The following is a 72,089-nucleotide window of genomic DNA, read 5'->3' as shown; positions in this document are numbered from 1 at the left end:
TTAATATGTGCTGCACTCTATAGCACACAAAGAAAGGGGAAAATCTTCTTGTAAATGTTTTTGTGCAGGAAGGTTTCCCTTCCTGCACAAAAATAATCATCCCCGCAATGCAGGCATCCTTGCACCATGGTGCAAAGGGTGCCTGCATTGGCGCACGGCAGCCCACTGTGCTCTGGCACAGGGAAAAAGGACAGGAATGCACCACATCTGATAGACATGGAGCATTCCTGCCCTTTCCATTTGCAGTAGGGCAGCGCAGCAGGAAGGCTTGCAGTGCTGCCCTACAGCAAAACCTCAGAAATCAGGCCCATAATGAATAGTGCTGCAGTTCTCAAAACAAGCTAGTTCCATCAGACTGTAAAAGAATAACACCAACACCTATTGTACAAATGGAAAGAGAAAAAGGTAAACAAATCCCTTGATAAAAAAATCTGTTGTATGACAGAATATCTGTATCAAAAATTACTGCGAATAAAAATAACACCCAAAAAAATTGATGACACAAATATTGACTTTATTTATTTATTTACTTATATATTCAATTTATAAAGCGCGCTATCACCTAGCAGTCATCTTGGTGCTGGGAAACGTGGCTCAAAGGGGCGCAAAATTCAGAGGAACAGGGACCGCCTACTGCGATCTAGGAAACAGCCAGGTTTTTACCCTTTTTCTAAAAGGAAGAAGCTCTCTGAAAGGCCTGATATCTCCAGGGAGGCTGTTCCATAATTTAGCAGCTGCCACCCCAAAAGATCTGCTCCCCGATCTGACCTTACGAAACCTAGGAACCTTCACCAATCTTGCCGACGAGGAGCGCAGTGTTCTTTTTGGGATGTACCAAGTGAATTCTTTGCGCAAGCACACAGGTCCTGACCCGTGGAGGGCTTTAAAAACAAGGCAGAGGGATTTAAACAGAACTCTCTGTCTCACAGGGAGCCAGTGCAGTTCAGATAAAGCAACGGAAGCCGAAGAGCTTCTAGGCAGACCTAAAACAAGTTTGGCAGTTGCAGGCTGGATTCTTTGCAGTCTATCCAACAGGAAGTTAGGGGGATCCAGCAAGAGAGCATTGCAATAATCGAGCCTACTAAAGAATAGTGCATCTGGCCACTTGTGCGCGCACTTGAGAAGGCAATAGCGGAAAGATTTTTGGGAGGGGGAACTAATGACCGTAAAACAGGAGGCAGAAGTCTTTTTAACCTGACTTTCCAGGTTGAGCTTGTCTTCAAATAAAATGCCCAGGTTGCGGACACTGGCAGCCGGCTGAGCAGTAGCCCCCATACCCGAAGGCCAGAAGTTGCTAGGAAGACGAGGAGAAATCCTGTTTGCCAAGCAGATGATCACCTCAGTCTTTCCTTTGTTAAATTGTAGCGAGTTCTACTGCAGCCAGCGAGCCGTGTCCTGCAAACAATTATGAAACGGTTCTACTGACATCGACTCCTCACCCTCAAAAGAAAGGATCAACTGAGTGTCATCTGCATAGTTTATGATGTCAAAATCATAGGCCTTAATAACAGCAATAAAAGGTTTTAAATAAACATTAAAGAGAATAGGGCTGATAGCTGATCCCTGGGGCACCCCATGCAACACATTGGAGAATGCAGATTGAAAGGGGGGAGGGATACGGCCTGCTGCCTGTCCCGCAGAAAGGAGCGGAACCACTGCAAAGCGGAACCCCTCACCCCTCACTCGCTCGGCCTTTTCAGCAGGATCTCATGGTTGACCGTATCAAAGGCAGCAGACAGGTCGAGCAGAATAAACGCTGCTGCCTGACCCCTGTCTGCCCGCCTTTGAAGTTCGGCCATAACGGTCATCAAGGTGGTCTTGGTCCCATGAGCCGGCCGAAAGCCGAACGGAACCTCTTCCAACAAATTATGATGTTCAAGATAAGAGGAGAGAGTCCGACTAACAGCTCGTTCCGCGATCTTAGCTGGGAATGGCAGCAGGGAGATAGGTCTATAGTTCTTCGAGCATTCAGGATCGAGCGAGGGCTTCTTCAGCAATGGAGAAAATAACGCTAGTTTCCATTGTAGAGGAACATCACCACTGATAAGTGACTGGTTACAAATCAGCCGTAAGGCGGTGAACAGCTCATCCTTATGTTCTTTCCAGATCTTGTGTGGCACTGGGTCAAGGGGGAATCCAGAAGAAATGCCCAGTGCCAGGCTGCAGAACTCCTCCATCGTGAGAGGAGAAAACCCACAGAGTGGTTCGGGAGCTTGATCACAAAGGCCGGGGACCACAACCCCTGAGTCACCCAACCCATGCATTATAGAGCATTCTGCTGCCAGGCAAGGGGTCCCTGCTGCTTGCTGATCACCCACAAGGTCGTCAATGATCAGCTGAATCTTTTCCTGAAAGAACCCGCCAGGTTCTCGCAGAGTTCAAGCGAAGGTGTAATAACATTCTTCGAGCATTCAGGATTGATTAGCATGTCAAGAATATTAAAAATGCTTCTGGAGCTATTAGAAGCATTACAAATTACAGAAGAGAAATAGTCAGCTTTTGCCCTTTTAATCTCATTCTTATACTCCCCAATTTTCTTTTTCCATAGCAGCCTATCAAACTCCTTATAATCTCGCCACCATCTCCTCTCTGCCTCTTTACACGTGAGTTTGAGCGCGCTCAGTGTCGTGGTAAACCAAGGAGCTGAATTTCTGCTTTTAACCTTGTGAGTTTTTAGAGGGGCGCAGGCGTCCAGCGTAGATGTGATATTTTGGCACAGTACGGCATAATTATCCGTAACTGACAAGTCGGGCGAAAAACAATCCCCAACTTCAAACACCGGGCCTGAGTTCTTTAAGCGTGATAGGGTTCTCCAGTCCCTAGTAGTGTATTCAGTCCGGAGACAGGAGACCAGACTCAAAGGAGATTTAAGTTCAGCGAAATTTTTTATCATGGAATGATCCGTCCAGTCCATTGGCAGAATGTCGCCAATGTGTAGGAGGAAGGGCCTGGAGAAAATGAGGTCAAGGAGATGCCCCGCCTTGTGAGTAGGTTTCTCGACCAGCTGATGCGCGCATGCGGTTAAATATCACATGCCACGTATAAAAATGGAAGAGCAAGTGGCATATATTGTAGCCAACTCTCATTTGTAAAATGAAAATTGCATTTGTTCATAATTTATATTACTTCCATAAAACATCAGAATACAGAAACGTGCCCTTCTCTAAAATTGCACTGACTGTAGGTGCTTTAATAGTATTAAATAAACAAGCATTGGCAAAACCAGTAGGTCTTTCCTATGTTTAATGGCTTTGATCATGTTTTTTAGCTATGTTGCATATGGCTGAAAGGAATGTAAAACAAAAACTGCATCACACAGACAGCGTTGTCCATGTTATTGCGCTTTATTTCATATTTTCAGATATGCTGCACTGACGCTTGTGCTGTGGTATAATATGACTAAAAAAAACATTGCAAAGTCCAATAGATCTCGCGTAGGCTAGACCTATTGACTTTGCCAAAGCTTGGTATGGTATGCCATATGGTAAGTTATAAGAATGTATATAGTGTTCACAACAACTGAAGTGCTAATGTTATTGTCGAGAATGCCCTTGCCAAGGTGTTAGTGTGTCCAGATTCAAAATCATTTCAGGACCTTACAAAAACGGTGAAAATGTGCATGTAAATGCACTAATGGAACATAAGTTGACGTTAGACAGAAAAGTCCATTAGATTACTGCTTTTATTTCAATGCTTTAGTCTGTGTGTTACTTTGGGTGCATTGGTTATAAAAGAACCAAAATAACACTCCTGGCTGTTTGTGTAGTAAACTGTAGCAATAATCGGTGTTCATTGGGTTTCTTAGACATTTTGGCTGCTGTGCCACTGCACCTGCTGCATCGTTCAAATCATGGACCCTACTGCCTGAAAGGTAATTGCACTTGTGACTGCTTGTTTAGTAGTGAAATATCACAATAATCAGTGCTCAGTGGGTTTCCAAAGCCATTTGGCCCCTTGCCACTGCACCTACGGCACCACTGAAATCCTGACCAAAGTGCCTGCAAGGACAAATGAGGAAGTTGTTTATTTCCAGTAATATGTGTTCCGAAAAAATCACAGTTGCAAACAAAATACATAATTATTGTGTAGCTAAACATAAACACAACAATGTTCATAAAGACTGCCTTTAAACTTATCCAAAACGATTTGCTATAGATGTCATAAATAAAGCATATGTTTTACACATCAAAGTTAAAGCCAAGCATTGTTTAATGGTGTTAAAATGTGGCTGGGTCTTTCCTGTGAAAAGATCATATCTTGTGCTTGAAAGTGAATGGGCCATAAACAGTGTAAATTCCCCAAGATCACCATATGTAAGGCTGACCCTGAGACTGAAGTGTGGTTATATACTTTGTTCTTACAGAAGCAGTTTCACAAATTAAATGGACTCACCAAAGAATAGTAAATGTGCAAAAACTGTGCCCGTTTTTTGCAGCTGAAGAAAGAGATACCTTTTGAGAGGGTGATGTCTAAAACCAAATTTAAAAAAAAGGGCACAGGCAGGCTCCAAGGAGAAAGAATGCTGCATTTTTCTTTCCTGTAAACACTCTCAATTTGAAGTCAGACAAAATCAAAATAAACACCAAGCTCCCAAGAAAACACAGCTTGACATTTGACCATAGTCTTTAAATGCCCAGAAATAGTGACTAGATAGCAAGATTTAAAGGACTGTTTACTACAGAAAACGAGTTTGTAGAAGAATACAGGAAATACCGCTTTAGCAAGGAGAGGCACAACCTCAAGCTGCACAGCCTAAAGCAAATAAAGCCAACAAATGGAAAGGCAGAAAAAGTGTTATAAACCACAAAGCCAATAGCAAGCAACGGACAGAATGCATTCCCAGGTCAACTGTCTGAAAGTCCCCTAGATGTCTTTCGATAACCAAACTGCTGTACTGTCTGCCAGGTGGCAACCTAAAAAAGCATTTACAATGCAATGGTCTCAGCATTGTTAAAGTTAGAGCTATTGGCATTGCTCATGACACTATTTTTATTTATGTTTTTGTTTTTAAAACATAAATAAATGGCATTGTCATTTACAATGCCAATAGCTTAATCTCTCGCAAATGTGAGACCTATTGCATTTGCACCCACACACAGAGCCACCCACACAGAGCCACCCACACAGAGCCACCTACACAGAGACACCTACACACACACAGAGCCACCCTTACACAGGCTCACCTACACACACACAGAGCCACCCTCACACAGACCCACCTACAAAGAAAGCTACCCACACAGCACCCAACACACACACAGAGCCCAACACACACACACACACACAGAGCCCAACACACACACACACAGACAGAGCCACACACAGACAGAGCCACCCACACACACACAGACAGAGCCACACACACACACACAGACAGAGCGAGCCACACACACACACACACACACACACACACACACACAAACAGAGCCACACACACAAAGACAGAGCCACACACACACACAGACAGAGCCACACACACACAGACAGAGCCACACACACACAGACACACACAGACAGAGCCAAACACACAAAGCTAAAAAAACACAGACAGAGCCACAGACAGAGCCACACACACACACTGTTAACCATCGCAGGCGTCTTTTCTTCGTATTTCCCTTGGCTCTCGAGTACCCCCGGGCCTCTCAGGCATGTAAGAGAAATTTAAGAGCTCGTGAGGGCCGTGTAAACCACAACTCAAAGTAGGGAGGGAGTGAGGGATCACCGTGACCACAAATGGTACAAAACCAGCTACGGTGAATGAGTGTAAGGAACCGGGTTTATTCCGCTGCGTAAGCACCACGCATCATTAGGCTGCTGCATTATTTATCCAGGCTCCTTGGCCTGGCACTGAAGGTGTGCGGTCCACAGACAGAAGTGCCCCAACCCTCCTTCCAAGCAGCTGTGTGCGCACATCTAAAGCAAAGCTGGGAGGGTTCCAAAAAGAAAACACTGCGCAGTGTGCTGGGTCTCCGCTTCCTCGGTGCATGGGCTTATAGGGGGAGGGGTGAGGACTGGGCATAGCGGCCTGGTGCGACTTCGTGCATAAACAACTCAAAAACACCTGCTCTAGCTGACGTCTTTCTTTCTGAGCCTCCATATGTGATCTACTGTCTGAAGATACCTGTGCCCAGAGCTCTCAGGAGGCCAGATTATGGCCATTTGGCAAATAAATGTCTCTGTTACTGAAACATATATATACATTGAATTTTAGTGGGACGACCGAGGGGGGTCGGCGTGGCTATCAATGGTGCAGTAGATATTGTGGCAATAGGGCCCAAGGGCATTGGGGGCCCACTGTTGCCAAACTATAGCTGTTTTTTTTTGCTATCCAGTCTGTGGAGGGCTGGGGAGGACATTTTTCTAGCCTGAACCAGGGGTGGTGTCATCCTTAATACGTCCCTGCTAAAAGAAACTGGGATACACATTTGACAGGACAAGAGAAATGTGTGTGCCAACCGACAAGATGGGGGATCGAGTCCCCGGGGTCATTTTGTGGGTTAAAAATTGGAAACCATCCCATCCCATAAAAGTACTTCAAAGGCCACCTTTTTGGCCATATTACACGGATGGTACAAAAGGGGGTGGTGATGGACGGAGCATCTGAATCAATCAAACACTCACACCCAGTCAAAAGATCAGGGTTTAATCCTTCGCGTTCTTTAGCCCACTCTGCCACCCCAGTTCAGACATGGCTATATGCAAATCAGTCTGACCCTGTGCCTCATGGGAACAGTCCAGCCCGAACTGCCAAGCCATGTCTTCCCTGGACCGGAAACAAGCTTCCGAGGACCGGTTTCTGGCATTCCAGCCGTCTTCAGCCCGGCTTGCTTGAATCCAGTGGCAAAGTGAGCAAGGGACTCACGTCTGAGCATACCCTGCCACACTTATGGCGGCCAAAAGCGGTACAAAAGGGGGTGGTGATGGATGGAGCATCTGAATCAATCAAACACTCACACCCAGTCAAAAGATCAGGGTTTAATCCATCACCGTTCTTTAGCCCACTCTGCCACCCCAGTTCAGACATGGCTATATGCAAATCAGTCTGACCCTGTGCCTCATGGGAACAGTCCAGTCCGAACTGCCAAGCCATGTCTTCCCTGGACCGGAAACAAGCATTCGATGACCGGTTTCTGGCATTCCAGCCGTCTTCAACCCGGCTTGCTTGAATCCAGTGGCAAAGTGAGCAAGGGACTCACGTCTGAGCATACCCTGCCACACTTATGGCGGCCAAAAGCGGTACAAAAGGCCAGAAACCGGTCCTCGGAAGCTTGTTTCCGGTCCATGGAAGGCATGGCTTGGCAGTTCGGGCTGGACTGTTCCCATGAGGCACAGGGTCAGACTGATTTGCATATAGCCGTGTCTGAACTGGGGTGGCAGAGTGGGCTAAAGAACGGTGATGGATTAAACCCAGATCTTTTGACTGGGTGTGAGTGTTTGATTGGTTCAGATGCTCCGTCCATCACCACCCCCTTTTGTACCACTTTGGCCGCCATAAGTGTGGCAGGGTATGCTCAGATGTGAGTCCCTTGCTCACTTTGCCACTGGATTTAAGCAAGCCGGGCTGAAGACGGCTGGAATGCCAGAAACCGGTCCTCGGAAGCTTGTTTCCGGTCCAGGGAAGGCATGGCTTGGCAGTTCGGGCTGGACTGTTCCCATGAGGCACAGGGTCAGACTCATTTGCATATAGCCATGTCTGAACTGGGGTGGCAGAGTGGGCTAAAGAACGGTGATGGATTAAACCCAGATCTTTTGACTGGGTGTGAGTGTTTTATTGGTTCAGATGCTCCGTCCATCACCACCCCCTTTTGTACCGCTTTGGCCGCCATAAGTGTGGCAGGGTATGCTCAGACGTGAGTCCCTTGCTCACTTTGCCACTGGATTCAAGCAAGCCGGGCTGAAGACGGCTGGAATGCCAGAAACCGGTCCTCGGAAGCTTGTTTCCGGTCCAGGGAAGGCATGGCTTGGCAGTTCGGGCTGGACTGTTCCCATGAGGCACAGGGTCAGACTGATTTGCATATAGCCATGTCTGAACTGGGGTGGCAGAGTGGGCTAAAGAACGGTGATGGATTAAACCCAGATCTTTTGACTGAGTGTGAGTGTTTGATTGGTTCAGATGCTCCGTCCATCACCACCCCCTTTTGTACCGCTTTGGCCGCTATAAGTGTGGCAGGGTATGCTCAGACATGAGTCCCTTGCTCACTTTGCCACTGGATTCAAGCAAGCCGGGCTGAAGACGGCTGGAATGCCAGAAACCGGTCTTCGGAAGCTTGTTTCCGGTCCAGGGAAGGCATGGCTTGGCAGTTTGGGCTGGACTGTTCCCATGAGGCACAGGGTCAGACTGATTTGCATATAGCCATGTCTGAACTGGGGTGGCAGAGTGGGCTAAACAACGGTGATGGATTAAACCCAGATCTTTTGACTGGGTGTGAGTGTTTGATTGGTTCATATGCTCCGTCCATCACCACCCCCTTTTGTACCATATTACACGGACAGCTGTCAGTGGCACCTCTCTCCCAGCTGGCGTTTTGCTCTTGGGAATTCCTCGTGTTATTTGGGGGCTCACGCCAGTGCACCATTAAAGACCCCATCAGTGGTGTAGCCCGGGGGCCGGCGAGGGTCAGCGGCCCGGGCCCTAGTGTCTGTGGATCGGCGGGGACGGTAATTACTGGAGCGGCAGGAGGGCAGGCCGAGTGCTAATTAGAAAGTGGTGCTTGAGCCATTTGCGACTGACAGGGTGCGGGGGCGAGGGAGCAAATGGTGAGAAATGAGGGAAAGACACCACATTTAAGAACATTCGCTTTTGTACAGACAATTATTGAATCTATATTTGAACAATTTTTGGGGCACGGAGGGTTACCGGGCTCTTAATTGCAGAAACAGCAGCGCTCTAATTTTTGGTGCAATTCTAGCCTTCCCTCCTTTCTCCGCTTTTAAATGGTGCTCCTTTTCATGCCGGCGGCCCTTGTGTGCCGTTTCCGTACCAGATCTAACAAGCCGAGGCTAAAACAGCCACAGAGAGATGAAGTTTACAAATAAAGCACATCATTTTGTTTTTTTGGGGCAGTTTTACATAGCGCGAACTTGACCTGAACCGAATCGGGTATCAGAGCACTTTACATGAGCAGCAGTTTCGTTACATGATGGCACACATTAATTTTTTTGTTTTTGTTAGGCACAGGGAGATTAAGTGATTTGCTCAGAATCACAGGATGTTTGGCGTTGTTACCGAGACTCGAACCCAGATCCCCATGTCCGAGGTCGAGCGCCCTAGCCGTTGGGCCAACTCCTCTCCCCAACAGCTCTTAAGCATTATGCCATTCCAGGTATATCCGGATCCACCCATGCGCCCACAGAAAAGCCATAAATAAAGTGTCAACAACCTTTATTCTCATCACAGAACACTGTTTGTAAGCAGGGCCTACGGAAGACTCATAAATCAATTGTAGAGCAAATTGGCCTGACCACAGCTTCTATTTGATTTGATGCTGGTACTTATGAACGTGTGTTGGCTTAAATAATGTAAACAGTTCACGAGGTAAACTGCAGACGATCCAAATACGAAACATCCAGTGAAGCAATGACCGTAACGCGAACTTTGCGCAGAAATAATCCATGTGCGAAAGCGGTCCACTGCAGGCCTCTCACAAACAACTCTCACTGTTACACGACTTCAAACATTTAGACGGCGCTTACGCGTTAGTGCAGCAAGATGTTAACACATAAGCCATCATACAGAGCATACTAAATATTCTGTGACCTTCACATTATGCACACGCCTATACAATGCCGGCACTCAAAACTTGCCGCATGCTGTTGAAGGGCCTTGTGACCGCAGCACTTTGCTAAGCCATGTTCTAAATAGCTAATAAAATGTGTGGCTACGCTCATGGTAGCCCCCCTCCCTTGCATCCCACGATTTCCCGTGCTCACCATGGAATGCCCGCCGGGATTATGCTGCGCCAATGGCGGACTTTGAACCTTGTGCAGAGCGGGAAGGGCTGTGTGGCCCCTTCATCGATACTCAAGTCATTAAGTTGTGCCATTGCGTTTACCCGTTCCGTTAGCTCCCGTGCTCATTCGACATGACAGGTGCAGCCCCCACAAAGGGACTCGAACCCGCAATCCTCCAATATAATACGTCAGACACATTAACAATCAAGCCAGCCGGTAAGGTATCTTCATCAACCAGACACTTCCCACGCGCCCAACTCTGTACAGCTTAGCTAAATATATATATATATATATTTATAGCCGTTTTATTTTCACAGACGATTGCTATAACTGTTACCTGAGACAGTCTCAAAGCAGCTGCATAAAATTAAGCTACCTAATACCGATCAAGATAATTTGGTACAGCGGCTGCAATAGGATACAACAATTATATACCGCCCGTTCATAAATAACCCCGGATCTTTTACTACAATTGAGCCGCACCCGTATGTAGCTCGAACCTGCAACCTTGAAGTTGTTTATCCTAGAATAGTACTACACTACGCCACGGCCCCCTGAACCCACAGTACCACAATCCGCCCGTCAAAAACCAGAAACCTCGCTCCTGTCGATGATGCTCCTGCGGCCAGGCTGTGGTTTGAGTTAATAAAAAAACAAGAGGAGCGCTCCACACCACCCCGTTTCTCCGAGGCGAGGCAGAAATGCCTCGGAGAAACGCCGCGTCATTTTTGGATTCGGGCACGTGTTTTCTTTCTCTCCTCTTCCCATGGGCTGGAATGTAAAATTCCAGCCCATGGGAAGAGGAGCGAAAGAAAACAGAAAGAAAGAGAAACCCCCCCCTGAATCCCGTCTTCAACTGAGTGATGCCCCTCTCCTCCAATGGCTGGCCTCCGTTTAGGAAGCCAGCCAATGGAGAAGAGGGGCGGGTTCAAGCCCCCATATTGTAGACATAAAGTCTCGGAGCGAGACTGCGCAAGCGTAGCCTTCGCTAGTCCGAGACCTAAAAAGGGAAGCATTCAATTAAGTGCCTCAACCCACTCTCAGTTGCTCTACTGAACAGTGTAGAATCAGGGAAGACCATGCTGCCATGTGTTTGTGGTGATCATGTGTGTGGAGGCTTTGGGTTCTTTTTTTTTTATAATTTATTTGTTTATTGGTGAACACCACAGTCATATATACAGAAAAGGACGACAATTTTGACTTGCATACATATAATAAATGGACAATCAGTAGACAAAGATATATATTACATCACCTTTGCACTTTCTGTACTTCTATGCATGTCCAGTTCCACCATCGGAGACACCACTGGATTTCCTCGATAGTTATTCCAAAGCGACCATTTCTGATACCACTTTTTCGGGCACCCCCTTGGTAAAAAGCCTTCCGTTTCCGGAGGCTTTGGGGTCTTGACACAGCTTCTGCTTCAGTGTTCAGTAAGCACTGAAACAGCAGTCCTTCCAGAAGCCAGGAGCAGAGGTAACAACAGAGCCACTACTCTCCTTATCACAGAGGACACCAACATCTGTTGTCATGACAGCTCAGGTGGCGAACCATAGAACTGAAGGATGCTGAGCAGCTCTCATGCTGTATTTGGTGGCTCTCTTTTCCTCATCTCGCTGCTGTACAGGCACATTGGATTACTTTGAGACTGAGAAACAGCTTGCCTGTTGTTTCCCAGCAGTTCTGGTGTACTCCACCAGTACTTTCAGATCTTCCTGGGATGCAGCTGCAAGGCTGAGAGTAGAAATCGGAGTAGCTGACCAGGCAAAAGTCATTGAAAATCTCCAAAAGCGAACTGTGCACCTGCTAGGAGGCTGACCTCCAGCTGGAGCACGAGCAGATTTTAAATCACAGGGTGGTTATGGAGCGCCAATGTGTCCTGCTTGTTGCTTCCCCTGAAAGTGCAGTGGAAGGCAAGAGAGGAGGCAAAGATGGGAGATTGGGTTTGGACTGCTATGCTTATTCTTTTACCTTCACCAGCAGTTAATAAGATGGGAGGAAGTAAGAGGTGGTGTCACCACAAAAAAATGGCAAAGACCTGACATAGAAATCCAAAGGTCGAGTCCAGAGGTAGGTTAGAGCTCCAGCCACTTAAAGAAATGGTGAGGTTTTGTATTGCAATTGGATGTATTACTCACTACCCCTGGACAGGCGTTGAAGTGCTTTATGGTGAGTAGTACGTTGTTCTGTAACCCAAAGTTAGTCGTTAATTGAGTAAATGGTTGTATATTGTTGGTCACTGGGTTAGACTTGTGTTCTTAGGAGACTGTCAAAGGCATTCCCTCCAGTGGTAGATTAATTTAGTAGGAGTTTGATGTAATAGAGTTCATGTAAGTGTAAATGAGATGATATTATGCAGACTGGAGGAGGTTGATAAGACTAGATAACATAGAGATTGCATAGAAGGAGAGTTTATGATAAGTGATGTCAGAATGGAATGAGTAAATAGATTAGCAAAGGTTAGATATTGTTAGACTGCAAGGAATGGTAACCCAGAAGACAAATTTGTGGTTTATGAGGACAGTTATGGTTAGTTTATTGAGCTATAGCAGGGAGTCAGACAGGAATGGGGCAGACAAAACTACAGCAGTTGTATAGCGAGGGGGAGAGGCGTGCTGCCCCGGGCGGCATGGATTTTCGGTGCTGTGCCCCCCCCACTCCTAACTGGGGCCATCGAGGAAACCTGCGGGCGTCGCGGCACAGCAAATGCAGGGCCGCTACGGGTGGCCATAGGTCTAGCTACGCCACTGGGCTACAGGCAGAGGCTTTATGGCATGCAGAAGATGGACTGAAAGGTGGACATCATTCACTCAAAAGGTAGGCGAGAATAATAACTTATTATGAATCCAGGTCAATTTTCAGGCAGGGTTTTTGTGAATGTGGTGGAGGGTAGGATTTAGAAACAGAATGCAACCTGAGGATGTGTGAAAAGTAGAACAAAAGGTTGAGATTTGTTACCTGTGGGCAGGTGATATATTTCATTACTTCTTTTGTTGTTTTGTTTGACTGTTGATGTTGTTGACATAATCTATTTTAGGTTAAGTAGATGTTGAAGGTTTTTGGATTCTTTTGACTTCCTTCTTTGTTTTTTTATGTAGTCTGTCCAGATAACTGTATTAGACCTGGCATCTTATGGCATGATTTCCTCAGTCTTTTTGCTTCTGACCTCATGTTTTTGACTGCATGCTGCATTTAGCTTTGCTGGTTTTAGGACTCTATGTACTTTACCACTACAACTGCTCCCTGCGTAAATTGTATTGATGACCAGAATATTTGATTTACTAGTAAGTCCCTAGTAAAGTGCACCTGGTGTGACCAGGACCTGTAAATCAAATTCTGCTAGTGGAACCGCAGCACTGATTGTGCCACCCACATGTGTAGCCCTGCTAACATGTCTCAGACCTGCCACTGCAGTGTCTATGTGTGCAGTTCTAAAATGCAATGTCGACCTGGCAAGTGCACCCTATTGCCAGGCCCAAACCTTACCTTTTACTACATGTAAGTCACCCCTAAGATAGGCCCAATAGAGCCCATGGGCAGTATGCAGCGTATTTAAAAGGTAGGGATTGCACTGGTGTGTTTTACATGTTCTAATAGTGAAATACTGTTAATTTCGTTTTTCACTCTTTCAAGGACTATCCCTCCCATAGAGTAACATGAGATTGCCTTGAAATATCTTTTAAGCGTCATTTCTGTCCTGCGAGTGAAAGGACCGAAGTTTGGTTTCTGAATCCTTCTTCCAAGGTTCTCCAAGGGCTTGTGCTTGCTTGCCTTCGGTTAAGAAGTCTCAGGGCCACCAAAGACTTCACCTGCATATTGCTAAAAGCACCTCGATTTCTCTGCTCTGAGGCCTGATTGCCAAGTGGTGCCCAATCCTGTGCCCTTGGAAATGTGTGGCTGGTGCTGCAATTGAAGAAAAACAATATTGATATCATCAGTGAAACCTCGTCCTGCAAATTAGCCAAGGGCACATTCATGAAGAGCGCAACAAACTACCTTGACTTACACCGCAGCCATGGTGTTGCCGATGACAGCAACTTATCAACACCAACTTCGTCATTGAGGGCTCAGCCTACACTGAGGTCGAGAGCACCGCTCGTTAAGTGCACGACGCACCACCCTGACTTGCACTGCAGCCCGACCTACCCCAACAACAGCACTTTGCACCGATGACATGCCACTCCCTGAACCGGCGCTAAGGGCACCACTCATAAAGAGCACAATGCACCTCCCCAACTTACACCACAGCTCTGATGCCTAGAGGCAGCACCTCAAACGCATCATTGCGGCGGCGCTAACCAATGTGGGTGACCTCCCAAACTGATTGACACCGTACCGTTGTAAGGAACCGTTGCCTCAATGCCAATGCTGCATCACCTCCCCTGTGCAGCAGTAAGGAACCGACATCGCACCGGCATGAGTGATGCCCACCTCGCCGACACCGTGCAACAACTTTTTAAAATCATTTTCAAGGTACTGCTACTGAGGGTCCATGTGACTCCTTATCCGGCCCATGCTTGTCGCGGTTGGTGCCAAACTGTGGATTAGTACCTGTCACGATGTCAAGATAGCCCTGATTGGAGCTATGGCTTTCTAGGAGCTATATTTTCATAGTAATCATTCTAAAGGTTATATCTTGACTTGTGTTTGTTGGATCGTTGTCGTTTGGTCTTGTTTTATTCAGATAAATATTGGCTATTTCCCTAAACTGGTGTGGACTTCATTTGTAGTGTTTTTACTGTGTTACTGTGTGTGCAAGGACAAATGCTTTTCAAATTGCCTCTGAGATAAGCCTGACTGCTTGTGCCAAGCTACCAAGGGGGTGAGCAGGGGTTTTCTTAGCTGTGTGACTCACTTACTCTGGCTAGAGTGAGGGTCCCTACTTGGACAGGGTTCAAACCACTGACAACTAGAGACCCTATTTCTAACAACTGGTCCTTAAGATTTGACTAGTCAGATGAAGAGGAGTGGACTACATCTGGCATTTGCATGAAATCATTCTGTTATATATTAGCTTGAGACAGACATATGAGTGGCAGCCTTTAAAGAGATGTGTTTCCCCCTAAAATTAGTAGTGAGTTGTTCGTTTATTTGGTCCTTACTTGATCTTAGAGGGTCCTGAAGGGTTATCTGTCTTTAGGCAGAGGCTAGATATTGAGATCATGTCGATTCTCTGTTAGATCACAATGTGGGACATACACCTGTACCATAAAGCTTTGAACCTGAAAACAAATAACCTCATGATGAACCTGACTCCACTAGTCCACAAAGAAACATGGAAATCGAGAACAAAACCTATAACTACTAAGTCTTTGAAACTCCAACCATTAACCCTGCGGAGGTCATAGCAAAACCACCAATGAAGGCATATCAAACACAAAACATGTAATACACCTGCACCCTCCGCAATGGAGGTGGATGGGCTTGGATAGGACATATAAAACCATATGCTCCTAATGTGCCCCTCAAGCAAGTGTGCAAGAGGGGGTAGGGGCAGAGCCTGCAAGGCCATTGGTTTACCTTACAATACCTTATAAAACTTACCCAAACAGAAAATGGGGAGAGGGTGCACAAAGTCTGCAACAGACCTCAAGCGCAATATCTAGGTAGGTTAGAATTGCAGTACACCAAAGAGGGGTTGGTAGAGAGGCTGCGAAACAAAACCATATTCATTTGCAATTAACCACAGCTGCAGAAACATAAACGTAAACTCTCCCCCAACTCTAACATGGAGAAGTAAGGGGTGGATGGGTAACGCCTTCACTGGTGATGTTTTCGTTTTTAGTTAAAACACAACACACAAAAATTATGAGTCTTAAATGAACATAGCTTAACACAGGAGGATCCTGGCCTTTAGACAGGCAAACAAACAAGGTCTTCCAAGTAATAGCTCCAGCATAATACTACCAATTATCTTAGTGAATCTAATAATTGTCTTCTTGATCACAAAGAAGTCTGTGGCAAGGAAGAGGAATGACACACACACACAAGCGTACATATATCCATGAAGAGGAATGAGACAATAGTGCGTGTATTTGAGCACAGGTGCATGCATGGATGTGCGTTGTACATGTGTATATGTGTGTGTGTGTAGGTATGCATGTAAGGCTGACCACCTCATTTCAGTTCCTTATGAACTTTGTCTCCAGTCCTGAAAGTCTCATTAAGAAAATCACTGATTTCAGGTGTGTTAGTCCATTTAGTTCAATGGAAGTAAAATAAAACTATAACTCCCGGAATGGGCCAGGCTTAGTCAGTACAGTCTAGGGCTGGATATTGTGTCCGTAATGACCTCGAGGTAAGTGGTCACCCTAATGCATGCACAGATGCATGGATATATGTACGCTTGAGTGTGTGCGCATACGGGTGCATGTTTGTGTTTGTGTGTGCTGTGTAGTGGTCGAAGTAGGCTGGATTGCGCAGTGCACGGTATGCCCTTTTTTTATTTTAACACAATCCATTCCCCATCGGAGGATGAGGCTAACGTGATGATACAGCGGGATTCCTCCTCTAGAGTCTGCTTCTCATTCTCTAGAATCCCATCACAGGTCGACTGGACCTTTTTACCTGTCATGGAGTGAATAAGGCAACCTAGTTGACACTAAACAGATCAAATTCAAAATACCCAATTGCTTTCCCCAAAGAACCACTGACTAAAGACTGAATTTAGAATGTTTATTACATAACCAAAAATAACTGGAGATACAGGCACCTCAGCAAGAGGTTCAACAGATAAACAGGTACTAATACAAACATAATCCTACGGAAAAGTCTCAGTCGGCTAATGAACAGAACGAGAATCAATTCCAGGACCATCAGGCTAAACAAAAATGCTATCACTTGAGTTCTGGTACTCATCAGGATAATAGACATAAATTCAGGTTAGTCTGTCCCTACTCTATGCTAGATGACATCCCTACTCAACGACTGCCCGTCCTATCCAAAAGGTGTCAGCCGTGGTGACTTCCAGGTGAAGTTCGCCCACATTCTCTTAGACTATCATTCTTGACTTGCATCTATGCCCTTTGCCCATCTGACCGCTCTCTCTAGCTCCTCAGCTCAACTGCTCTGCCTCCACCCTCGGGGCACTGTCCCTAATACCAAACCCCACAATGTGGTGCAATTCTAGCCTTCCCTCCTTTCTCCGCTTTTAAATGGTGCTCCTTTTCATGCCGGCGGCCCTTGTGTGCCGTTTCCGTACCAGATCTAACAAGCCGAGGCTAAAACAGCCACAGAGAGATGAAGTTTACAAATAAAGCACATCATTTTGTTTTTTTGGGGCAGTTTTACATAGCGTGAACTTGACCTGAACCGAATCGGGTATCAGAGCACTTTACATGAGCAGCAGTTTCGTTACATGATGGCACACATTATTTTTTTTGTTTTTGTTAGGCACAGGGAGATTAAGTGATTTGCTCAGAATCACAGGATGTTTGGCGTTGTTACCGAGACTCGAACCCAGATCCCCATGTCCGAGGTCGAGCGCCCTAGCCGTTGGGCCAACTCCTCTCCCCAACAGCTCTTAAGCATTATGCCATTCCAGGTATATCCGGATCCACCCATGCGCCCACAGAAAAGCCATAAATAAAGTGTCAACAACCTTTATTCTCATCACAGAACACTGTTTGTAAGCAGGGCCTACGGAAGACTCATAAATCAATTGTAGAGCAAATTGGCCTGACCACAGCTTCTATTTGATTTGATGCTGGTACTTATGAACGTGTGTTGGCTTAAATAATGTAAACAGTTCACGAGGTAAACTGCAGACGATCCAAATACGAAACATCCAGTGAAGCAATGACCGTAACGCGAACTTTGCGCAGAAATAATCCATGTGCGAAAGCGGTCCACTGCAGGCCTCTCACAAACAACTCTCACTGTTACACGACTTCAAACATTTAGACGGCGCTTACGCGTTAGTGCAGCAAGATGTTAACACATAAGCCATCATACAGAGCATACTAAATATTCTGTGACCTTCACATTATGCACACGCCTATACAATGCCGGCACTCAAAACTTGCCGCATGCTGTTTAAGGGCCTTGTGACCGCAGCACTTTGCTAAGCCATGTTCTAAATAGCTAATAAAATGTGTGGCTACGCTCATGGTAGCCCCCCTCCCTTGCATCCCACGATTTCCCGTGCTCACCATGGAATGCCCGCCGGGATTATGCTGCGCCAATGGCGGACTTTGAACCTTGTGCAGAGCGGGAAGGGCTGTGTGGCCCCTTCATCGATACTCAAGTCATTAAGTTGTGCCATTGCGTTTACCCGTTCCGTTAGCTCCCGTGCTCATTCGACATGACAGGTGCAGCCCCCACAAAGGGACTCGAACCCGCAATCCTCCAATATAATACGTCAGACACATTAACAATCAAGCCAGCCGGTAAGGTATCTTCATCAACCAGACACTTCCCACGCGCCCAACTCTGTACAGCTTAGCTAAATATATATATATATATATTTATAGCCGTTTTATTTTCACAGACGATTGCTATAACTGTTACCTGAGACAGTCTCAAAGCAGCTGCATAAAATTAAGCTACCTAATACCGATCAAGATAATTTGGTACAGCGGCTGCAATAGGATACAACAATTATATACCGCCCGTTCATAAATAACCCCGGATCTTTTACTACAATTGAGCCGCACCCGTATGTAGCTCGAACCTGCAACCTTGAAGTTGTTTATCCTAGAATAGTACTACACTACGCCACGGCCCCCTGAACCCACAGTACCACAATCCGCCCGTCAAAAACCAGAAACCTCGCTCCTGTCGATGATGCTCCTGCGGCCAGGCTGTGGTTTGAGTTAATAAAAAAACAAGAGGAGCTCTCCACACCACCCCGTTTCTCCGAGGCGAGGCAGAAATGCCTCGGAGAAACGACGCGTCATTTTTGGATTCGGGCATGTGTTTTCTTTCTCTCCTCTTCCCATGGGCTGGAATGTAAAATTCCAGCCCATGGGAAGAGGAGCGAAAGAAAACAGAAAGAAAGAGAAACCCCCCCCCTGAATCCCGTCTTCAACTGAGTGATGCCCCTCTCCTCCAATGGCTGGCCTCCGTTTAGGAAGCCAGCCAATGGAGAAGAGGGGCGGGTTCAAGCCCCCATATTGTAGACATAAAGTCTCGGAGCGAGACTGCGCAAGCGCAGCCTTCACTAGTCCGAGACCTAAAAAGGGAAGCATTCAATTAAGTGCCTCAACCCACTCTCAGTTGCTCTACTGAACAGTGTAGAATCAGGGAAGACCATGCTGCCATGTGTTTGTGGTGATCATGTGTGTGGAGGCTTTGGGTTCTTTTTTTTTTTATAATTTATTTGTTTATTGGTGAACACCACAGTCATATATACAGAAAAGGACGACAATTTTGACTTGCATACATATAATAAATGGACAATCAGTAGACAAAGATATATATTACATCACCTTTGCACTTTCTGTACTTCTATGCATGTCCAGTTCCACCATCGGAGACACCACTGGATTTCCTCGATAGTTATTCCAAAGCGACCATTTCTGATACCACTTTTTCGGGCACCCCCTTGGTAAAAAGCCTTCCGTTTCCGGAGGCTTTGGGGTCTTGACACAGCTTCGGCTTCAGTGTTCAGTAAGCACTGAAACAGCAGTCCTTCCAGAAGCCAGGAGCAGAGGTAACAACAGAGCCACTACTCTCCTTATCACAGAGGACACCAACATCTGTTGTCATGACAGCTCAGGTGGCGAACCATAGAACTGAAGGATGCTGAGCAGCTCTCATGCTGTATTTGGTGGCTCTCTTTTCCTCATCTCGCTGCTGTACAGGCACATTGGATTACTTTGAGACTGAGAAACAGCTTGCCTGTTGTTTCCCAGCAGTTCTGGTGTACTCCACCAGTACTTTCAGATCTTCCTGGGATGCAGCTGCAAGGCTGAGAGTAGAAATCGGAGTAGCTGACCAGGCAAAAGTCATTGAAAATCTCCAAAAGCGAACTGTGCACCTGCTAGGAGGCTGACCTCCAGCTGGAGCACGAGCAGATTTTAAATCACAGGGTGGTTATGGAGCGCCAATGTGTCCTGCTTGTTGCTTCCCCTGAAAGTGCAGTGGAAGGCAAGAGAGGAGGCAAAGATGGGAGATTGGGTTTGGACTGCTATGCTTATTCTTTTACCTTCACCAGCAGTTAATAAGATGGGAGGAAGTAAGAGGTGGTGTCACCACAAAAAAATGGCAAAGACCTGACATAGAAATCCAAAGGTCGAGTCCAGAGGTAGGTTAGAGCTCCAGCCACTTAAAGAAATGGTGAGGTTTTGTATTGCAATTGGATGTATTACTCACTACCCCTGGACAGGCGTTGAAGTGCTTTATGGTGAGTAGTACGTTGTTCTGTAACCCAAAGTTAGTCGTTAATTGAGTAAATGGTTGTATATTGTTGGTCACTGGGTTAGACTTGTGTTCTTAGGAGACTGTCAAAGGCATTCCCTCCAGTGGTAGATTAATTTAGTAGGAGTTTGATGTAATAGAGTTCATGTAAGTGTAAATGAGATGATATTATGCAGACTGGAGGAGGTTGATAAGACTAGATAACATAGAGATTGCATAGAAGGAGAGTTTATGATAAGTGATGTCAGAATGGAATGAGTAAATAGATTAGCAAAGGTTAGATATTGTTAGACTGCAAGGAATGGTAACCCAGAAGACAAATTTGTGGTTTATGAGGACAGTTATGGTTAGTTTATTGAGCTATAGCAGGGAGTCAGACAGGAATGGGGCAGACAAAACTACAGCAGTTGTATAGCGAGGGGGAGAGGCGTGTTGCCCCGGGCGGCATGGATTTTCGGTGCTGTGCCCCCCCCCCACTCCTAACTGGGGCCATCGAGGAAACCTGCGGGCGTCGCGGCACAGCAAATGCAGGGCCGCTACGGGTGGCCATAGGTCTAGCTACGCCACTGGGCTACAGGCAGAGGCTTTATGGCATGCAGAAGATGGACTGAAAGGTGGACATCATTCACTCAAAAGGTAGGCGAGAATAATAACTAATTATGAATCCAGGTCAATTTTCAGGCAGGGTTTTTGTGAATGTGGTGGAGGGTAGGATTTAGAAACAGAATGCAACCTGAGGATGTGTGAAAAGTAGAACAAAAGGTTGAGATTTGTTACCTGTGGGCAGGTGATATATTTCATTACTTCTTTTGTTGTTTTGTTTGACTGTTGATGTTGTTGACATAATCTATTTTAGGTTAAATAGATGTTGAAGGTTTTTGGATTCTTTTGACTTCCTTCTTTGTTTTTTTATGTAGTCTGTCCAGATAACTGTATTAGACCTGGCATCTTATGGCATGATTTCCTCAGTCTTTTTGCTTCTGACCTCATGTTTTTGACTGCATGCTGCATTTAGCTTTGCTGGTTTTAGGACTCTATGTACTTTACCACTACAAGTGCTCCCTGCGTAAATTGTATTGATGACCAGAATATTTGATTTACTAGTAAGTCCCTAGTAAAGTGCACCTGGTGTGACCAGGGCCTGTAAATCAAATTCTGCTAGTGGAACCGCAGCACTGATTGTGCCACCCACATGTGTAGCCCTGCTAACATGTCTCAGACCTGCCACTGCAGTGTCTATGTGTGCAGTTCTAAAATGCAATGTCGACCTGGCAAGTGCACCCTATTGCCAGGCCCAAACCTTACCTTTTACTACATGTAAGTCACCCCTAAGATAGGCCCAATAGAGTCCATGGGCAGTATGCAGCGTATTTAAAAGGTAGGGATTGCACTGGTGTGTTTTACATGTTCTAATAGTGAAATACTGTTAATTTCGTTTTTCACTATTTCAAGGACTATCCCTCCCATAGAGTAACATGAGATTGCCTTGAAATATCTTTTAAGCGTCATTTCTGTCCTGCGAGTGAAAGGACCGGAGTTTGGTTTCTGAATCCTTCTTCCAAGGTTCTCCAAGGGCTTGTGCATGCTTGCCTTCGGTTAAGAAGTCTCAGGGCCACCAAAGACTTCACCTGCATATTGCTAAAAGCACCTCGATTTCTCTGCTGTGAGGCCTGATTGCCAAGTGGTGCCCAATCCTGTGCCCTTGGAAATGTGTGGCTGGTGCTGCAATTGAAGAAAAACAATATTGATACCATCAGTGAAACCTCGTCCTGCAAATTAGCCAAGGGCACATTCATGAAGAGCGCAACAAACTACCTTGACTTACACCGCAGCCATGGTGTTGCCGATGACAGCAACTTATCAACACCAACTTCGTCATTGAGGGCTCAGCCTACACTGAGGTCGAGAGCACCGCTCGTTAAGTGCACGACGCACCACCCTGACTTGCACTGCAGCCCGACCTACCCCAACAACAGCACTTTGCACCGATGACATGCCACTCCCTGAACCGGCGCTAAGGGCACCACTCATAAAGAGCACAATGCACCTCCCCAACTTACACCACAGCTCTGATGCCTAGAGGCAGCACCTCAAACGCATCATTGCGGCGGCGATAACCAATGTGGGTGACCTCCCAAACTGATTGACACCGTACCGTTGTAAGGAACCGTTGCCTCAATGCCAACGCTGCATCACCTCCCCTGTGCAGCAGTAAGGAACCGACATCGCACCGGCATGAGTGATGCCCACCTCGCCGACACGTGCAACAACTTTTTAAAATCATTTTCAAGGTACTGCTACTGAGGGTCCATGTGACTCCTTATCCGGCCCATGCTTGTCGCGGTTGGTGCCAAACTGTGGATTAGTACCTGTCACGATGTCAAGATAGCCCTGATTGGAGCTATGGCTTTCTAGGAGCTATATTTTCATAGTAATCATTCTAAAGGTTATATCTTGACTTGTGTTTGTTGGATCGTTGTCGTTTGGTCTTGTTTTATTGAGATAAATATTGGCTATTTCCCTAAACTGGTGTGGACTTCATTTGTAGTGTTTTTACTGTGTTACTGTGTGTGCAAGGACAAATGCTTTTCAAATTGCCTCTGAGATAAGCCTGACTGCTTGTGCCAAGCTACCAAGGGGGTGAGCAGGGGTTTTCTTAGCTGTGTGACTCACTTACTCTGGCTAGAGTGAGGGTCCCTACTTGGACAGGGTTCAAACCACTGACAACTAGAGACCCTATTTCTAACAACTGGTCCTTAAGATTTGACTAGTCAGATGAAGAGGAGTGGACTACATATGGCATTTGCATGAAATCATTCTGTTATATATTAGCTTGAGACAGACATATGAGTGGCAGCCTTTAAAGAGATGTGTTTCCCCCTAAAATTAGTAGTGAGTTGTTCATTTATTTGGTCCTTACTTGATCTTAGAGGGTCCTGAAGGGTTATCTGTCTTTAGGCAGAGGCTAGATATTGAGATCATGTCGATTCTCTGTTAGATCACAATGTGGGACATACACCTGTACCATAAAGCTTTGAACCTGAAAACAAATAACCTCATGATGAACCTGACTCCACTAGTCCACAAAGAAACATGGAAATCGAGAACAAAACCTATAACTACTAAGTCTTTGAAACTCCAACCATTAACCCTGCGGAGGTCATAGCAAAACCACCAATGAAGGCATATCAAACACAAAACATGTAATACACCTGCACCCTCCGCAATGGAGGTGGATGGGCTTGGATAGGACATATAAAACCATATGCTCCTAATGTGCCCCTCAAGCAAGTGTGCAAGAGGGGGTAGGGGCAGAGCCTGCAAGGCCATTGGTTTACCTTACAATACCTTATAAAACTTACCCAAACAGAAAATGGGGAGAGGGTGCACAAAGTCTGCAACAGACCTCAAGCGCAATATCTAGGTAGGTTAGAATTGCAGTACACAAAAGAGGGGTTGGTAGAGAGGCTGCGAAACAAAACCATATTCATTTGCAATTAACCACAGCTGCAGAAACATAAACGTAAACTCTCCCCCAACTCTAACATGGAGAAGTAAGGGGTGGATGGGTAACGCCTTCACTGGTGATGTTTTCGTTTTTAGTTAAAACACAATCACAAAAATTATGAGTCTTAAATGAACATAGCTTAACACAGGAGGATCCTGGCCTTTAGACAGGAAAACAAACAAGGTCTTCCAAGTAATAGCTCCAGCATAATACTACCAATTATCTTAGTGAATCTAATAATTGTCTTCTTGATCACAAAGAAGTCTGTGGCAAGGAAGAGGAATGACACACACACACAAGCGTACATATATCCATGAAGAGGAATGAGACAATAGTGCGTGTATTTGAGCACAGGTGCATGCATGGATGTGCGTTGTACATGTGTATATGTGTGTGTGTGTAGGTATGCATGTAAGGCTGACCACCTCATTTCAGTTCCTTATGAACTTTGTCTCCAGTCCTGAAAGTCTCATTAAGAAAATCACTGATTTCAGGTGTGTTAGTCCATTTAGTTCAATGGAAGTAAAATAAAACTATAACTCCCGGAATGGGCCAGGCTTAGTCAGTACAGTCTAGGGCTGGATATTGTGTCCGTAATGACCTCGAGGTAAGTGGTCACCCTAATGCATGCACAGATGCATGGATATATGTACGCTTGAGTGTGTGCGCATACGGGTGCATGTTTGTGTTTGTGTGTGCTGTGTAGTGGTCGAAGTAGGCTGGATTGCGCAGTGCACGGTATGCCCTTTTTTTATTTTAACACAATCCATTCCCCATCGGAGGATGAGGCTAACGTGATGATACAGCGGGATTCCTCCTCTAGAGTCTGCTTCTCATTCTCTAGAATCCCATCACAGGTCGACTGGACCTTTTTACCTGTCATGGAGTGAATAAGGCAACCTAGTTGACACTAAACAGATCAAATTCAAAATACCCAATTGCTTTCCCCAAAGAACCACTGACTAAAGACTGAATTTAGAATGTTTATTACATAACCAAAAATAACTGGAGATACAGGCACCTCAGCAAGAGGTTCAACAGATAAACAGGTACTAATACAAACATAATCCTACGGAAAAGTCTCAGTCGGCTAATGAACAGAACGAGAATCAATTCCAGGACCATCAGGCTAAACAAAAATGCTATCACTTGAGTTCTGGTACTCATCAGGATAATAGACATAAATTCAGGTTAGTCTGTCCCTACTCTATGCTAGATGACATCCCTACTCAACGACTGCCCGTCCTATCCAAAAGGTGTCAGCCGTGGTGACTTCCAGGTGAAGTTCGCCCACATTCTCTTAGACTATCATTCTTGACTTGCATCTATGCCCTTTGCCCATCTGACCGCTCTCTCTAGCTCCTCAGCTCAACTGCTCTGCCTCCACCCTCGGGGCACTGTCCCTAATACCAAACCCCACAATGTTAATGTCACGCCTCCTGGTACGCCCCTCACGAAGGTGTTGAATACTGTATTTTTCCACATGGCACAAGTCCATTCTTGTCCGTTCAGACGTCCTTGGGTCTCAGGCTCTTCATCCTTTCAAGTTACTTCAGTGAATTCCTGGTCTACTCCTCCATGTCTGAGTCTAGCATCCTAACACTTATACACAATGGGCCCTTCTACTCTACTATCTGCTTGATGAGGCGCCTGCAAAGAAATACGCACATAACTCACAGTCTACAAATGTTGCAACAATTCTTAAAGGTCTTTCATAAGCATTTCTATCGTTTATGTGTTTAAGCAAGAAATGTTCATACAGGCCTGCGCCATTTCCATTTACTAGGCCTCTGCTGGTTATAGGCCCAATGCTTTACATTAGCACTTTCTTAGTTCACTTAGGCCTCCAACCTTAACGACAAAAGCATTTGCTCTAATCTTAAACTAATTATCTAGTACATAAAGCATGATTATACATTTCGCTATAGTTCATCCAAAGGCACATTATTAATCTATTAAACACATCTATCATTAGTGAAAGATTTCATTTCAAACACTTCTACCTTGCAGTAAGCATGGAATTGCACCTTGTAACGCTAGTTCTGCACATTTTCAGATGTCAATTCATTCAAATGCTTTGTCATATATCGCATCTAAACATGATTAAAGTCCTCTATATATCCGGGTGCTGACTACTTGTACATATGGTGCACCTCTACAAAATTGACTTTACATGGCGCTCTCTCAGTTCCCCCCTTTGATGACCTGTGTCATCACCACCCTCACATCATACTCAGGGTAAGAACTGAACTAAACGGAGCTTGTGGCCATGTTCCCTCGCTTGAGCATCTCCAATGCTCTCAAACTGCGGTATTGACTGTCTTGCATCCTTTCCATTCGCATCTCTTGCGCTCTCATTGATCTCGCCAATCTGTTTGATTTGTACCATTTGTACAACCTCACTAGTCCCCATAAAGCAATCACACATGCCACTGCTATAATGAGGGGTTTCAGTACAAATCCCAGGAAACCCTTTCCTAGGTTAGCAAACCAGTTTCCAACCTTTCCAAATCCCTTGCCAACGGTCTCCCATGTATTCTCTTGGGTCAAATCCTCAATCTCATAATGGATTGCAGTAATGTTGGATATATATGTCTCCAGTTCCTTAGAGTTGTCTGGGATATAAGTGCAACATTCCTGAACCTTCAAACGTTTACAGACTCCGCCCTCTTTTGCTAGGATGACGTCTAGAGCAAGACGGTTCTGTAAAACCATTGTCCTTATCGACAACATCTCACCCTCAACCAGCACCAATGACTTGGCTGTACTCATTGACAGTTCATCCACTACAGTTGCTAACCGCCTTATCTTAATGTCATTTAAAATGACTCCTAGGATGGGTATCGCTGCCCCAAACACGTCTCCAATTATTGCTCAGGCACTCTCCCCCCGCTTCACCCTCCTCTGAGACCCTCCCTCTAAGAGAGCAAAATCCTCAGTGTGGTAAATTTTGGGAAAGATAATTGCCAGGTAACACGTTCCATACCACTTCTCTGGCAATCTCACATACGCATTCCGTCCGCAGACAAAATACACAGTAGGAATCACCTGAACCACGCTCTTCAGGAAGTCTTTTGTATAATACTCTAATGTGAAGGTGTGGTCACACGTAGTCTGACCCACATACACATTTTCATAATACGTCTGTGGCCGATGTAGACATAACTTCCCTTTCTGTACTACATCTAGAGCTATTGGACCATAACTCCCTCTCGACTTATGCTGTTTCTCTTCTTCGGTCCAATCTACCTTGCCTTGACCTGAATCTCGCAACTTCTTTTGCTTTGTGTACCTATCTTCCACCTGTTCAATGAACTTTTTCTCTTTCTCGGATAGTGAACAGGTCAAGTTGTGTCGGTGTGCATATGGGGTGTCTAGCTCTTGAGTGGGAATGAAAAAATATCCAAGTCTGTCCTCTGACTTATAATAGTCCCACTTGTTCAAATGCTTGTAATTCGAAACTTCTGGTAACACAGCATCATAATTCGAAAAGAAGTATTCAAAGTGATTTCGCCCATATAGGATACTAATCACCAAACTACAGGATATCCCATATGTCAATGGAAGGTGATGGTATCTGATACCCTCATCTACTGAAGCTGGCAATTGCATGCACACGTAACAGTCCTTCGCATCCATCGCATCAATGTATTCATACAGCAGCTTTGCATATGCGTTCTGTCCAAAATTTCCCTTAGACAGATCTGTATGTAACCTACGACTCTCTGCAGCCAGCAAGTCCTTCTCTCTTCTTTCTCTATCTTCCTTCTGGCTGGGGGTAATAGGTGTCGGTGTCCCCCCAGCCTTCTCTACTTGTTTGTGTGGTGCAAAATAGGAAACGGAAACTACTATAACTATAAGGAGAATCACTACAGCTAAAAGAGTGCCTACTATGCACTTGGCTCTACGATTCGGATTCCCAGGCGCCATGGTCTTAACACAAAGCAGTTCGTTCTTGGAAAACACCCAAAGTCTCTTTCTCTGTTATTCGAGTCTCCGGAACCACATCTGGCAGCTTGAAAATTCTGTTTCAGTTCTTCTTTTGCTTCAATCAACAGACAGCCTTAACCCTTCTCCGTCCTCTGTGGAAAGTCCCTAAATTTGTTCTTCTTCCACTTGGCTCTAGGTTAAGTTAACAGCTACTGACAAAGTCTTTTCAAAAGTCTTTCAAGCAATTCAAAGTTCAAGCAAAGATCCAAACCCAAATTCAAAGTTCAAAGTTCTCAATACTCGATGATTATACTTGATCCGATTGCCTGCAGCACATAATCTAAAAGTTCCATGCGGAGCACAACTTCATCATAGACTGGCATGTCTGGAACAAAGGTAGGGAAAATCAATCTATCCAGGAGTAAATCACGTATCTTGCTTAGGAGAGGGGGATTAGGAATAGTGAGTGTCAGTATACCTTCAATTTCAAGTCCAGGTACCAACAACATCACTTCCAGCTTAACATTGGGAATCGTGCTGATCACCGTCACTGTCCTCACCCTCCCGGACCTCAGTACTCCTGGCATTGGTAGCCCTAGCATTTGCAAAAGTGTAAGTCCACTCTGGAGTAGCGTATCTTCCGCAAGGTGCTCGCACTCTCCTTGACCTTCTCGGACCCCTTTGCTCAGCTTCTCCTTCTTCCTCTTCCAGATCAGATTCTTCAGACACAGGGGCAAATTCTCTTTCAGAAGCCAGTCTCACATTTCTTCGCCTCTGTCTCTCAGGCCAATGAGCTTCTGCGCTTCTTGCTCGTCTGCTTCTTGTTTGCACACCCTGTTCGTCCCCACTCGCAGGCTCCTCTGCACTCAGATCACCTTCTCCGCCACTTCCCTCTTCTTGGGCAGATTCGGTGTCACTGTCGTCGTGATCATATACAGCCTGACTCGGGGAATCCCCAACTTCCACAGGCACCTCCACAGCTTGACTTGTCCCCTCACCCGGATCTTCTTCTTCGTTATTGTTTTCGTCTATGAGGGGAGTTGTTCCCTCCTTGGGTGCTGGAGCTCATCGGGTGTGAGAAGCATGGACCCAATTTGGCAGTCCACCAACTTTCACAGATGTCGTGGTTATTAGGATAACCTGGAACGGACCTCTCCAACGCACATCCAGGCAGTTTTTCCTGACGTGTTTTCGCACGAAGACCCAGTCTCCTGGACACAGGTCGTGACAAAGGTCGCGAGAAGCCGGAATTTCAGCAGCCTGCACCTGAAGGGACACAGAACGCATGACATCAGAAAGTCCTCTGCAATAGTTAAGAATGACATCATCTGTGATATTCAGCAAAGCAGTCGTAGGAATCGATGGCAATCTCATAGACCTCCCCATCAATATTTCGTGAGGAGAGAGCCCTGTCCTCCTATCCGGGGTACTACGCATACTCATTAATACCAACGGCAGTGCATCGGGCCACTTCAGGGATGTAGATGAGCACACCTTTGCCATTCGGGCTTTCAAGGTCCCATTTATCTGCTCTACAATGCCAGACGCCTCTGGACGGTAGCTACAATGCAGTCTTTGATCAATGTTCAGGGCAGTGCAAAGCATCTTCACAACTTCATTATTAAAATGTTTTCCTCGGTCCGATTCCAGAGAGGTCGGGACCCCGAATCGTGGCACCAATTCCCTCAGCAATAGTTTGGCTACCGTGAGTGTATCGCACCTACGAGTGGGATATGCCTCAACCCATCTAGAGAATACACACACAATCACCAGGACATACCTAAGGCTATTGCACCTCGGCATTTCAATGAAGTCTATTTGCATCCTGTAGAAAGGTCCGCCGGACCTACCAATGTGACTTAGTGTAACTGGTGTTCTTTTCCCCACATTTATCTGCTGACACGTCACACATCTCTGACATACTACCTCTGCAGCCTGTCTAAATTTGGGATTATACCACGTCTGCCTGAACACACGACACATCGCATCCCTTCCCAGATGCACAGGACCATGTATCTGTCGTGCCATTGCACTCACCAACTCATTCGGCAACACAGCCCTTCCATCTGCAGAAACCCACATGTCCAAGTCTCCCTTGGCACAACCAGCCAATGTCCACACCCTTTTCTCATATTCTGACGCTTGCCCTTGCATGTCTCTCAACTCTTCCCAAGTGTCTGCCATCTCAAGCATCATGCTTAGTTCAGTCCTTTCCCTTGGTCCTTCAATGCTTTGTTCGGTAAAAGAATAACCTTGCTCCGCACAATAGCGTGCAACTTCATCAGCATATTTATTTCCCATTGTCACAAAGTCACTTCCTCTTGTATGAGCTGTACATTTCACCACTGCTATTGCTGCAGGACCCTGCAAAGCCTCCAGCAATAACCTGATGAACTCGCCATTTCTGATTGGGGAGCCCGATGATGTCATGTAACCCCTCTGGGACCACAACTGACCGAAGTCATGAACCACCCCAAACCCATATTGGCTGTCGGTGAAGATGGTGATCCGAATTCCATTGGCTGCCAAACAGGCACGCGTCAATGCAACTATCTCAGCCACCTGCGCGGAGTGTACTCCTTCCAAACAGGCTGCTTCAATTACTCCAGAAATAGTACAAACAGCAAACGCTGCTCTCAGCTGACCAGTATTGTCTCTTATGCATGAGCCGTCGACAAAGTAAATTTCATCAGGGTCCGTCAACGGCACATCAACAATATCCGGTCTAGGTTTGGTACACAGTTCAGTTACATCAAGACAATCATTCATCTATATCATTGGGTAATGGCAACAAGGTAGCAGGATTCAAGACAGAGCACCTTCTAAGAGTCACATTCTCCGCTGCAAGTATAACCTGCTCGTAGCGTGTGAGCCTATTGTTGGTCAGGTGCTGCGTCCTGGTCCTGGTCATCAGCAATTCCACAGAATGCGGTACATGCACTGTCAGTGGATATCCCATCACTATACTTTCGCACCTTTCAATGCTGACACCTGTTGCAGCAACGGATTTGAGACATCCGGGCAACGCTGCGGCTACTGGATCTAGGGTAGCCGAAAAGTATGCAACTGGTCTACGGACTCCTCCATGATCTTGCACTAAAGCTGCCAATGCACATCCCTCTCTTTCACAGCAGAATAATGCAAATGATTTATTGTAATCAGGCATTCCCAGAGCCGGAGCCCGACACAAGTCCTCTCTCAATTCAAGAAAAGCCATCATACAGTCTGAGTCCCATGGTACCGGATCACTCACGTCCTTGTGCGTCAGTTTCTGCAAGGGTTTCGCCTTCAGGGAAAAGTTAACAATCCATTGTCTGCAGTAGCTAACCATGCCCAAGAACATTCTAACCTCTCGTTGGGTCGAGGGCACGTTCATTCTCATGATTGTTTCGATCCTGTCAGGCGACACCTTCCTCTTTCCCTGCTCTATTCTGTGACCCAGATACAGCACTTCTTGTAGGCAGTACTGCAACTTGTTGGGGGACACCTTGTGTCTGTTCCTTCCCAGGTGGTTCAGCAAGGCAATGGTATCAATCCTACATGCATCTTCGGTGTCTGACGCAACAAGGAGGTCGTCTATTTACTGTACGAGAACTGAGTTCTGTGGCAGTACCAGACTCTCCAAATTCCTTTTCAGCAATTGATTAAAGATCGATGGACTCTCTGTATACCCTTGAGGAATTCGACACCTTGTTAATACGCGACTCTCTATTTTGAACGCAAAAAGAAATTGGCTTTCTTCATGCAATGGGATGGAAAAGAAGGCTTGGCACAAATCAATCACAGAAAACCATTCAGCTTGGAACGGTATCTGAAACAGTATCACTGATGGATTCGGTACCACTGGACAGCATGGGACGACAATGTTGTTAATCTTTCGCAAATCCTGCACTATCCTGAATTTGCCACTTGGCTTCTGCAGACCCATTATCGGAGAGTTACAGGGACTGCCCATAACCTCCTTCAGGATCCCTTGTCTAATCATGGACTCAATCAGGGGTTTTATACCTGCAAGTGTATCTGGGGTCAATTTGTACTGTGGTGTTCTCGGGAATTCAGCATTTGGTCTCACTTGGATTCGGACAGGCTCTACCCCTTTTATCAGTCCAATCTCTTCTCCTGTAAAGTCCCACACCTCCGGCGAGACTGAATCCCTCAAATCCCATGGGAGTTCATCCACAGTTATGGCAGGGTACAATTCAATACACACCTGCGTATTTGCAACCTTAAAATCAGCATCGTCGTCATTAGTCTGTAATTCTACTCCCTTTGGGGTACAATAGATGGTGCAATTAAGTTTACACAAAAGATCTCTTCCTAACAGACACACAGGGCTTGAATCACACACCACGAACTGGTGTCGATCTCTAAAACTTCCAATCTTCACAGGGACCGGCTCAGTCAGGGGGTTTGTCATTCTTCTGTTTGCTACTCCTACCACTTGTATGGTCTGTCCTGAGAGGGGTAAGTTGGGAACTACTGCAGACCGCACAGTGGAGCGAGAAGCGCCCGTGTCAACCAAGAAGGTGGTGGGATGTCCATCTACATCTGCCTCTACAAATGGTCCTCTCTGATCTACCTCCAGTACTGCTCCAAGGGTACAACCCTCCTCCCCATCCTGGTACCGACCTGTCACTGGGTCAAAGTAATAGCACTCATCCCCTTCAACTATGAAAGGCATCTGGTGGTATACCTTGTTCCCTGCTGAAATCTTTGGTGGCTGGGGAACCTGAGCTCTAGGGGCTGAAGACCCCCCTTTCGTCATCTGAGGCTTAGGCACTGTCACCTTTCGTGCCGGAGGGGCTTGGACTTCCTCCTCCTCCTGCTCCTGTACCTGATTTTCTGGGTTATGGGGGCACTCGCGTCTCCAATGCCCAACCTCGTGACATTGATGACACCTGGTCGTCTTCTTCAGGGCCTCTATGTCTATCCTAGGTCTCGGACCTTCCTCCCCGTCTTTCTTCTGCCCCCCTGATCTCCTTCCCATAGTGCCATTTCCTGACTGACCCTGTCCTCCTGCTTGCATCTGGACTAACATTAGTTTATCCTTAAGCTTCTTTGTCTTTGAGTCTATTTCATCACTGCAGTACCTTGCATATCTCAAAATCTCATCTAGAGGTTTGTTTTGCCAACAAATCAAATGCTGCTGTATCATAAAGCAGATATCAGGCCTCAATCCCAGCACAAACTTGGATACGAACTGTCCCATATCCTTCGGATCCATCACATCTAATCCGCTGTACTGCTTGAAAATCAGCAATAGCCTCTCATAAAATTCATGCACTGTCTCTTTAGGTTCCTGTCTTGTACGGTCTATTTTTACCCAATCAATGTCTTGTGGTGGTACTTTAGTTTTTAGCCACGTGATCGCCTGCTCGTACTTTGCCATCACCCTAGGTGACGGTCCATTTGTGGCACTATCTCTCTCTGGCTCCGCAGTGGGCCATTCGACACTGACTTTGCATGCTATCCATAAATCACTTGGAACCACAATATCAAACAGTGTGTTCAAATCAATCCACAGCACCTTAGAAATTTTAACAAACCTCTCTACCTGCTTGTACCATTCCACTGGACTCTCTCTCAACTTTGGAAATGTGTTCGTAAAAGCAGCCAGGTCTCGCCTGCTCCAGGGTACATGTACATATCCCCCATGAGCCACCTCCCGCAAGGGGTATGCTTCCGCGTGCATCAACCCTCCTCCCGGGGATGTCTCTATAACACTCCGTCTGACTGTCTTTTTCTTTGACCACCTTTCCTCCCATTTCTCCAACTGGGACCATGTCCGGATTCCCATTATCAGTTCCCTAACATGGGTTTTTAATCCGATCACCCTCTTTTCTTCTAAGTCTTGATCTGAATACTGTAACCTGTGGCCTCCCTGTAGGGCTTTCGTTTTTGTCAAGTCTACCACATACTTGTTTGCCAATTCAGAAAGTTTTTCATGAGCTGTCCTAGCCTTTCGAGTAACATCCTTCGCCACAAACAACAACTCATCTGGTTCGTAAAGTTCAACCCTTTCTATTGGCAGTGTACCTTCCACTATTTCCTCTACTTCTGATTTTAATCTCAGCACATCTAACCTCCTTGCCTTTATTGCCGCTCTCAATGTGCCTTGGCTAGAGGTTTCCTTAGAGTCCCTTCCGCCACCTTCCTGACTCCCTCTCCTGTTCTCTTCCGGTGTATTAGGAGGAACCCTTCTACCTTCGCAACTCTTACAGTCCCACTCCTGCCGCCTATCTCCGGAGGAATAATGAGACGTCCCCCTGCTCCCCACACCTCCGTTTTCCCACTCCTGCCTGCTTTCGCTAGCTGCACAGTGAGAACCCATCCTATTCTCTTCGTTCTCTGTCCCAAACACATTCCTTGCTCTGTCGCTCTGGGTGTCCACAATTGTTTCCCAAGTTCTCAAATCTGGCCTTAACTCCCTCATCGACCTCGGCCTTGGTCCTCTCAAATCCATCGAATCCCTCCAACCTCTTTTCTCCTCTGAGGAGTCTGCCGATGCCACCAAAGGGGTGCTTCGTTCTACCGGTCTGGGTAATGTCTTCCACCCATCTGCCGTATCAGTTCTACCTTCACTAGCACTCCTCTCGCTCCCCATCTTTAGTAGACTCTCACCTTGGGTCTGTTCTGGATTGTACACTGATACTATAGGACCTATGGTAACAGGTACCGTCAGGGCATCTGGCAATTTCTGAGAATGGACACCCTCTTCTACCCTAATTTTCTGTACTGTAAACCGTCCCACTACTCTCGACACTGGGGAGGGTGGGGGTGCCCTTTCTCCCTTTTCTGGGGTAAACTTGTCCCCTGGGGTTTCCCATCCGTTCCCCATTGGACCCCGCCTTCCCCTACTGGGGCTTCCCAGTGCTTTGTCGGTGCTTGCGTTCCCTGCAATTCTGGATTGTATGGGGGTGGCCTTTCCGACAACAGTCTCTCTATCAGGCTGTCGTCTGTCTCGCTTTCCTCATCCTCTGTACTCTTTTTCTGCCCATCGCCTGCACTTTCCAGCAATGGATACAACTTGTCTACTGCAATGGTCTGCACCCTCCATCTCTTTTCCATGGCATCCCATCTTGCATCTTGAACCGCCCTTACCGAGCGTTTCACTCTTTCTTGTCTCCTATCTCTGTTCCTGTCGTGGGCTGCCCTTATCCATGCGTTTAGTGCTTCGAACTGTGTTGGTCTGGGCAAAGGTCGCAATGCAGCCATAATCGCTTTCAACTGGTATAACACTTCTAGTCTAAACGTTCCATATTTAGGAAAAGTCAATTCCTCATTTCCATCTGTCATCTCACACCAATTATCGAGCCACAATATGGTATGCAACCCAACATTCGTTGCCATGTAGTAAGCTGGAGTATCCTCGGGTGGAGCCTCCTCCCCACCCCGAGGTTCTATCCTGTTTTCTCTTTTGAACCATTTTCGCAATACCTTAAAACATTTCATAATGAAAACAACACGTTTCCTTGTTTACAACACTCGCTGTACTTCCTGATGATAATCCACCAATCCCAGCGCGGCTTCACGCCAACCGCCCTATCACAGCGCGGCTTCACACTAACCGCCCTATCCCAGCGCGGCTTCTTCTGACGTCACTCGCCTCCGTTTCGCAGCGGTTCCCCTCCTTCCTCCGTTCTTCTCGCGGTCTCGCATGCGTCCCAATCATACACTGAAAATGATTGCTTCCGACCAAGCAACCACTTCCCTGACTGTACGGCCACAGTCTAACTGTAATTGTCACCAACTGGCAGGTGTCTGTCCGCAAACGGCCGGACACTCGCCACTCTGATAGGTTACAAGTTCACGGTAACTTCCGACCAGCGTCCGTTACCCACACACTCACACACACGTTCCCCCTATCCCGGTCCTATGGGCGATCAATGGTACCTCATGACCCCCTTTCTCAATGGTCGACAATTACTTTGGGTGTTCGATACACCTGAACCACTTAAACTGCCCTTGAGCTTAAGATTTTCACCGGTTGCGCGCGCTCACAACCTGTCCTCTTTCACACTACAGACATTCAGCTCCGCAAGACAATACACATACAATACAACATGACACCGCAATCTAACAACGCATGACCCTTTTCATACTCACTCTCCTCCGACCTGCTGCTGTCTGCCGCACTGTTACTCTCCGTCAGATTCCATGGAACGCCATCCGCCATCCGCGATTTTCTGGACACTCATCCTTGTGTTCTATGGGCCTCATGGAAATCTCAACCTACTTCTAGATTACCCTCACTCAGAAGATAACCATCCTACACTGCTACCAATTGATACGGCGGGATTCCTCCTCTAGAGTCTGCTTCTCATTCTCTAGAATCCCATCACAGGTCGACTGGACCTTTTTACCTGTCATGGAGTGAATAAGGCAACCTAGTTGACACTAAACAGATCAAATTCAAAATACCCAATTGCTTTCCCCAAAGAACCACTGACTAAAGACTGAATTTAGAAGGTTTATTACATAACCAAAAATAACTGGAGATACAGGCACCTCAGCAAGAGGTTCAACAGATAAACAGGTACTAATACAAACATAATCCTACGGAAAAGTCTCAGTCGGCTAATGAACAGAACGAGAATCAATTCCAGGACCATCAGGCTAAACAAAATTGCTATCACTTGAGTTCTGGTACTCATCAGGATAATAGACATAAATTCAGGTTAGTCTGTCCCTACTCTATGCTAGATGACATCCCTACTCAACGACTGCCCGTCCTATCCAAAAGGTGTCAGCCGTGGTGACTTCCAGGTGAAGTTTGCCCACATTCTCTTAGACTATCATTCTTGACTTGCATCTATGCCCTTTGCCCATCTGACCGCTCTCTCTAGCTCCTCAGCTCAACTGCTCTGCCTCCACCCTCGGGGCACTGTCCCTAATACCAAACCCCACAATGTTAATGTCACGCCTCCTGGTACGCCCCTCACGAAGGTGTTGAATACTGTATTTTTCCACATGGCACAAGTCCATTCTTGTCCGTTCAGACGTCCTTGGGTCTCAGGCTCTTCATCCTTTCAAGTTACTTCAGTGAATTCCTGGTCTACTCCTCCATGTCTGAGTCTAGCATCCTAACACTTATACACAATGGGCCCTTCTACTCTACTATCTGCTTGATGAGGCGCCTGCAAAGAAATACGCACATAACTCACAGTCTACAAATGTTGCAACAATTCTTAAAGATCTTTCATAAGCATTTCTATTGTTTATGGGTTTATGCAAGACATTTTCATACAGGCCTGCTCCATTTCCATTTACTAGGCCTCTGCTGGTTATAGGCCCAACGCTTTACATTAGCACTTTCTTAGTTCACTTAGGCCTCCAACCTTAACGACAAAAGCATTTGCTCTAATCTTAAACTAATTATCTAGTACATAAAGAATGATTATACATTTCGCTATAGTTCATCCAAAGGCACATTATTAATCTATTAAACACATCTATCATTAGTGAAAGATTTCATTTCAAACACTTCTACCTTGCAGTAAGCATGGAATTGCACCTTGTAACGCTAGTTCTGCACATTTTCAGATGTCAATTCATTCAAATGCTTTGTCATATATCGCATCTAAACATGATTAAAGTCCTCTATATATCCGGGTGCTGATTACTTATACATATGGTGCACCTCTACAAAATTCACTTTACATGGCGCTCTCTCAGTGACCCCGCGCACGTTCGCTGAAGCGTTTCCTGGTTTGCCAAGCCCTGCTCATGTGAGAGGCTGCTCGGCTGTTTGGAGATGGCGTCCAGCACCGTTCGGGATCTGATTAGCCCTTGAACCCTGCTTCCACGATGCCGAAAATCGCAGCCGCCACGCTTCGCTATCGTTTACTGCCCGTTTACTGCCCCCCCCACTGCAGCGCTCGTTTTACTCTGGTCTCCTGTCCCTCGTCCACCCGACCATCTCAGCTGGGCAGAGCCGAGCCCGTGCGGCGGATTGGGGATTTCAGAGGAGACGCCGAGATGCGGTGATAACATATGCCAAGACACGCCGAGATAGGAAAAGGGAACCTGTGGCTGAAGACGCCGTCGACAAAGAAAGGGAGAGTCACTTTTATTTTTTGCTGCTGCGGTGAGTTGCGAAGCCACGGCTGATAAAATGTACTGAGCTCTGAACCCCAAGCCTTGAGCCTTGAGCCCCGAAGCCTTGCATCACATTATATATGCTTTGTATTGAAAATTGGCCTCTCGTTCAAAAACGGACTGCTTATCTATTGGCAGGGATACACAGCAACCACATAAAAGTTTGAGGTTCTAAAAGAGCCGATTATCTTTCTCTGCGCCAGAGATTTAAAAAAGCTAGAATGTCAGCAAAAGTGAGAAATAAGCAGGTTAAGGCTGGGGCAGGAAAGGAGTTTTTAAAAACTGGTCAGTCACCAACAGCACCAGTACTTGTATCCAAATGCATGAGAAAGGGGAAAAGAAACGTGCAGCAAAGAAAAGATTTAAAAGCTAGAACGCTAGCATTAGCAGAGAAGAATAGACAAAATGCCTCCACAAAATCTTTGGAAGAAGAAGATGAAGATGCGGAGGCACTCTCTGAACTGTCGGCAGATCTAAGCATGCTGGCTGTGGGGGATGAAGAGGGCGAAGGAGGCAGAGAGGAGGACGAACTAGGGGATACTCTGAGTAGAGGGGAAGAACATCTGGTCAACTCTAAACAATATCCCCTCTTCAGTAAACCTAGGCGGTACGGGGAAACTTACCAGCACTCCACAACCAAGCCGGGAGGAGCAGAAGACAAAAGGACAAGTGGAAGAGAAAGGCATACAGGATGAGCAAGGCCAGAATTTGCCACTCACCCCCAATCACGCCCTGTCAGCTCAACCAACGCACCCACAGCTACAGCCTCAATCAAATGCGGATAGAGTGCCAGAGCCTACAGATCACGCAGATCCTACAGAAAACAGCACAGTTGCCCTGGTAAATGTACCTCTCTCTGGGCAGTTGTTAAACTCGGAGACCCAGGAGACTCAGGAAGCTCAGGAGATTCGGCTGTCACAACAGATGTCGCCAAAGATAGATAGGGTGGAGATATTTCTCTACAAGCTGGCTTCTCTACCTGAGCCAGAACCAGATTCAGTGTCAGGAAAAGGAATATGCCTGTCCTCAGGGTTGATGAAAATCTTGGAGAGAAAAGAGGCAACCAGGATATTTCAATACAAGAAATGTTAATAACTATTCTCCGAGAGTTAAGGGACCTGAAAGTATCACAGGCTTTTGAAATATCTCAGCTACATAGTAGATGGAAATGGGGGATGAGCCTAGGCAATTTACCAAGAAGGGTTGCAGAGGCAGAGGCTCGGGTTTCAACCTTGGAAGACACCATCATCTTCATGCAGAAGGATCTCCAAGGGCTGAATAGAAAACATTAACAGATGGAGTCAAAACTACAAGACTTAGAAAATTACAATAGGAGATCGAACCTACGCCTTGTGGGAGTTTTGGAGGGATTGGAGGGTGCCGAAATGTGTGCTGAAATGGTGAAATGGACTGAGTCCTTGTTGAAAAAAGTAATACCTGAGTTATAAGGTGATCTAACAATTACGAGAGCCCACAGGGTACCTGCACATAAACCTGCAAATTTTAAATATCCTCGAACCATCTTAATGAACTTCTCAGGTTACAGAATTAAAGAGAAAATCTTAAAGGTGGCAATATCAAGGACAATATTTAATACTGATGAAGTTAAACACTTTAAAATGTTTACAGACATGTCAGCTGCCTCAGCCCACAGACGGAATGACTTTATTAAAATGATAGACTCTTTCAAGGCCAAAGGTGCACAGGCGATGATTGTGCAACAGTCCAAATTAAAAGTGATTGCCAAAGGAAAGTTTTGTATCTTCACAGATACACAAGAAGCCCAAACCCTTTTGGAAGGTCTTAATACAACATAAGGAAATGAGAATCATTTAAGAAGTCCAGAAATTTGAAAGTTTACTCTAAGGGGTGGAGACACGGTGAATCAGGAAACGCTAAAGGATGCAACAAGATGGCATCCAACAAGAAGAAGGAGAAGGAGGGAACGACAGTGGGACAATTGGGGTTCTCGTTCCTTCTAGGGAGGGTGGGGTGGGGGGGAGGTGGAGGTGGAGGGGGTGAAGCAGTGAAAAAAAAAGAGTTCACAGATGACATTTTTTCATTATGCCTTATAGGAGTCTCTATATTTGCCAGAAGAACGAATAATGCTGCTAAGGAAAGTTGTTTCTTCAATGCATTGTGATTTTTTGAATTATGCATGGTATATTGCACATGGAGCATTGCACTTTAATGCACTTTAATGCTCAGTTTTTGTTTTTTAGTATGCTGCTCTAATAGTTGCGCAATTTGCACTTTGAATATTTTTGCATATCTGATATGTCAAACTGCGTGATTTGCACATTAATGCTATACATCCGGCCTGAACCTTATCGCATTAGTGCAAAACACTAATGCGATAAGGTTCAGGCCGGATGTGCTGGTTCAATATTCGCATGATTTGCACTTCAAATATTTTCTGTATGGCTGGCCTGACAACTGCACAATTTGCACATTAATGCTATTTTGCACAATGGCTATAGTGTTTTGACCAGATGTATTGGTTTAATATCTGCATCATTTGCACAATCAAAAATGACTTGTTTTTTAGAGCATGTAGTAGTTATTTATTGTGGTTTTAATGTCCCTGGAATGTTGGTAGGGAAAAGTACTTGTTTTGCACATATTGCACTTTAGAAATATCTCCTTTGCACATGAAGCACAAAATTGCACTTTATTGGATGTTACTTGTAACTTGTGGATAAAAATAAGCAATGATTGTTTCTTTTTTAGTACATTATGAATAGGAATAAGGTGACATTCTTGTCTTTGAATGCAAATGGGTTAAACACCAGCCTTAAAAGGCAAGCTATAGAGAGCTGGCTAAAAGATCACAACCCTGATGTGATCTTTATACAAGAGACACATCATAGGGCCCTATCGGATTCTAGCAAAATGTTTAAAAACTGTCTGGGTTATTATTTTTCCTCTGTATCAGGGATGGCTCAGAGGGTTGTGAGCATCTTTATAGGAAAGCATGTTCAGTTCCACATTAAAGGCTCACATTCATACATGAGTGGTAGATGGGCATTCCTATATGGGAAAATAAATCAGACAAATATAATACTCGCTACAATCTATGCACCAGTTTTAGATCATCCACTCCCTATTTTACAACTGAAGCAAGCGCTAACAGGTATACCTGGTCAAATAATATGGGGAGGCGATTTTAATTTTTTGCAAAATCCCACGGTTGATTACTCTAAAAAAGACCGGAGACAAAATAAACCACAAGTTGCTATAGCCCTGCAGGGTTGTAAGACATATCTAGATATAGTCGATAACTGCCATTTTAAAAACCGATTAAACGCGAATATTCTGATCACTCGGCAAAATATGACTCATCATCCAGGCTGGACTTTTTTTTATCATCACTTAGTCTCGAAACTAGTAAATATGAGCATTTAGTAAATGCATTTTCAGACCATGCACTCATTAAAATGGAAATATTCATAGGGAAGATAGACAAAGAGGTATCAAGAAGATGGTACTTCAATAAATTAAATTTAACAGAACAGCAATGCTGTGCAGAAATTGAGAATGGGATAAGGGTCTTTTTTAACATAAATAAAGTCTCAGCCCCAATCAATATAGTATGGGATGCTTTTAAGGCCACATTGAGAAGCTTAATTACCTCCAAAGATATACCAAAACAGAAGGCTAAAAGGGAGGAGAGAATGGCATTACAAACTAGATTGACCCAGGCAAATCAAGAGTACTATAGAAATAGGTCCCCAGCCACTAAACAAGAGGTACTTAATGCTAAAACAAAAATGAGGGAATTTTATTATGAACTAGGGGATATGGCAAGTAGATTATACCTGCAGAAAAATGATGAGGAGAGTGAGTACACAGGGAGAGTACTAGCCTGGTAAGCGAAAGAAAATCAAGTCCGTAGCAGAGTTGACTGCATACGTGATAAAGTAACTAAAGTCCGTATGAAGACTACTTCATCTATAGGTGAGGTGTTCTTTAACCATTATAAAGATATTTATCAGATGACCCACCATGTCACATTGGAAACAATCAATGACTTTTTACAGGAATAACAAATTCCAAAGTTAGGAAGTAATTTTAAAGAGCTACTACAAGCGGAATTTACGAAAGAAGAGCTAGATGAGGTTATCAGCTCCCTGCCTAATTGCAAAGCCACTGGGGAGGATGGTATTTCAGCAGAATTGTTTAAAGCATATTCTACAATACTTAGTCCTGAATTTTTAACGCTTACCAACCACCTACTACGAGGGGGGACCCGCCAGCATCTTTTCGCACTGCAGTAGTAGTCAGTATTTTGAAAAAAGATAAAGATAGGGAAAATGTTAACTTTTACAGGCCAATAGCCTGTTAAATACTGACTACAAAATGTTTACTAAACTGCTGGCAAATAGATTAAATAAGATGGTAGGATCACTCATTGGGGCGGACCAGTGCGGTTTTGTGGCAGGGAGACAACTCTATACCAATACACATTTTTTACTGGAGGCTTTGGACTTTTTTAGTGTCAATAAAGTGCAGGCACAGATTTGGTTTTTAGACGCCGAAAAGGCATTTGATCTTGTCTCATGAAACTGTCTTTTTGCGATCCTGGAGAGGTTTGGCTTTCCGAATGAATTTGTATTTTTATCAAACCAACTCTATAGAAACTCCCATGCGCAGATTTTGATCAATTCAGTAAAAGTAGGGACATGTCAAATAAATAGAGGTACTCGGCAAGGCTGCCCCTCTCTCAGATTTTATTTGCTTTGTTTATCGAACCATTGGCAATTGCGATTAGGGAAAAAAGAGCTCATACGGCTCCGGTTAGAGGAATGACTAATATAAAACTCTACGCCGATGACATTGTTCTCTTCCTGGACTCGAAGATAACAACTCAGTCAGAAGTTATGAGTGTGTTTGCAGATTTTCAAAGAATAGGCAGGTATAAAATAAATAAAACCAAAACAGAAATCATATTATGCAATTGTAGTGTAAACACTCTGCTATCTGAATTTAGACAGACATATAATACCCGCCATAAGAGATATTTAGGAATTTATGTATCAGAAAAAGTAGAAGAGCTCTATTCACTAAATCATATTCCATTACTGAAAAAGGTGAGCTTACAATTAGCACGATGGAATCAGCTCCCGCTATCAATAATGGGACGGGTTGCGCTGATTCGAATGTCTATTCTTCCACTTTTTAATTTTATTTTTAGTGCAGCTCCTTGTGCAATACAGACTTCCTTTTTAAAGCAGATAGATTGCATGTTTTCTTCTTTCCTTTGGGCGAATAAGACACCAAGATTGGCACTTAGCACTTTAAATTGCTCGGTTGTAGAAGGAGGATTCTCTTTTCCGAATATTAGAGATGACTATTATGCGACATTTGCACATCACAGTTTAAGTTTTTTTTTCTTAGACACATAAGAAGCAGATAATTTTTTTATGAAAAAGATTTTAAGGGAACATAATATCATTGATCCTTCAAGAGTGACCAAGTACCCTAAGAAAGTACGCTATAAGACCTTACAATTGCTGCTTAAACAAAAAGCCCAGTTACTGGCATATTAGAATATTTTAAGAATTAATAACTCAACCAGACTTGCAAACATATATACAGGAGAAATAGGTATTATGGACAGGAATACATTGAGATTGTGGAAAGCAAACGGGTATGATAAGATCCAGGATTTTATTAAGGGGAATTGTTGGAAAACATGGGAAGAGATCGAGATAGGGCTTCAACATTCTAACATAATTTTAAAATGGTCTATTATTAGATTAAATCCTATATTCAAAGAGCTAGACATAGAAAAATTGTGTTATAAATCAAGCAATAGTGAAGCCCTTAAGGGCCCCACACAAAGGAAGGTCAGAATCTGGAATAAAATCTTTGACAAGAACAAATCTCTTCCGTTATATGAAAAGAATAGGGACAGGTGGAGGAAAAGGGAAGGTATACAGATTAGTAAACCAACCTGGAATAAATTGAACAAATTTAATGCTGCTATATTTCGAGGAGCAAATTATAAACGTATGCAATATTATTCGAAATGGTTGATTTACAGAACACCCTCATTCCTCCATAATATATATCTGCAAATAGAAGATAAATGCTTTTGTTGTGCAGAGAAAGACACTTGGACACATATCATGTGGGAATGCCCAAAAATTCAGAATCTGTGGAGGAGATTGAGAAATACCTCAGATGCACAATGGACCCCCAAATCTCACTTAATGAATCTATAGCAATTCTGGGCTGCTCTCTTGCCATCTCTACGCATGACGAAAGTTTATTCATCGCAGCTTTAATAGCAAGATCGTTAATTCTGCAACTTTGGAAACAGACAAAGTGTCTACTTTCAATGCATGGAGAGTAAAATTGGCTAAAATACGGGGGATGGAAAAGAAATATGCGTTAAGATCAGGAGCAGTGAGAAAATATGAGAAGTACTGGAGTGCGTTTGAATCTTAGGTCTTTTGGTATCTCTGTGCGTTTTATTTAAATAAGATCTTGATCATAATCTTTGGAAGGTCTAGGTAATGTTTTCCTTTTCTTTTGTTTTTCTTATTAATATATATATTTGATTCAGCACTTTTGCACTTTAATGAAAATTATCTTCTTTTGACCATAGGAATTGTGACTGCACTATTTGGTTTGAATCTTGGGTCCTTTAATATCTCTTTGTATTTTACTTAAATTAGATCTTGATCATAAATCCTGGAAGGTCTAGGAGTTTTTATGAATGTATGTATTTGATTCAGCACTTTTGCACTTTAACGAAAATGACTGTCCCTTTGATCCTAGGAACTGTGACTGCACTGTCGAGTATTTTTTAATTTGTATTTAAATAGTTTTTGACAATTTCTGCACTTTATACATTATGCTAATTGTTGTGTCTTCAAATATGCTGGAACTTTTATATGAGATTCCTATATGTCCTATATTTATGTCTATGAACTCTCAATAAAAAGAATAAAAAAAAAAAAACAATCCGTTCCCCAACTTTTTTATTTTAAAAATGCTCCCAGGGCGGCAAAAATAGCCATGGCCTATAGATAAGGCTTGGCCATTTGTGACCGTTCGGGGACGGGCGCGGTAAGCAGAGAAGGAAAATGATTCTGTCTTTTTCTTCTTGCCCAGAGAAGACAAGGGCAGTGTCCAGTTCTCCTGCTCTGGCACTGGCAGCTGCAACCCCGTCTCTTCCTTCCTCTTATTTCCGCTCTTTCTATCTGTGTCTCACTCTTCGTCACCTGCTGAAAACTGTAACGTCAAGAAACAGCTTTTACCCTCTCTTTCCTTTACTTTCCTTCATTCGTTCCCCATTGAAATTGATTTTTTTAAATGAAACAGTTTTCCTGGTAATGCTGTCTTTTGCTGAAATTTTTATGTTCCAAGGTGCAGCCTCGAGCTGGAGAGAAGAAAAAAAGAGGTTCAAAATATGAAAAATAAATAAATAACTTTAAGCAAGACAGAGTGATCGCAAAGTGCCCAGATTTGTTTTATTCACACCCAATTACATTAGCGCCACTTTAGAGAGTTTGCCACTTTTGTTTTCTCGTTTTTGTGAAGGAGTGGGGAAGTGCACCATTCCTGAAGGTACTGCAATACCAGGTTGATGCATGGAGTGGACAGAGTAAGTTCCTACTCCATCTCCCTGTTCCATAAATCAATTCGATATATGGCCCCAGATAGAGGATGTATCCTAAATTGAACTGGAACAGATCTTCTTTTGTCAGGAATTCAGTTCTGGTTCAGAAATATACAATCGTCACCTCCCACAAAGACCTACTTGTTCGTATTTGTTCGCATGTTGTAGGTAACAAACTTGACAACAAGTACACAAGCCATCCCTTTGACCTTTTGCCTAGCTTGAAAATGATTACATAATCATCCAGCCCTGTGTGGTTAACATCGAGGCTGGCCTCAGCAGTCTCCACCCTCTCTCCCTTTGTGTCGGGGGGCAGGGGCCGGCCCAGCAACACTGAAGCCGCTGTCAATCGTAGGTAAGCATGCGCCTATAATGGCCCTGCAGTGGTTTACACCTTAACTAGTGACGCTAACTGCCTGCCTCCCATTGTGACCAATACAAGGCCCCGCCTTTCACCTTGTCTGCCTTTTATTTTCGGGCTCACCCAGACTGACTACGCCACCAGGAATAGAAGAAGAGGGATTCAGTGTGGAATCCCTGTCCGGCTCTGCCCATCCTCTCTCCACCCTGCTAGACCTGGAAAATAGGGGAAAAGGAAGTTGCAGTAGAAGAAGCCCTCCAGTGGTCTCTGTATCCAGTACTCTGGCTCTGGACCTAGTGCCAACCCAGCCCCACCAGCATCTCCTGGATATCGTTCTTTGTGCTTGCCCACAGATCTCCAGCCCCTCCTTTACAGCCCTGCTCTTTTCTCAGCACTGGGGCCTGCAAGAGCAGCCTGGACAGCCAGGAGCTGAACTGGGCAATCCATAAAAACAAATATCAAGTAAGTTGGGAAATACAAGATGCCTGAGCACTTTTTAAAAATAATTGTGGGAATCATTTAATGTGATCCTTATCAGCTCTTTCCCTTATTTTGGTTTATAAAATATGTAGCATTGCTCAGTGTTCAGGGATGTGGTCTATTTAAACCACACTGCTGACGTTTTGTAAGGATATTAACAATGGACATTGAAACGGATGCGTTCCGGGCCCTGTAATCACGTCCTTAACAAGAAACACTCATTAATTTCTGAATAATGAGTGTAAAAGCATTAAGGTAAGCATGTAGTTCCTGCTTACATTTCACATGCTTTACTTAATCTTACATTCCCTATGAGTGTTTGCTTCTTCCAGGATGTTACTTCTATTTTTTTCAGGCAGCATATTACTATTTTCTAGTGCATAATTTGAATAGAGTCACATCTAGGTGTTTATAACAGGGCACAATTGGGTTGTAGCTGAAGGCAGTGCAAGTGTCTCTCAGTGGGGCTGTATGTTGTTCAGTGGAAGAAAGGATGTGACACTATGGCCAGAGCTGCCGAATTTGGAACTAGGGGGCCAGGTTCAGCCTTCAGGACCAGTCCACCAGACCACTTTCCTTAGGAAACACATTCCCATGCTAGACCTTTGAAAGCCCTGCTAGACTGTTGAAGCCCTAGTGTCTTAGCCCCAGCAGGTGGACCCTAGCGGTTGCAATTGTGGGTTAACCTTGAAGGCCTGTCCACCACAATCCCTATTAAGTTCACTTCCAGTCTTGTGGGCAGGCCTACGAAACAGCCCCCCTAGAGTGACAGTGACTCTGCCACAGAGGTCAGAGTAACCTTGAGGCCAGTCTGCCTCACCATTGGTACCTCCATTGGCCTTGCTTCAACAGTAGTAGCTACAACTCACCAGGAATCAGCAATACAGGATATGCACACACACCAAACTAAGTTCACAAACTTCACAGTCTCTCTGCTTCATGCACAAGCACTTGGACTACCTGCTTTGGAGACACTGGAATTATGCAGCAATGGAGGAGAAAATTATGTCTCAGTGTTGACTAAATTATGCAGCAAAAAAAGGCTGCAGCATAATGAGGTACATTTTCTGATACTTTAATATTTTGAAATGTTTACACATACTAACAGCCTCTGCATAATTATGTGAAAACATTTGCAAACTAGGATATTTTGCCATTCATCTTTGAACTGCTCTTGTGGTGAAGAGAAGTGCTGATGACAGAAACTGCATGGCTCAGAGACAAATGGCTTGTGATTCCACTTTTAAGTGTATTTGGGGCGTTCTGTGATTGGAAACATATCCCACTTTGGGAATGTACTTAATGTCAATAACTCATATTTGAACATTAAGGGGCAGATTTATGAGTTCTGGCGCATCTCTGCAAATCAGCAGGGATGCGCCAGAACTGATGCGTCACGCAATTCCCTCCTTGCGGCACCACAGATGCGCCGCATTTACAATGCGGCGCACCATGGTGCAAGGAAGGGCAGATGCGTGACGCATCTTGTGGTGTACGGGCGGCGCATTGCTGGAGTAGCGTCGCAAGTGCGACGCAACTCCCGCAATGTACAGAGGCCACCCATACATAACGTGGTGCGTCACTCCTTACGCCTGCTTCAAGTAGGCGTAAGGATTTGACGCAGCAGCGTCGTAAAACTGACTCAGTGAAATCTTGTAGATTTCACTGCGTCAGTTTTACGGGGCTTTCCTACGAGGGAACGCCCACCCTGCAACAGAACGCCCACATGAAACCTGACGCAGGTTTCATGTGGCGCAGGGTTTTACAACGTGACGCATCTGCCTAGATGCGTCACGTTGTAAATAGGTCGCAGAGATGCGCCATGTTTCCGCGCCGTTGCGTCACGCAACGGCGGCGTAAACGTGGCGCAACCCCTACATAAATCTGCCCCTAAGTATATCCACTGGTTGAATTAAATTATGTAATAAGCTGTACCCGGTCATTGAAACGCCAAACAAATACCAAAAGTTGGGATGGTTTACTCATTCGGGCCACACCTCTGACTCAGCCCACTGACCCAATCCTCGGATTATTCCCGCCCTCTAATTCTCCCCAAACAGTTCCCCAACTTTTTTCCCCCACTTCGAGCACTGCTTCAGAAAAATGAACACTCTTTTTAAAAAGCTCTCATAAGGAGTTGATACAATGAAAATGCTCTAACAAATGAAAACGACCTGACCTCATGCTGCTTCTTTTCTTGGCAAACATTATTTCTTTCATTTGCCTGAGAAATATTTTCTGCCAAACGGTGCATTTTGCAAAGTCAATATTTGAGAATACTTTCAGGATGACATCTGCGCACTTCAACACAGCCAAACAGAAAGACGAGTTTCCTGTATTTTGATCGCACATGTGAAACTTTATTGGGGATGGATATTGTTTTATAGGCCTGTCCCTAAAGCCTCAGTCTAGACTTCCAAAACAGCACGGGGAGCACCCCGCTGCTGATAAAAACATGCCTGGGTTTTATCGCTGCGCATTAAGCGCGTGGCCGGACGGGATTACCGAACTTTACCTCACGCAGAACTTGTTAAAGTAACCACCTGACGGGGAGCGGTGTCCTTCTCCCAAACAATATTTTGAACCCCGCTCAGAGACGTTCTCTTCGATCGGAATGCCCCTGTTCTCTGTGGGATCATCCCATTCCCAATTTAAGAGCGACTTTCAACAAGCATTGGCAAAGGCAATAGATCGCGCCTGTGTGAGACCTATTGGCCTTGGGGCTGCTTTTTAGGTTTTGACTGGCCATGCGCTTTGCCCATGTGCCAAAAAAACCTCTTGAGTTGTGTGTGTGGGTCGGGATACGCCCCCTCCTCCGATTGGCTAGCTCCATAAATGGAGGCTAGCCATTGGACGAGGGGCCTGTCCGTCAATGCCGGACCAGATTCGGGGGCGTTCCCGAGATTCTTTGGCTTTTGCCGACGTCACGCGACGTCAGCCAAAAGCCGGGAACGCCCCCGAATCTGTCCCGGCATTGAGCCGGCACCCGCCTTCCGATGCAGCATTTTCATTGTTACTATAAGCTTGTTTATTTTATACGTTTTAGCGTTGTGGACATTAAAAAGGACTGAAATGATGTACATATATGTGAATATCCGTTTTAGAGTTAGGTCCTTTGCTGGATGTGTTTTATTTCATGGGAGTAAAGTATACCGAATTCACGCTGGTTTCTCTTTATTTTAATGAGGCGAAAACAGACTAATTTGTGCGGTGATAAATGTCCCAGCGGCGAGCATGCTACTTTTTTTTATTTAATGACAGCCTCATTAGATGAAGTTATTTATTTAGAGCTTCCCATGTGTTACCTATTATAGGGCACCGACCCCCACTGTGAAACCACTAACTTTCCACTTTCCGACCAGAAAAGTGCACCCGGGATCACAGCATCGCCTAATTGTGCACTTCCCGCGGCAGCGAAAGGCCACGAGGCAGCAATATTGTGCTACTGAACACTGCCTGACCCGCTGGGCATTGACAAACATTGCATGTGTATTAACACGAGGAATAAAAAGGTCTGCTTACTACAGAACAAAGGGAATATTTCAAGTAGATAAACTTCCAAATAAGGTAGGAATCGTAAGCTGATAGTTAAAAAAAATGTTTATGCTGTCGCACTTTGAAACTTCCTGCTCACCTTTTAATAAAATTTCGTAACGAACATCAGGCAAACAAAGGAACCGAGAGTGGATTTTAAGGCGTGCAGATTCAGAGTCAGAGTGCAGATTCAGAGTCAGAGTGCAGATTCAGAGTCAGAGTGCAGATTCAGAGTGCGAGTGCAGAGTGCGAGTGCAGAGTGCAGAGTGCAGAGTGCAGAGTGCGAGTGCAGAGTGCGAGTGCAGACTGATAGTGCATACTGATAGTGCATACTGATAGTGCAGACTGATAGTGCAGACTGATAGTGCAGACTGATAGTGCAGATTGAGAGTGCAGATTGAGAGTGCAGAGTGCAGATTGAGAGTGCAGAGTGCAGATTGAGAGTGCAGAGTGCAGATTGAGAGTGCAGAGTGCAGATTGAGAGTGCAGAGTGCAGATTGAGAGTGCAGATTGAGAGTGCAGAGTGCAGATTGAGAGTGCAGAGTGCAGATTCAGAGTGCAGATTCAGAGTGCAGAGTGCAGATTCAGAGTGCAGATTCAGAGTGCAGATTCAGAGTGCAGAGTGCAGATTCAGAGTGCAGAGTGCAGATTCAGAGTGCAGATGCAGAGTGCAGATGCAGAGTGCAGATGCAGAGTGCAGATGCAGAGTGCAGATGCAGAGTGCAGATTCAGAGTGCAGATTCAGAGTGCAGATGCAGAGTGCAGGTGCAGAGTGCAGAGTGCAGATGCAGAGTGCAGATGCAGAGTGCAGATTCAGAGTGCAGATTCAGAGTGCAGATTCAGAGTGCAGATTCAGAGTGCAGATTCAGAGTGCAGATTCAGAGTGCAGATGCAGAGTGCAGATTCAGAGTGCAGAGTGCAGATTCAGAGTGCAGATTCAGAGTGCAGATTCAGAGTGCAGAGTGCAGATGCAGAGTGCAGATGCAGAGTGCAGATGCAGAGTGCAGATTGCAGATTCAGAGTGCAGATTCAGAGTGCAGATTCAGAGTGCAGATTCAGAGTGCAGATTCAGAGTGCAGATTCAGAGTGCAGAGTGCAGATTCAGAGTGCAGATTCAGAGTGCAGATGCAGAGTGCAGATGCAGAGTGCAGATGCAGAGTGCAGAGTGCAGATGCAGATTCAGAGTGCAGATTCAGAGTGCAGATTCAGAGTGCAGATTCAGAGTGCAGAGGCAGAGTGCAGAGGCAGAGTGCAGATTCAGAGTGCAGATTCAGAGTGCAGATTCAGAGTGCAGATTCAGAGTGCAGATGCAGAGTGCAGATGCAGAGTGCAGATGCAGAGTGCAGATTCAGAGTGCAGATTCAGAGTGCAGATTCAGAGTGCAGATGCAGAGTGCAGATGCAGAGTGCAGATGCAGAGTGCAGATGCAGAGTGCAGATGCAGAGTGCAGATGCAGAGTGCAGATGCAGAGTGCAGATGCAGAGTGCAGATTCAGAGTGCAGATTCAGAGTGCAGATTCAGAGTGCAGATTCAGAGTGCAGATGCAGAGTGCAGATTCAGAGTGCAGATTCAGAGTGTAGAGTGCAGATGCAGAGTGTAGAGTGCAGATGCAGAGTGCAGATTCAGAGTGCAGATTCAGAGTGCAGATTCAGAGTGCAGATTCAGAGTGCAGATTCAGAGTGTAGAGTGCAGATTCAGAGTGTAGAGTGCAGATTCAGAGTGCAGATTCAGAGTGCAGATTCAGAGTGGAGATTCAGAGTGGAGATTCAGAGTGGAGATTCAGAGTGGAGATTCAGAGTGGAGATTCAGAGTGGAGATTCAGAGTGCAGATTCAGAGTGCAGATTCAGAGTGCAGATTCAGAGTGTAGAGTGTAGATTCAGAGTGTAGAGTGCAGATGCAGAGTGCAGAGTGCAGATTCAGAGTGCAGATTCAGAGTGCAGATTCAGAGTGTAGAGTGCAGATTCAGAGTGTAGAGTGCAGATTCAGAGTGTAGAGTGCAGATTCAGAGTGTAGAGTGCAGATTCAGAGTGTAGAGTGCAGATGCAGAGTGTAGAGTGCAGATGCAGAGTGCAGATGCAGAGTGCAGATGCAGAGTGCAGATGCAGAGTGCAGATGCAGAGTGCAGATTCACAGTGCAGATTCAGAGTGTAGAGTGCAGATGCAGAGTGTAGAGTGCAGATGCAGAGTGCAGATTCAGAGTGCAGATTCAGAGTGCAGATGCAGAGTGCAGAGTGCAGATTCAGAGTGCAGATTCAGAGTGCAGATTCAGAGTGCAGATTCAGAGTGCAGATTCAGAGTGTAGAGTGCAGATTCAGAGTGCAGAGGCAGAGTGCAGATTCAGAGTGCAGATTCAGAGTGCAGAGTGCAGATTCAGAGTGCAGAGTGCAGATTCAGAGTGCAGAGTGCAGATTCAGAGTGTAGAGTGCAGATTCAGAGTGCAGAGTGCAGATTCAGAGTGCAGAGTGCAGATTCAGAGTGCAGAGTGCAGAGTGCAGAGTGCAGATTCAGAGTGTAGAGTGCAGATTCAGAGTGTAGAGTGCAGATGCAGAGTGCAGAGTGCAGATGCAGAGTGTAGAGTGCAGATGCAGAGTGCAGAGTGCAGATGCAGAGTGTAGAGTGCAGATGCAGAGTGCAGAGTGCAGATGCAGAGTGCAGATGCAGAGTGCAGATGCAGAGTGCAGATTCAGAGTGCAGATTCAGAGTGCACATTCAGAGTGCAGATTCAGAGTGTAGAGTGCAGATTCAGAGTGCAGATTCAGAGTGCAGATTCAGAGTGCAGATTCAGAGTGCAGATTCAGAGTGCAGAGTGCAGATTCAGAGTGCAGATTCAGAGTGCAGATTCAGAGTGCAGATTCAGAGTGCAGATTCAGAGTGTAGAGTGCAGATTCAGAGTGCAGAGGCAGAGTGCAGATTCAGAGTGCAGATTCAGAGTGCAGATTCAGAGTGCAGATTCAGAGTGCAGATTCAGAGTGCCGATTCAGAGTGCAGATTCAGAGTGCAGATTCAGAGTGCAGATTCAGAGTGCAGATTCAGAGTGCAGAGTGCAGATTCAGAGTGTAGAGTGCAGATTCAGAGTGTAGAGTGCAGATGCAGAGTGCAGAGGCAGAGTGCAGATTCAGAGTGCAGAGGCAGAGTGCAGATTCAGAGTGCAGATTCAGAGTGTAGAGTGCAGATTCAGAGTGTAGAGTGCAGATGCAGAGTGCAGATGCAGAGTGCAGAGGCAGAGTGCAGAGGCAGAGTGCAGAGGCAGAGTGCAGATTCAGAGTGCAGATTCAGAGTGCAGATTCAGAGTGCAGATTCAGAGTGCAGATTCAGAGTGCAGAGTGCAGAGTGCAGAGGCAGAGTGCAGAGGCAGAGTGCAGAGGCAGAGTGCAGATTCAGAGTGCAGATTCAGAGTGCAGATTCAGAGTGTAGAGTGCAGATTCAGAGTGCAGAGGCAGAGTGCAGATTCAGAGTGGAGATTCAGAGTGCAGAGTGGAGATTCAGAGTGGAGATTCAGAGTGCAGAGTGGAGATTCAGAGTGCAGATTCAGAGTGCAGAGTGGAGATTCAGAGTGCAGATTCAGAGTGCAGAGTGGAGATTCAGAGTGCAGATTCAGAGTGCAGAGTGGAGATTCAGAGTGCAGAGTGGAGATTCAGAGTGCAGAGTGGAGATTCAGAGTGCAGAGTGCAGATTCAGAGTGCAGAGTGCAGATTCAGAGTGCAGAGTGGAGATTCAGAGTGCAGAGTGGAGATTCAGAGTGCAAAGTGGAGATTCAGAGTGGAGATTCAGAGTGCAGAGTGGAGATTCAGAGTGGAGATTCAGAGTGGAGATTCAGAGTGCAGAGTGGAGATTCAGAGTGGAGATTCAGAGTGCAGAGTGGAGATTCAGAGTGCAGAGTGGAGATTCAGAGTGCAGAGTGGAGATTCAGAGTGCAGAGTGGAGATTCAGAGTGCAGAGTGGAGATTCAGAGTGCAGAGTGGAGATTCAGAGTGGAGATTCAGAGTGCAGATTCAGAGTGCAGATTCAAAGTGCAGATTCAGAGTGCAGATTCAGAGTGCAGATTCAGAGTGCAGATTCAGAGTGCAGATTCAGAGTGCAGAGGCAGAGTGCAGAGGCAGAGTGCAGATTCAGAGTGCAGATTCAGAGTGCAGATTCAGAGTGCAGATTCAGAGTGCAGATGCAGAGTGCAGATGCAGAGTGCAGATGCAGAGTGCAGATGCAGAGTGCAGATGCAGAGTGCAGATTCAGAGTGCAGATGCAGAGTGCAGATGCAGAGTGCAGATGCAGAGTGCAGATTCAGAGTGCAGAGTGGAGATTCAGAGTGCAGATTCAGAGTGCAGAGTGGAGATTCAGAGTGGAGATTCAGAGTGCAGATTCAGAGTGCAGAGTGGAGATTCAGAGTGCAGATTCAGAGTGCAGAGTGGAGATTCAGAGTGCAGATTCAGAGTGCAGAGTGGAGATTCAGAGTGCAGATTCAGAGTGCAGAGTGGAGATTCAGAGTTCAGAGTGCAGAGTGCAGATTCAGAGTGCAGATTCAAGATTCAGAGTGCAGATTCAGAGTGTAGAGTGGAGATTCAGAGTGCAGATTCAGAGTGCAGAGTGGAGATTCAGAGTTCAGAGTGCAGAGTGCAGATTCAGAGTGCAGATTCAAGATTCAGAGTGCAGATTCAGAGTGTAGAGTGCAGATTCAGAGTGCAAAGTGCAGATTCAGAGTGCAGAGTGCAGATTCAGAGTGCAGATTCAGAGTGCAGAGTGCAGATTCAGAGTGCAGAGTGCAGATTCAGAGTGCAGAGTGCAGATTCAGAGTGCAGAGTGCAGATTCAGAGTGCAGATTCAGAGTGCAGATTCAGCCCTGTGTGTGGTGAGGAGGGCCCCTCAGTGTTTCACATGCTTCTACGGAGGTTTAGGGACCTTGTTGCTTCACTGCTGATTGGGCTCTGAGACGACCATCCTGCCTAGTTACCTGTTGTGAATGGGTATAAACAATAAACGTCCGATTATGGTGCCGGTTGGACCTATCCCCCCCTCAAGAACACAAAGAACCTACTGACATTTTCTACCTGAAATAGACCATCTAATTTGGAAAGACCACCCTGTGTCCTTCCTGATTTTATTTTCACCTAGTCACTAATCTCAAACTTATACTCCTTTCTCTCCATGCTCACATTTGTCCCCTTGCCTCCTACACCATTTCAACCTTTCAGCCATGCATGGACCAATTTAGTACCAGGTAAGCATCACACATCTATTGAAATGGGGGTCGCAGTGTGTAGGGCTTGCAGTGTGTGGGGGGGGTCGCAGTGTGTGGGGGGGCTCTGTGTGGGTGTGTGTGGAGGGCTCCGTGTGGGTGTGTGTGTGGGGGGGCTTTGTGTGGCTGTGTGTGTGGGGGGCTCTGTGTGGGTATGTGTGTGGGGGGCTCTGTGTGTGTGTGTGTGGGGGGGCTCTGTGTGTGTGTGGGGGGCTCTCTGTGGGTGTTTGTGTGTGTCATTTGCGAGAGATAAAGCTAGTTGCATTGTAAATGACAATGCCATTTATTTATGTTTTAAAAAAACACATAAATAAAAATAATGTCAAGAGCAATGCCAATAGCTCTAACTTTAACAAAGGCAAAACCATTGCATTGTAAATGCTTGTTACCCTTGTTGTACAGCAGTCCAGCTGCTATGCAGAATGGCTGAAAATTAGAAGAAAAACAAAAAGTTAGGATATGGCCAATGTTGGCTACTTCATCGCGTTTTTTTTTCCATTGGTAGGTGGGGGCCAGCCACGCAGACACCAAGTGGGAGAATGGGAAGGACATACTAGCGACACCGACAATTGCGGGAGGGACAGATAAGGTGTGTGGTTATATTGTTTTATGTTATGTGTATTTCTAAAGCGTTCTGTCACCCACAAGAGTATCCTAGCGCTGAACAGGTGTGTGCGTAGCCCGACCAGTGGTAGCATGGTTAATTAAAAGCCAGGGGCCTCATTTATGAGGCTGTGCGTCACTTTTACGCTGCCAGTGCGTCACTTTTTGTGACGCACCAGTGGCGTAAAAAATGCCCCTTATTGCGCCATATTTACAAAGTAACGCATCTAGGTAGATGCGTCACTTTGTAAGCCCCTGCGCCACATTATACCTGCGCCAGGTATAATGTAGGCAAGGGGGGCGTATTGACGCAAGGAAGGGTCATAGAAGTGACGCAGTGAAATCTATGAGATTTCACTGCGTCACTTTTAGGATGCCGTTGCGTCATAATCTTGCGCCTGCCTCACAGCAGGCGTAAGACTGACGCAGGCCCTTTCACATGGGGCTTGCCCCATGTGAAAGGGCGCATTGCTGGAGTTGCGTCACTTTTGTGACACACTCCAGCAATGCGTCACTTTTGCGGTTACAGATACGTCAGAAATACTGACGTATCTGTAACTCCTTGCGACATGATGCGTCACACATTAAATATGACGCATCAGGAATGTCGCAAGGAGTGCGCACTGAGAAGTGACGCATCGCTGCTTTCACGCAGCGGTGCGTCATTTCTCATAAATGAGGCCCCAGGTCCGCAGCTTCTTGTGGAGTTCAAGAAGAGAGGAGGAGGCTCTGATGTGGGGTTGGAAGCCGTTCCACACTTTAGGAGTGATGTAAGAGAAAACCCGTCCTCCTGATCTGGTCTCTGTATTTGTGGGATGTATACAAGTAGGAGTAGAAGAGTCTAGATGTTGGCTGAAGGAGATGCAGCTGTTCAGGTAGGTGGGGACTGGGTGGATATGTGTGTGAGGGGATGTACGTTGTTACAAGGCATGCTTTTACCACGCATGCTTTTACAACGCAGGTTTTTCAACGCAAGTCGTTACAACGACTTGCGTAGGGGGGTGCTGGATAGTGAATAGTTTAATTTACTATTCCAACTCCAGTCCCCGTGGATAGTAGGGAAGGTGTTGGATAGTAAATTAAACTATTACCTATCCTAGAGCGCCCCCCAGCGCAATTCGTTGTAATGACTTGCGTTGAAAAACCAGCGTTGTAAAGGCACTGCGTGGTAAAAGTTGCATCGTAAAGGATGTTTCCCGTGCCAGGAGTTTGAATTGAGTGCTTTTGAGAATCTAGAGCCAGTGTAGGTCCTTGAGATGTGGTGTGATATGAGTTCTTTGAGGGAGGTTGAAGGACGAGCCTGGCTACCGAGTTCTGGACGGTTTGTAGTCTTCTAGTGAGTGACTTGGTGATCTCGGCATAGACGGGGTTTACATTGTTCAACTTGCTGGTGACTAGGGAATGAGTGCCATTTTTTATAGTGTTACTTGGGAGCCATTGGAAGAGCTTCCTTTGCATCATTATTGTGTGGACTCAGGATGCAGTGACACATTGAGTTGTGTTGTCATGTCCAGGTTGCTGTTGATGAATATACCAAGGTTCCTGGCATAGGTTCTGGATGTGGGTGGATTGCGAGTTTGGCAGGCCACCAGTTGGAGACACATGGTGAGGTGCCCTAGCTGAAGATCACTTCTTCAGTCATCTTGGTGTTGAGCTTGTGACAGTTGTTTTTTATCGAGTTAGCGATTTTGGTCATGCAGGCAGTCTATTTCTTTCTTGCGTTGAGGGGTTTTGTCCAAGAGGGAGAATATGAGTTGCGTGTTGTAGGCGTAGGAGAGGATGTTGATGACGTGCGTGCAGATTACATTGGCTAGAAGGATCATTTATGCGTTGGGTGGGTCTAAGCAATGTTTCTTGATTTACTCTGCAGATGGGTTTGCAGACTTCCGAAGAGTGAGGCACTAGGCTGACAGCTTATGCTCTAACAATTAAGAAGAAGCCGATCTAGCAAAGAGCGGGTCCTTGGATGTCAATCTCATGCAGGCACATGATGAGAATGGAGTGCAAGACCATGTCAAATGCTACTAAGAGGTCTGGGAGAAGGTGGGATGCCTTGGATGAGGGATCATGCGCATGTCACCTATGGCAGTGATAAGTGCTGGTTCTGTACTGTGGCTGGACCTGAATCTGGACTGCATGTCGTTGGTAGTTGCTGAGGTGGTCGGTGAGGCACTGGTTGTTTAGTTTCTCAAAGACCTTTGCTGGGTATGGTAGCAGGGAAATGGATCCATAGTTCGAAAGTGTGGGTGGGTTCAGTGCACGTTTTTTTTGAGATGGGACTTGACAGTGACATGTTTGCAGTTGTCCGGGAACTTCAATGAAGATATTGAGGATAGGTGTTAGTGCTTCACAGATCAGTAGGAGTCCTTTGGTGAGGATGTGGTGGCGACAAGGGTCAGATGGGGCCCAGGGTTTGTGGTCTTCATGGCAGCAGCAATTTCGACAGTGATGGCAGCAGTCCACAAGGTCAGGGTTCGTTCTTCAGCTGTGATGGGAAGCTGAATTGCAACTGTGCCTGAGTCTTGTGTAGGGTCGAAGTTGCTGTATGTGGAGTTGATTTTGTTACAGAAGAATGCCGAGAGATTGTTTCAAAGGTCTTGGGAGGGGGTGATGTTGCTAGAGGCACCAGGATATGCAGTGAGATCTCTGATAATGGCGAAGGTATCCTTGCAGCTATTAGCACAGGCGTAAATGTGATCTGCAAGAGCTGTGTGCTTGGAGTTTCGGTTCTGCTAGTAGTAGTGGATGAATGCTTAAGTAATAATCAGAGAAAGGAGGAATCGCAACAATACTAGATAGATCTAAATACAAGTTTGTTCTACCTATTTTGTTCCTTACAATAAATTATACTACTGCAGAATAAACTAACAATGTTTGTGTTGAACAGTCTATTGTTTTTCTCCTATATTGATTATTCTCAAAAGCATTATGCTGTCTTTTTGCTTTCCAAATTATGCTCAGTTCCAGTTTTAAGGCTCTCTATCCATCTTCCTCGTGATGTTTTGACTCACTGCAGGTCACCTGTTGTCTTTTTGACATCTCTGAGCAATAAGCAATGCCAAGATCAGGTCTAATTTCACACTTAGAATGATATGCTCTCACCAGTCTCTAATAGCAGCCACTTCACTGATTAGCATAAAGATGAAGGAGAAACTTTCTTGAATAAGGAGGACTCCCACTTTCCTAGAGCGCATGTATTAAACATGTGCGTGTGCTCACTAAAGCATGTGCCTTCAGGGACATGCCTGAGCACCAGGCCTGTTGTACGCTCACTTGACCAAAAGGTCCGTATTACACACATATGCACACATTTTTAACATACATAAGGAAGTCCAGAGTTATACTATGCTCTGTGAAACCTAATACTACATTTCTTTTTGTTTCTTCTTGGTCCCTACTAATGATTCAAGGTGAAGGGGGCCAAGAACAGTCTTTGGTCCAACTCTTAAGGAAGTGGCCGGTCAGGACAGAGTGGAAGTTGTGGGTCTTGGCACATATACACAGTCCTTAGTTTGCTGTGTCATCTTAAGAAGATAACTAGAAGAGGTGTGTTGGGAGTATGTTGGGTCTGATATGTGCACGGACGTGCTCTCTGGCCTATACTATCTCAACTGTAGGTTTCACTGGTATATCTGTTTTTGTGTCCAGCGGCAGTACAATCATGCACATGTGATGAGGGATATGCTCCCTTACAGATTCTGAGATACAGAGACATGATCTGTAGTCTTGTGTGGTGCATCAAGTGTGCCTACCTAGGACACAGAACTATTGTCTGTGTCAGGGGACATAATCATGGAGTGGTGATGGTGGCATACGATTTTTGGATGTGTATTACAGGACAGATATTTTTGCTGACCTTGAAGTGTGTAATGCCTATTGGGTGAATTTCCATATCCAAACCCTCTGCTGACATCCCCGGGTACGTGGTGTGTGCACGGAGAGTATATATGGTGGCTGGTAGTGTGACTCCATATTGAATGCAAGTGTGTGACTAAGAGGCCTGAGGGATCCATTTTGGACCACCCTTGGGGAAGCATGACACAAGATGGAGGCATAGCCTCCCAAAACTGGCAAAGTGTACAGCTGACATTCACACGCTTTGGTTTTAGTATCAGACAGTACGATGTGGGAGAATAGAGACAGAGCTGCTTTAGTAAACCCACAGTGATTTTTGTAACAGAGGCCTGCTTTTTCTGATCATCACCAATTATGTTGGTGTGGGGATTTGTGGAGGTGGAGACAGTGGTTTCCTTTGTTTGGCCCTGCATACAAGACCTGGCCCTATGTCTCCTAGAGGTGACATCCCGAAAGGTTGATGGCTGTCAGGTGCATGGTCTGCTCCAATTTGAGACGCCCCTCATTACTAACTGCTGAATAAGGCCTCTCCTGCAACTAATATTGTGTTTGCTCTACAGAGAAGATATACACTAAGAGACAGAATTACTCTGGTCTGGTTCAAAGACCCTGACAGTGGAATCAACATTCCCTGTCTGCAACATGACTGCAAAAATAGGACTGAATTCCCCCACATGGTCTCACATTTCTGGCTTACCAAAGAAGTGCTCTGCAGAGTACCAGAGGTATTCCTGAGGTCTAGGACTGGTGTCATTGACAGCTAGCCTCTCAGAAGTGACGGGGTATCACCTGGAAAATCTGTATGGAGCTGCAGGAGAAGCCATGGTACTGTCTCAGTACCAAAGCCTGCTGAGAGAGCTGAATGGAACATACTCATGTAGGAGACGACGGCGTAGAGGAGACCAGCAGCTATGCCGAATGGAAGGACAGCTCGGAAGTGTGGTTTAGCGCTGGAGAGATGCAGCAGTGACGTAAGTGCTGGAGTGGTTCTCCCTGCAGCCTCAATTGTAGTTAAATCACCAAAGGCATGCTGCACCTTACGAAGGAGAGATAGCAACCAAGGAGCAGGCCAGAGTGCTAAAGTGGGTCTAGGAGCCTCTCCAATCACTGATGAAAAGCCGTTGGCATGCTGAGCTCAAGGAAAACAGGGAGTCAGGTAGGAACTGACCTGAGTGCTGGAGTGGGTCTCCTTGCTTCCTCATCAATTCTCAGACCTGCCAGGAGTCAGTCTTTGTGGATGCCAGAAGGCCCTGCAGACTCTCGATGGTGTGGTCATTTTGTCTAGAATATATGTCTACATTAGGAACAGACCAGAGGCGGTTGCTCCCAGTCAGCACTAATGTGGTTGGGGGGGAAAAGGTGGGTGGGGGGGGTTTAAAAAAAAAATCACTAACTGCCAGTCAGGTGGCCGGCTGCCCCCTCTCTTCTGTCCTCTTCCTTCTGGGTGAACCAGAAGCAGGAAGTAGACAGGCTCCCCTAATCCAATCACAACGCTGCTGTTAGCAGCATTGTGATTGGGCTTAGCACCATGATTCGACACTCAGACGGGTACAGGGAGCCTGTGCATTTTCTCCACCCAGGCTGAACAAAACAGCCGGTGGAGAACATGCAAAGTGCGCATGACCGTTTGGCCGGCCCAAGACAAGACTGCCGCCAAACAGTCATGCACACTTAGAGAGTGCCACCACTCCCCCCCCCCGCTCTGCCCAGCCCAACCTTGCCCCGAAAAACTGCCTCAGCACGGAACAAAAATGATAATAACATCACGTTATTATCATTTTATTTTTCCTTTTTGCAGTGCTGAAAAGCAGCGGGGAGAAGCTCCTCTGCCTTAGCGGAGGAGCCGCCCCTGGAACAGACACCAGCTAGAATGAGGCCAGCGTAACAGGTATAGTGTTGTTGCAGAGCTTACCCTTTAGAATCACGTCGTAGTGTTGTAGCCTTTTTTTGTTTCCAAGCTTTCTAGACTGCTTTGGAGTTTCCTGGACTTGTGCTTCTGAGCGGAGTTTTCGCTGCTGCTTATCTTCTGTCTCTAGTTGAGTGGTTGTGTGTGACTTGCTTTTTGTTTCTCACGTTTTGTGAGTTGGTTTGATTTCTGCTTCTTAAGTTTGTGGAGTTCTTAGAGTTATTGATCTCTTTTTAAAAAAAAATGTATTTAAACATTTTAATAGCCTTTACATTTTATCTAGACAGTGAGATCAATCATGCAATGGCATGTTCACAAGGGCACCAGTAATAACAAGACATGAGAGGTCGGCATCTCAAGTGAAGTTATCCTGAGATTTAATCTGCCTCCTGGTCAGTAGTCCCGTCCAGCCCTTCAACTCCTGCCAGTTTTGTCAATGGCGAGGGTTGTGGGAGTCCTCTGTCTCTTTTAGCATAAGTGTTGAATGTTGTCCATAGTTTTTAAAACTTGAGCAATGTGCCCCTCAGAATGGCAGTGAGGCGGTCAATCAATCAATCAATCAATCAAGCAAGCAATCAATCAATCAAGGGGTTTAAAGCGTGCTACTCACCTTTGAGTGTCTCAAGGCAGTGTGGGTGGGGGTGGTGGGGGTGGGGGTGCAGCTCTGGGTCAGCCGAAGAACCAGCTCTTGAGGCTCTTCCTGAAGGTGTGCAGGGTAGGGGAGCGTCTGATGTTGATTGGGAGTTTGTTCTAGGCTTTGGCCGCGATGTAGGAGAAATCCCCTTCCACCCGCTCTGGTTCTGCGGATGCGCGGGGTTTCTGCTAGGGCGAGGTCGGCGGAGCGGGGGTTTATTTTCTGTATGCGGAAGGAGACTCTATCATTGAGGTATTTGGGTCTGATGTTGTGGAGGGTGAGTAGTTTGAAGGTTACTCTCTACTCAACAGGGAGCCAGTGGAGGTCTCGCAGGTGTTGGGTGATGTGCTCATGTCGTGAGATGCCGAGGACGAGTCTGGCCGCAGTGTTCTGGATGGTCTGGAGTTTAGGTAGCAGGGATTTGTTGATGCCGGCGTAGAGGCCGTTTCCGTAGTCCAATGTGCTGGTTATGAGTACATGGGTGACTGTATTCCTTGACTCAGAGGAGATCCATTTGAAAGTCTTTCGGAGGATGCCAAGGGTGTTGAAGCAGCTGGAGGCAACGGCATTGACTTGCTTGTTCATGGAGAGGGAGGATTCGAGTACGATGCTGAGGTTTCTGGCATGGCCCGTGGGGATTGGAGGGTTGCCAAGTGCGGTGGGCCACCCGGTGTTGTTCCATGCTGATGGGGTGGTTCCGACTATTAAGACTTCTGTCTTTTCCAGGTTGAGCTTCAGGCAGCTGTTGCTCATCCAGGACGCGACATCCTGCATTCCTTCCTGGAAGTTGAATCTGGTGGTGGTGGGGTCCTTGGTGAGGGAGAGGATGAGCTGGGTGTCGTCACCAAATGGATGAAAAACAGCTGCCTACAACTAAACACCAACAAAACGGAAGTACTCATCATGGGCCCAAACCCCAATGCCTGGAATGACACCTGGTGGCCACCCGCCCTCCCCCAGGGACCACGCACACAACCTGGGAATCATCCTAGACTCAGAGCTCAAAATGGACCAACAGATCAACTCAGCCTTGTCCTCCTGCTTTCACACCCTCACCTTCAAGATGCTAACCCACACTCACAGGGCCCTCCACAACACCAAACGAGCATACCTGAACAGCCGACTCAAATTCCACGCAGCCAAAAGACCCTACGATCAGCCCAGCTCTCCTACGCTGTGGTCCCCCACACCAGAAAGACCAGATAAGGAGGCCGCTCCTTCTCCTTCCACACGGCCAGAGCCTGGAACAACCTTTGCCTCCACTTCAGACAGATAACATCGCTCCCCATCTTCACAAGAAACCTCAAAACCTGGCTCTTCGACAGACCCCCTCCTTGATGGACTGGAACCTACGACACCCCCAGTGCCTTGAGACCCTTACGGGCAAATAGTTGCGCTTAACAAACACCTGATTGATTGATTGATTGATACTATGCTGAGGCTGTGCTGTCTGACGATGGCGGCGAGGGGAGCTGAAGAGCGTTGGGCCGAGTGATGATCCCTGGGGTACTCCGCAGTTGATTTCCGTGGGTTCGGAGAGGAAGGGTGGCAGTCTGATTCTTTGGCTTCTACCGGTGAGGAACGAGTGGATCCAGTTGAGGGAGGTTCCTTGTATGCTGGCGTTGTGTAGTCAGGCGCCGAGTGTGCAGTGGGAGACAGATTCGAAAGCTGCTTATAGGTCGAGTAGTATTATAGCTGCAGTGTGTCCTTGGTCGAGGAGAGAGCGGATGTTATCTGTGGCAGCGAGTAGGGCTGTCTCTGTTCTGTGGTTGCTGTGTAAACCAGATTGGGAGGGGTTGAGGATGGAGTTGTCTTCAATGAATTTTGTCTGCTGTGCGTTCCATCGTATGTATTGACCATACTTTCACCCACCATTGGTTTATTCTTGGTAATGCGTCGTACCACCATCTCTGGGCTATCACTACCTGGGCTGTAATCAGGAGGGGAATTATTACCTTTTCTTCAGTTCGAGAGGGGGAGGTCAGGTTCTCTATGTCCATGTGACCCAAAATTGCTATTGTATAGTGTAATGTCTGTGATTCCAAAAAGTGACTCCGAAACGGTTGGATTTTCAGACAACTCCAAAACATATCTATGTAGGTCCCCTTTGAAGGGTGTTCAGCTGATGTACATCACTCGCCCCCTCCCCAGAATTTTTCAGGTCCTTAATTCCCCTGGTCAGAACCTGGAGTAATTTGAGTACTGGGTAAGGGTGGGTCCACAATGCTCCTGCAAGCCAGTCTGAACAATGTACAAAGGTAGCCTTTTATTTTTTAATTTGTTGAGTATTTGTTGAGTTAAGTAATGACAACACAGTAACAAGTGCACTGTACAAAGTAAGTAAGGTAAAGGGAGAACATGACTGCATCTGCAGTCTTCAACAATCCAATGTCCTGTGCTGACGCTGCCAGCGAAGCAAACAGTGGCTTGCCGAGGTATCACTGGCACCAAACAGTGGTCACTTGACTTGTGTGGAAGAGGAGGCTTTTGCTTTAAGCTTATTACCCGTCTTGACCCTGCTGCAACATCTGCTGACTAGTTGTGGGCTGCACAAAGCACATGCACGTGCTGCTTTGACTCCATAGAGCATGTGATAAGGAGTGGCGAACACAGGGCTGGTCCCTGTGTAGCCCTGAGGAAGTGCTAGGGGGACGCACGAAACATGTTGGCAGACAGGAGTTGTTAGGTACACCTAAACCCATTACAATTTAGGTATCCTACCATTTCTACCCCATTTTTTAGCTTTACCACCTAGGAGCCAGAATAAAGTTTTGTCAACTCACTAGGCAGGTAATTTTAACTTATCACATAACTCCACTCCTTCACATCACATTCCTTGCACCACACATAGTCCTTTGTAAGTGCTCCTACGTAATTCCGCAAGTCGCAGCACGCCCCAGTCCGTAGAGGGCTGGGATGGCCCCTATGATGAAGCATGTCACCGTGGGGCAACCCTGGTGAGTGAGGGGACACCTAAAAAAGGAATATATTTTTCCCTTTTTTTCTTTCTTGGAACTATTGACACTATTCCAACACCATTGTGTGTTTTGGGAATAAAGTCATATACTACGGCTGGGTTCTTGATCTCTGTCCTCAGAGATCTTGTGTGACTTATTAATACTTGGAGGGTGAGCCCTAGCCTTTCTCCCTCTACCTCCCTTTTTGTTAATGTATTTAACAACCATCCCATGCGTTGCAAGCGATATGTAGTGCACAGGGTGCATCTCATGCATGGAATTCTGAGTTTGTCTATGCACAGGAATTTGTACTGGAGTGCATTTTTCCAGTACAAATACTATTCTAGCGGGCAGCCACTCTCTTCTGAACCATGTTGCGTGGATGTGTCAGCGAGGCAGTCGTTTTTCTGCGAGCAAAGATTATGTCATCTGAAGTTGGCAAATCTTACTACAAATGGCTATGTGCTGTGTGTTCCCCTTTGCACAACTCAGCGCAGCAAATTTGGCTCCTGCGCTGTGTTGAGTGGATTATCACTAAAACTGGCTCCTGATGTACAGCCAGGGAGATGGTGTTCCTAGATCTTGTTTCCAGCGTCTGAAATGCTTAAGAAGCAACTTTCCATACTTGCCTCAGCAGCAAATTGATGTCATGAGTTATTTTAATCAATACAGAATGAATTATGGATTTTAGTCCAGAAACCCACCTGTCCTAACAACAGTTGGTTCAAAATACTAAGAAGGCCAGTTCTCTGCTTGGTCTGAACAAGTTCAGCTATATCTCACTGCCCTTGACCAGCATACATTAACATCCAGTAGCTGAGTAGATTGATTGTTCATCACTGTTTAGTGTACATAGGGTAGCTTTGTTGCTTTCACTTTTTTCACAATCAAAACCAAAACACCAGCATCATGCTAGTTCTGAACTTTCTATGACACCTACAGCAGTCAAGCAACCTGCAATGAAAGTGGCAAATAGCATGATGTGTTAGCAATATGTGAGGATATTGACTGACTTGCAAAGATTGGTTCATTTTAACTCATCTATTGCAGGACATCTATCTAGCCACCTAAAGACGGCTGTCAACAACCTAGACGATGAAATGACTATGTCTTCCATGACTACTGCAGGCTTAACTTCAGCTGCAAGTTTAAAGCAACCTTATTGAAAGGTTCAATGCTCATATTTCATGAGAAACGCAGACTCTGTTAGACTGTTTTTTGAATAGTTTCAAACTTAGAATAAAATGGCTTTAAGAGGCCTGACAGGCTGGCTGAGTCTTTATTTCAATTATTTAGCTACTTGATACTTGTCAGCAATTCTGATTTTGTGGCGGCATAACATGTTAATTGTATTCCTTAATGCACCAAAATGTGCCTGTCCTCTACAAACCGGGCCTTTTCCTCTTGCTAAATTCCCGCAGGTTTGCTCTGTTGAAATGGAACAAAGGGTAATTACCGAGTTGATAGGTGTGAGAAGTTGGCCTGGTATATGATGTTCACTATTCTAGTGAGCACCTTGCACCAGTCCAAACAACCCTTATGGTGATGGTTGTAAAGTCAACCTTATAGACCAGCTATCCTAGTGGTAGCATGGACAAAAGCAGTCTTAGGCTAAATTCAAGAGGGCATGTGAAGCCAGCTGTTTTACCATATGCAATCCCTTTAATACCAAATGAAAGGACACCACACAGGTTATATATTCAAAATATATATGTATTTATTTCTAAATCAATCCTCTGAACTCTTTATGAGGGCAGAGGCACAAGCGCATAACAAGTAACGCAATATAACATACAATAAGTTGCACAAATATGGATAGGCCCTGGTGGCCCGCTAAACCATATACTAAAATAGTGGTATAAGAACCACGTCACGAACAATTGAAAGGCCTAGGGCCTTGTGAATCGCTGGGACTAAACTGGACTAACAGTAGTTAGGAAGCAGGAGGCCCACGGGATGCGGATGCAGAGTCTAAAGGCAAACGCGTGCACACATAGAAGTCAATGGGTGCGTAAAGTTAGAAAGTTAAAGAGTTAGGAGTCTTCCTACTGGACTAGAAGCTAACCACTTGAAACTAGGACACTAGGAGAGTTAATATTCACAGGAGCACCGCAGTACTCGCGGTACCTCACCCACAGGAAGCAGGTGCATAGGTCCCAAAGTGTGTCGGGTTTCGTCATGGAGTTCTATGGAGCCTTGGAGAAAAGATGCTGCAGGCGACCAGGAGAGAAGAGTCCGGTTGGATTCAAGGGCGGATCGAGGATGAAGAGTACCTGAAAGCAGAGGGTACAGAGTCTGGGTCACTAGCCAGTGACCAGGATGGAACCAGGAAGGAATCAGGCGATGTTGAGAAGCAATCAGGTACTGTCATGAAGCTTGTCTCTGCTGCCACGTAGACCAGGAGGTGTCGACGACAACCAGGAGCTTGGCACAGACTGTTCCACGAAGGCTCTCGCTGTTGGCAGTATCGGTTCTCAATTCGGAATCAACAGGCATTGGCAAATGCAACCCACTCAGGAATCAAAGATAGCTTCTGGGTCAGACCAGCAAGGTCTGATGGACTGCTCCTTTTCAGGGGAGCAAGGGCCAATCTGGAGCAACCAGACCAACATTAGAAATTCAAGGTTTCATCGTCACAGAGGTCACTAGCCAACGGGCAAGTGACCGGACAGACGCGTCTAACAGGAAAATGCAGAAGGGCCCCACGCAGAACTCGTGGAGTGTGGAGGGCTGGTTTTCGGTGCAGCTGGTGCTTGGGGCTGGGGCTCCTCAATCCCTAATGCACAACTTCGAGGGTGCCTCAGAAGTTGCACGGAAAGCAATTTGCTGGCTTTCCAAGATGGCCGGTCCCACGTCTCACGTCGCCTCCACGGGTCTCAGCTTTGCTGAGGCTGTGGATCGGACTGAAGGAAGTCTGGAAGTCTGGGTCTTGTCAGGCTCTGTGCTCGGGCTCCACCGGGAGCGTCGACAAAGCAAACCGATGATCGCTTGATGGTGCCTGCTTGTGCAGGGTGGTCACTCCTTGACCATAAGAGAGATTCTTCAGTCTTCTACGTCGAATAGGATGTCGAAGGTCCAGAGTTTCGTATCAGAGTTTCAGTCAGGATAAAATCTAAAGTCTTGGGACTCAGCTCCTACCTATATACCAAATCTAGGGGCTGGATTACCTGCTAGGTCCCTCCTATGGGTTGGACCCAGGAAGGGGGTGGTTACACCCCTTTCCCTTTGTCCAGTTTCGCGCCAGAGCTAGGGCTGGAGTACCCCAGCACCGGTTTGAACTGGACTATGCATGGGACACCTTGTGTGCCCCAGGCAGTGTCTCATTTCATTCAGCCCTCCCTGCCCCAATACACTATAGCCTGTCTGGGGTGGTGCTAGCACCTCCCTGTGACAGGAAACCTATTGTCCAAGCCTCCCTTGCTGGAAGGACCCCCAGCAGCAGGAGGTCAGACTTGTGTCTGTGGCAGCAGCATCCACTTTGTGATGCTGAGGCTCTGGTTAACTTTAACCAGGATTAATGGAAGTAACATGTCTTCTCCCTCTAGAAGGGTGGAATGCTACCCCCGTCGCCAGAACTGGCGAGGGGGTAGTATTCCAAAGCGTATGACACCTTACACGACATGTTTTGATAAAGCCAAACCAAAGATAGCATTTAACCGCGAGGTTCATAATGCACTTAAGAGTATATGATATGGCATTATCCTAGAACAGCTATAATGACATGGTTCCGAAAGCTGCAGAGAGGCTCAGCTCATGCTAAAGCACCATCTCACATAAAACCAAGCACTCTGTCTTCAGGATTATTAAGGCCTGCCATAGGAGTGACTTATAGGGGTATATGTGTCTAGATATAAGGTTAGACATAGGAATACTATATCTAAGCAAGGGGTGATTACATGACCTTGCCCCAGCTGAGTGATCAGCCAGTTGTGTCAGTTTGGATGGCCAGCCAGGGGTGGCAAAAGATATGCTGCAGCCCCTGGTAGGCCTTGGGTGCACCTATGCCCTGGGTACCTATAGTACACTGTACAGGGACTCATAAGAGTGACCCAATATCCAATTAGGTATGTACCTAAGGTACATGGAGTCCATTTTATAGAGAGAGCAGATAGCCTGGGGCCCTGATTAGCAGGATCCCAGGACAACTAAGTCAAAAACCAGCTAAACACAAGGCAACAAATCTTGGGTAACCATAGTCAGGTATCCACCTTTCTACAATAGGCATCACAACACTTACCCTTGCGATCTCTGGGCAATTAGGTGTTTGAAGGGGGATTGTAGTTTAATGGGCGTGTTATAATCAGGCCGTATACTTTTATGTATAATGTATTCACTATCCAAGATCCATCCAGAAACTTATGCCTGCAAGCAATATTACTTAAATCTAAATACTAAGCAATAGACTCTTCAGCAACATTAGATAGTCTGGGCCTTTATGAAAATATACAACTCCCTCTGGCTGTGGCGGCCGATAATTCAAGCCTGAGGTGGGGTGGCCGGACGCACACTGACACATATACATTCGCCCATCAACACGCACACTCACACCGCTATGCATTCACAAGCGTGCACATACATGCACCATTCACAAGCACACCTATTCACAGCACACACTCACAAATACACATATATTCATATACACGCCCACAGGGCACAAGTCCTAAAAAGAAGTGTACACATCATGGCGTGCAACATCAGTGCACACAGCATCACAGCACATAACATCACAGCGTATGACATCGCACATGGCATCACAGGAATTGACATCATAGAAAGTGGCATCACAAGCCACGACTATACAGGAAGTGGCATCACAAGAAGTGACATCAGATCTGAAGCCCTCGCATATATATTTAGCAGGTCCATCACATTTGAGTGCATTGCGAGGATAACAGCACAGTGAGCTATGGAAGATAATATGTGACTTCTACACCTTGCAATCCCCGGTTTCATGTAACACATCCTGTGCATTCATTTACAAACTTATGTAATGTATTGTACATGTAATATGCACCTGTTGATGTAAAGCGCTCTGACACCCTGCATTGGGATGAGTAGGGCTATACAATAAAAAGTAGTGGTACTTAGATTATTTCAACACCTCCTCAGGTGTAGTAAGCTCTATATAAATGCAATTTGCTGTGTGTAAATACTGGGAAAGATCAACACATCTGACATTCTTACAGTGCATGCATATCTCCTAAAAAGGGACTGAACAAAGTGAAAACGAATTGAAAAGCTGTCTTTCTTAAGTATGTGTGAAGTGCTAACCTTTGTTTTCCCTCTGCTTCATTCGTATCTAGGTGTGAGTCTCCTGACTGATGCCAGCCAAGAAACTCACAAAAGGAGTCCTGATGACCCCTCAAATTCGGCCTTTGTTATAGGCCCAGCAGGTGTCTAAAATAAGATAGCCCTGTCCCCTCCTGCACGTTGTTGCTTGTTGCAGATGGAAAGCAGACAACATGCAGGTGCTCCTGGGGGGGCCCGGTATTTGGAAATTACACCGGGACGAGTTCAGCACATTATTCAGTGGGGCCCAAATTCTTGGCAGAGTGGATGGCGTTCACCCTGTGAAATTGGTGGGTGGACGGCGTCCACCTGAGTTTACTCCCGACTTGTGCCCTGCACGCACACACTAAACATTAAAAAACATAATTATTACCTTTTGCGATGTTTTGGGCACCAACATCTCAGTGGTGCCAGACGGGTTGCGACTGCTACCAGGTCAGCCTATGAGAGGAGGCAGAAGTCCCTACCTCATCACAGAGTTGGATGAAGTCAGTGAGCCTGCAACCCGACCCCACTCTGTGACGAGGAGTCACTGATAGATATTGAATCACAGGTCCGAAGCTATTAGTGACGCTACCCCTCATCATGAGGGTCCGCGAGGTGCTTTGCCAGGCAGAAGAGGTCACACCCACATGGCATCTTCAGCCCGACAAAGATCAGTTGTGGCAGCTAGGCATCTGCTCATTCAGCACAGGTATAGATCCTGGCTGCCTGACCTAAAAATAAAGAGTATTTGTCAGGCTGACCTTTGCTCAGCCTGACAGACACTCTTTATATCAGCAGAGATGTTGGGGGGGGTGTGACCCCTCCGCCCTACAGGACAGGCCACTGATGTTCTCAAGCAGTGTCGACTCCTCCTTTATGGCGGAGGAGCGTTGCCCTACTACTCTGCAGCAGTAAAAGGAAAAATTAAAATGATAATAACACAATGTTATTATCATTTTATTTTGTCCTCCTGCTGCAGCAGCTTTGTGTGAGGGGTCGGGGCTGCAGAGCAGGGGAGGAGTGGTAGAACCCTCCTCCTAAGTGTGTAATGACTGTTTGCCTGGCCCTCTCGGGCCGCCCAAAACAGGCCCGAGACGCCACATTGCAGCATTGTGATTAGTCAGGAGAGCCTGGCTGTACTTCCTGTTCTTAGAGTTGGCTGCAGGAGAGCAGGGGACCCGGCTCAAGGTAAATTTTAATAAAAAAATAAAATTCAGTGCGACCCGCAGCCCCCCACTCCTGTGCTTGCCCGACCCCTTCACAGGCCCCTGCCCCGCCACCCCCGAACTGTGCCGGCCACCAACGTTCTCTAGTTTGATTGTGTCTTAAAAAAGTCAGAACTATTGATATATTTTCATTTTCTGCATTTTTCACTTATGTTCAATTTGTATTGAAATGGGTCATGCTGATTAATCTTTTGATTATTAACCTCCGTCCTTACTCTGAAATTAGGAAAGGTGAGACTGTTTGCAGTTATATTTAAGATCCCATATCTTAAGGCCTCCTTACCACCCCCTGTGTAAAAATGGGGTGGTGGCACCAGACCCAGTATTACTGATAATAGGTGTTATTACCACCCCATTACACAGTGATTAAGAGTTTTAGGGCTGGAAAGTTTACCCGATTTCTGGCCCCTTTTTCAGCCACATAGCCAACCTGATTTCAGTAGATGGAATATGTGGGTTTCTGCACCTGTTGAAATGCACCAGTGGAAACTTGAAATTGTGCAGAGCGGTATTTTCACAGAATAATTTTCAGAAATACCACTAAGCAGA

At 45.9% G+C, this 72,089-nt stretch overlaps 1 pseudogene; it reads right to left on the bottom strand.

Annotated features, from left to right (window-relative positions):
• Positions 1 to 45,405: 45,405 nt before the first annotated feature.
• Positions 45,406 to 45,554, bottom strand: LOC144829843 (U2 spliceosomal RNA; annotated as a pseudogene).
• Between the last annotated feature and the right edge of the window lie 26,535 nt (positions 45,555 to 72,089).

Source organism: Lissotriton helveticus, chromosome 4_1 (assembly GCF_964261635.1).
Source record: "Lissotriton helveticus chromosome 4_1, aLisHel1.1, whole genome shotgun sequence".
Lineage (NCBI taxonomy): Eukaryota > Metazoa > Chordata > Amphibia > Caudata > Salamandridae > Lissotriton > Lissotriton helveticus.
The sequence above is the reverse complement of the archived record's forward strand: the minus strand, read 5'-3'. Positions and strand labels throughout refer to the sequence as shown.